Source organism: Monodelphis domestica, chromosome 4, assembly GCF_027887165.1.
Source record: "Monodelphis domestica isolate mMonDom1 chromosome 4, mMonDom1.pri, whole genome shotgun sequence".
In the NCBI taxonomy this organism is placed as follows: domain Eukaryota; kingdom Metazoa; phylum Chordata; class Mammalia; order Didelphimorphia; family Didelphidae; genus Monodelphis; species Monodelphis domestica.
Genome location: NC_077230.1, coordinates 22,247,712 through 22,319,800, shown reverse-complemented (window position 1 = coordinate 22,319,800; position 72,089 = coordinate 22,247,712). Strand labels below are relative to the sequence as shown.

Below are 72,089 nucleotides of genomic sequence, written 5' to 3'. Positions count from 1 at the left end.
GACCTTGGAAACCCTTCCTTACCGATTGCAAACAGAGTGCTCCTAGGACACCGAAATTCAAGCTGAACAACAGGATAGGCCTGGGGAACCCTCCTCCTGGACCTGGATCAAAAGGTACCGCACCCCAAAAGCCCTAGATCACTTGGATCTAAGGGGTAGGCAGAAGGAAGGTCCCAGGACCCCCCCCCCCCCAAAACCAGAGTGCTGAGCCCACGGCAGCAGCGGGAACCTCAGGGCTCTGAGGACTCACCTTGAAAGCAACCTGAGCCAGTCTCCGGGGTGCCCAACACAGATGGCAGGGAAACATAGAGAGAAGGGGGAAGCCTGTAGCCCCCTGGCTGGGTCCTTCCATCTGAGTCTCAAGGGAGGTCCTGGCTTTGGGGCACCAGCTGAGCCCAATCCCATTGGAAGCCCTCAGAGCTACTGAAGGGACAGAAAACTCAGGGCTGGCAGGGGGGTTGCTCTGAAGAGCTTACCTTGAAAGTAACCCGGGCCAGTCTCCGGGCATTCAACACAGATTGTGGAGGAGGAGATTTTTTGCTTCAGGGCTCATTCGGCCCAAACCGGGTGAACCTAATCCCATCAGGAGCCCTCAGAGCCCAGGCAAGCCACAACCCCTCCCCACTTAGGGAGCAGGGTCTTCTGAAAGAACCAGCTGAACCTAATCCCATCAGGAGCCCTCAGAGCCCAGGGAGGCCATGCACCTCCCCCCTTAGAGAGCAGGGTCTTCTGAAAAAACAGAAACCTAGAGGCGAAGTCAAGATGGCAGCCTAGAAGGAGCATAAACCTGGCAGCCTGGCCAGAGCTTTGGAGATCCTCCATATTTGCTCCAGCTGTCCAGGAATTTTAAAACTCAGAGTAAACCCAGCCCAACTAAGCTGAACTCAATCCCATCAAAAGTCTCCAGAACGCAGGGAAGCCCAGGCTCCCCATCCATCCTCATTGACTGCTGGACTTTAAGCCAATAAAAAGCCTCCAGAGGACAGGAAAGCTCAAACCCCCAACACCCCTCCCCCAGAGAATACACCAAGAGATCTTCTGTTAAAGCTCCAAGAGGGGAGACCAATAGAAGTCCCCCCAAAAAACAAAAAAAAATGAGAGGAACAAGAGCACAGACAAATACAGGGAGTAAAGAAGGGGTGAATTTGAACAAACAACAGAAACAGAAGAAAGAAACTACAATACACAGCTACTACTCAGCAAATTGAACAGAGGGGGAAAGATCAGCAAACGATAAACCAGAAATGCCACAGAATTGGATACAGGCATTGGAAGAACTCAAAACACAATTAAGAGAGGCTGAAGACAATTGGGAAAAGAACTTAAAAATTAAGATAAGTCATCTGGAAACAGAGGCACTTGAACTAAAACAAGAAAATAGTGTCCTGAAAGTCAAAATCATCCACCTGGAAAATGAGGCAAAGGAGATGAAAGATAAGGCAAAGGAGATGAAAGACGAGGTAAAGAGGATGAAAGATGATCTTCAAAGAAAATCAGACCAGAAGGAAAAAGATGACCAAAAAGCCAGAGATGAAATCCAATCTTTAAGAATCAGAGTAAAACAACTAGAATCAAGTGACCTCACAAGGCAGCAGGACACTATAAAACAAAACAAAATGAATGAAAAAATTGAGGAAAATGTGAAGCATCTCATTCACAAAACAGACGATTTAGAAAATCGTTCAAGAAGAGACAATTTAAGAATAATTGGACTACCAGAAGACCACGACAAAAGAAAAAGCCTGGACATAATACTAGAAGAAATTATCCAGGAAAACTGTCCCGAGATCCTAGAACAAGAGGGGAAAGTGGAGATTGAAAGAATCCACAGATCACCCCCTGTATTTAATCCCCAACTGACAACACCAAGAAATGTTATAGCCAAATTCAAAAACAATCAGATGAAAGAACAGATATTACAAGCTGCCAAGAAGAAGCCATTCAGATACTATGGAAACACGATGAGGATAGCACAGGATCTGTCTGCATCCACACTGAAGGACCGAAAGGCAATGGCACCATCTATTTTTTTCTTTTTGGTTTGATTCTTTTTATTTTTTTGACTTTCTTTTATTTTTTCAATTACATGTAAAATTTTTTTTATAATCATTTTCTGATATTTTGCAAATCATGTCCTCTACCTCTTTCCTCTCTCCCCTCCCCAAGGTGGTAAATGTTCTGTTATAGGTGATAGTGTTTTCATAAGTACATATTATCATATTCCCTATTCCATGACAAAAGACACATCACACATATAATTAAAAAAACTCATGCAGGAAATAAAGTGGAAGATTGTATGCTTTGATCTGCAATTAGATTCCAACAGTTCCAATTATGTTGGGACCTTGTTTTACAGTTGATCATTGTACAATATTTTTGCTAATGTATATGTTGTTCTCTTGCTTCTGCTCACTTCACTTTGCATCAGGTCGTATAAGCCTTTTTAGGTTTTTCTGGGTCTGTCTTATTTACCATTTCTTATGACATAATAGTATTCCATTACAACCATAAACTACAATTTGTTTACCCACCTCAGTTTCCAGTTCTTTGACACTACAAAAAGAACTGCTGAAAATATTTTTGCACAAGTAGTTCCTCTTCCTCTATCCCTAATCTCTTTGGGATATAGACCCATAGTGGGCATTGTTGGGTCAAAGGGTATGCATAGTTCTTTGGCCCTTTGGACATGATTTCAAATTGCTCTCCAGAATGGTTGTATCAATTCACAGTTCTATGAATAGTATCCCAGTTTCTTCAACATTTATTATTTTCTTTTTTGGTCATATTAGCCAATCTTATAGGTGTGAGGTGGTATCTCAGTGTTGTTTTAATTTGCATTCCTCTAATCAATAGTGCTTTGGAACATTTTTTCATATGACTATAGATAATTTTAATTTCTTCATCTGAGAACTGCCAGTTCATATCCTCTGACCATTTCTCACTTACAGCATGCTTTGTATTCTTATAAATGTAGCTCAGTTCTCTATATGTTTGAGAAATGAAGCCTTTATCATAGACATATGCTCCTATAAAAAAAAATTTCCCCCCCAATTTTGTTGTTTGCTTTTAAATTTTGGTTGCATTGGTTTTGTTTGTGCAAAAACTCTTTAATTTGATGTAATCAAATTTTATCTATTTTATATTTTATTATGTTCTTTATATCTTGTTTGGTCATAAATTCTTCCTCTAATTCATAAATCTGGCAGATAAAATTTTCCATGTTCCCCTATTTCCCCTAATTCTGGTATCACCCCTTATTTCTAGATCAAGTATCCATTTTGACTTAATCTCCTTCCTTTTTTTCATTGACTCCCTTGATATTCTGTACCTTTTGTTCTTAAAATGTATTTTGTTATTTTTTTTTCTAGTTCTTAGAAAAAATTTTGGTTAGTTTGAATGGTGTGGCACCAAATCCGTAAATTCACATAGGTAAGATTGTCATTTTTATTATATTATCTTGGACTACCTATAACAATATTTTTAAATTTTTTTAGGTCTAGCTTTGTGTGAAAAGTGTTTTGTAATTGTGTTCATATACTTGCTGGATTTGTTTTTGTTAGTCTAGCCTATTTTTTTTGTCTACAGTTTTTTTTTTATTTTATTTTGTCTACAGTTTTTTTATTGTCTACAGTTATTTTAAATGGAATTTTTCCTTTTCTATTTCTTGCTGTGGAAATTTGTTGGAGGTAAATGGAAATACTGTGTGGGTTTACTGTGTAACTTACAGCTTTACTAATGTTGTAAATTGTTTATATTTAGTTTTTTGATCGATTCTCTGGGATGTTCTATTTATACCATCATATCATCTTCAAAGAGTGATAGTTTTGTTTTCTCACTGTCTATTCTAATTCCTTCAATTTCTTTTTCTGCTTTATTGCTGTTGCTAACATTTCTAGTACCATATTAAATAGTAGTGGTGATAATGATCATCTTTGATTAATGCCTGATCTTATTACAGATGATTGCTATTGGTTTTAGATAGATGCCTTTTATCATTTTAAGGAAAGTTCCTTTTTAAAAAAACTCCCTTTATTTTATTCCAGTAACAAATTTACACATAAGTTTCCCAAGGATACATGATTCATGTTGTCTCCTTTCCCTCTCTTGTAGTTGTCAAGCAATTCCACGAGGTTTTACAAAACCCATTTCCATATTGTTCATTTGTGTAATAGAATAATCTTTTAAAACCAAAACCCCAAATCATATACCCAAATAAACAAGTGATAAATCATATGTTTTCTTCTGCATTTCTACCCCCACAGTTCTTTCTTTAGATGTGGATAACATTCTTTCTTATAAGTCCCTCAGAATTGTCCTGGATCATTGTATTATTGTTAGTAGCAAAGTTCTATTTAATGTTCTCCATGTTCTATTTATTTCACTCAGTATCTGTTCATATAGGTCCTTCTAATTCTTGTAGGAATCAACTGTTTCATCATTTCTTATTGCACAATAGTATTCCATCACCATCATATACCACAGTTTGTGTACCATTCCCCAGTTCAGGGACATCCCCATAGTTTCCAATTTTCTGCCACCACAAAAAGTGCAACTATAAATGTTTTTGTATGAACACGGCCATTCCTGTTGGAAAGCTCTTTTTATTCCAATGTCTCCTAATGTTTTTATATGGAATAAGTATTGTATTTTTTAAAAGACTTTTTCTGCATCTATTGAGATGATCATATTTTTCCATTGGTTTTGTTATTGATATGGTCAATTATATTGATAGTTTTCCTAATATGAACCATCCCTGCCTTCCTGGCATAAAACCCATCTGGTCATAGGATATGACCCTTGTGATATAATACTGTAATCTCCTTGCTAGTCTTTTATTTAAAATTTCTGCATAAATGTAAATTAGCATTACTGGTTTATAGTTTTCTTTCTTTCTGTTTTAGCTTTTCTTGGTTTAAGAATCAGAATCATATTTGTGTCATAAAAGGAATTTGGAAGAATTACTTCTCTAATTTTTTCAAATATCTTGTATAGTATTGGAACAAACTGATCTTTTAAAATTTGGTACAATTCACTTGAGGCCTTTTTCTTAGGAAATTCTTTGATGGTTTCTTCAATTTCTTTTTCTCTGAGGGGTTTAAGTATTCTATTTCCTCTTTTCTTAATCTGGACAGTTCATATTTTTATAATTATTCACCTATTCCACTTGGATTGTCAGATTTATTGACATATAGTTGGGCAAAATAACTCCCAACAATTGCTTTAATTTATTCCTTATTGGTTGTGATAAGTATTTCAAATATCATTGATATCTTAAATATTTAATCATCATAACAATTAAGTATCTTAATTATCACCTTCCCAGGTATGAATGTACTCAATTCAACCTCATTGAAATGCTTAAGTTTTTAAATTTCTGTTTACTTTTTGATGCTTCTCTTGAAGTGGTAAATTTACTTACTGAAATTTTTTTTCAGCTTTTTTTTTCCATCAGGAATGCCTGGAAGTTTTCTCTTTCATTAAATATCACTTTTCATCTGGAGGACTATGCTCAGTTTTTCTGAGTATGTGATTTTTGATCATAGATCTAGGTCTTTTGCTTTTTGTAATATCATTTTCCATACTTTCCAGTCCTTTAATGTAGAAGCTGCCAGGTCTTGTGTAATCCTAACTGTGGCTCCATGGTATTTGAATTGTTTTCTTCTGGCTGCTTGAAGTACTTTTTCCTTGACCTGGGAGTTTTTGAATTTTTGTATAACAGTCCTGGCTGTTTTACTCCATGAGATGATTAGTGAATTCTTTCAACTTTTATTTTCCCTTCCTTTTCAAGGATATTAGGGCAGATTTCCCTGATGATTTCTTGTAATATGGTGTCCAGGCTGTTTTCTTTTATTATGGATTTCATGTATTCCAATGATTCTTGAATTGTTTCTTCTGGATCAATTTTCCAGGTAAGTTGTTTTTCCAGTGAGGTATTTCAGATTTTCTCCTATTATTCAGTCTTTTGATTTTGTCTTATTGTTTTCTGATGCCTCATGGAGTCATTAGCTTCCTTTTGCTCGATTCTAATTTTAAGAAATTATTTTCTTCTTTGAGCTTTTGTGTTTCCTTTTCCATTTGGTCCATTCTGGTCTTTAGGAATTCATTTTCTTCAACAGCTTTTTTGACCTTCATTTTCATTTGGTTCAGTCAAGTTTCCAAGTTGCTGATTCTTTCTATCATTTTTTTGATTTTTTTGAGTTTTTAAACTTCTTTTCAAATTCTTCTAAGTTTTCTTTTGGGACCTGACATATTTTTTCACTTTCCTTTGAGGATTCATATGTCTCCTTTTTGCTATTGTTGTCCTCTTCTGGATTTATATTTTGATCTTCTCTGTCACTAAAGAAATTTTCCAAGGTTTGTTTTTTCTTTGTTTCTTGCTCATTTTCCCAATTGTTATTCCCCTTTCCCATCCCTCTCCCCCATTATCTTAAGATTCTTCTCTGTTCCTGGGATAGAGTGCTTTCCCAAGCTTGCTATATAGCCTTTGCTTGTGTTTGGAGTAGGCCTGGATGTGTTTGGGCCCCTCACTGTGCATTTTGAGGGCATTTTTTAAGCCTCGTTGGCTTCTTATGGGAAGATTTGAAGGTATTCTGTGCAGTTGGGTTTCACAACCCCTGCTACTGGTTTCCTTGCTCCACCTTTCCTATGCCTCAGACCACTTCCAAGGACTGGCATTGGACTGCACTCCTACTCTGCTGTTTTGTTGCCCCAGGTCTTTGGCAGCTCTGGGCTGCTCCCCTCTCACTACCTCAGCCCCCTGGAAGTAGTGTTCCACTGTGCAGTCTCATTGTCTCAGGCCATTTGGCTGTGGTAAGACTGGCTCTAGTTCTGCTGGTTCCCTGATACCATATTCCCTGGATTGCTCTCCCTTCTCAGCCCAGTAAAGCATATCACTCATGCTTTTTTGTTTTGTTTTAAAGTCCTTATTTTCCCCTTTTTTGGTGTGTTTTGAGGGTTTGTGTGAATTGAGCATCCCATACTAAACCGTCTTAGTTCCCAGAATCCTATCTTAATCCAAGTCTTCCTCTTGCCTTATTACACTCATGAAAATAACTTTAGGCTTTTGAAGACTATGCCAGTCAGTGAAGTGCAAATTCAAGTCTTGAGTATAATCTCAGCAATAGAGCAAGTCTGTTTTTGAGGGCCAGCCTACTTCTAAATACAGAAAAGCTACTTATTGGGTGGCTGACCACTTGGTGAAGAATTTCTTGACTGTGACAACTGTTGAAACAAAAATACAAAGTGATACCTGTGATTTTCTGCTTCTGCAGTGAAATTGGCAGAAAAACCAGGGTCTCAGAATTGGTTTTCAGGTGGTCCATAAAACTTAATGTTGGTGCTCTAAATGTGAGATCTTTTAACAATGACCAATGAAGTAACATATTTGTAGACAAGTGGAATCTTACTAATCTTGGCATTTTCACTACACATAAAACCAGGATAAAGAAGTTGCACCTCAATAGAAAGATGACTCTCAGAGTCCTCAAAAGTACAAAGGGAATGGAAGCGTTGGCTTATTGTGTGTCCAAAAGCAACATCATTTCATCATCAGACATTTGGTCATTTACTGAAGTCCTGATAATAAGCATTTGCAAAAATAACACTGTAAATGTAATTTCAGCATCTGTGCCAATCTATATTGGCAAGAAAGAAATTTAGAAGCCATGAACTCTATCTTCATAATTAAATCCAACTTAGACTTACTTTGATGTCCAGCAAAGGCAATACAAAGATTAGAATAGAAAATATTAGTGAGAAATACATTGGAAAATATGGTGGATCTCATGATCAGAAACAAGGAATGAGAGGCTAATGACTGTCTTATTACTGTGTGTTGAATACTTAAAGGAAAATATTGGTCAGCTCTGGATAGGATGAGAAACTGTGAAAATGTACTTGTCCAAACCCCTGTTCTTTTGAGGTTGCAACTGAATTGATTTGTGTTAAGAAAAAGGGCCCAGGGCTTATCTGTATAAGGGGGACACATGCGCACTCTGGGAGGATGCCAGAAGCCTCGTGGCTCCCTGGCACCAAGAAGATGCTTGCCTCTGGTCCTGCATGACTCCTGGTATCTGGAATACCAGCCTCCAGCCCAGACTGAGGTCAAGTCCAACAAATCGGAGAGACTCAGGAAAGTGATATTATTAAATGTATAAGTTTGGGTTGGGAAAGGAAATCTGTCTCTTTTGGCCCTGGAGTGATGTATGAGGAGGCACATTTATGGGGAGGTGGCTAGGTGAGGAAGCTTGCGAAGGGAATAGCCTTCTCCAACCTGCTCTTTTTATTTAATAAATAATTATAAATTAAGGTCTAGTCTCCAGATAACGTTAATCTTAATCAAATTTCATCTTGATTCATTCACAGAAGTTATGGTAAAATCTGTAGTGAAAGGAAGGACGTTGACTATAACAATTTCATACAGAATTTTAACTGATGTAGATCAATTGATTTTTATAAGGAGAATACAAGACACTAATCAGCAAACACTTGACCTATTTGTCAAGCTGGGAGATACAGAAGCCAACAGAAAGGCTGGTTTAGAATATCAAGTCATTTGTAATACCTGATTTCTGTGAGTAATTAATCCCATGAAGTAGTCATACTAAACACGGTTCAAAGTTATATAAAATATGATAATGGGTTCCTTACTAACGGAAACATGCAGCACAGATTTAGATAATGCTACAGCTTCACAGGACTTATTATTTGTACTATTTAGGATCTAGCTCTATTATGAAAACCAATAATTTATTATTATAAAACATTATCACTTCATAACACAGAAAGAAGCAATGTAGGGTAAAATCAGTATTAAAAAAAGACCCAACTAATCAAAATCATTACAAGTGGATTTAAGAACAAATGTAAGGAGGGCAATAAATAGAGAAAAAATGGAAAAGATCTGTGAAAATGTTTATAATAAAGTGGCTTCTCTATCCAGCATAATAGAGCCACTCTACTTTGATTCTAGCAAGAGAGTCCTGAATGTGCTTTTAGGAGAGGTGTAAATGGCATGAAAGAGAACAAAGATGGGAAACAGTAGTACTAGACCAAACATAGATAGAAGAAATATGTACAACATAATTGTGAGGATGTTGAAAAATTGATTTACAGAAAAAGATACCAAAAGCATTTAAAAATTCAAAACCTATTAATAATTTTTAAAAGCCAAGGAAACACCAACAACTGTAGATCTATATGTCTATTTTCCCCATCTATAAAAAAAAAATTTTTTTAACCTACTTACCTTCCGTCTTGGAATCAATATTTTGTATTGCTTCTAAGGCAGAAGAGTGGTAAGGGCTAGGCAATGGGGCTTAAGTGACTTGCCCAGGGTCACACAGCTAGGAAGTGTCTGAGGTCAGGTTTGAACCCAGGATCTCCTGTTTTTGGGTCTGACTCACAATCCACTGCCCAGCTGCCCCTAAAAAATGTTTTTTGAGAAGCATTAGCACACTCACTAAAGGACTCCTCATTGATGACATTAGTAGAGAAAAACCAAGCTTTCACAAACAATATTCCAAAAAAAAAAATGTATATATGTATAATATATAGAAGAAAAATTATATAATGATAAATATACATGTGTGTATCTATATACACACATGTATATTTATCATTATAATATAATTTACTGAAATATGTGGAGTCCAATAATTATATTAATAAAATTAATAAGATATAATTTAAAATAATAAAAATAATTTCTATATTAATAAGATATATAAAATAAAAACAAACTATATATTAATAAAAATATATAAAATATATTTACTTTGTTAAAGACTTGACTCCTGAAAGATGCGCAACAGAACCTTATTCAGTTTTTATCATCGTAACCAAGGATGACATAAAGGAGGGAAGAATTGGCTTATCAGAAACATATGTTACTCTGATGAGGAAAAATAAGAAGGAATATGAACCAATATTTTTTAAAAATTTATATTTTGGAACAGCATTTATTAATTGCCTACTATTGCTAGGTACTGTGCATCTCATTTTGTCCTTTTATCTTAGAAGGTAGATGTCCATTTGGCTTATTTTTATAGCAATATTTAATATATGTCATGATTATGCCCATTTACAGGAAGAGATCCAGCAGAGAATCCAAGTTAAAGAGGGATTCTCTATGGACGGTGAAGTCTGTCTTTCAAATTCCAGTAAGCTCTAAAATATTGGCAAGCCTCCTAGAAGAGATCTATAACCATTCAGAAGAGTTTGATAGCCATCGGTACAGGAAAAATCAAGCGGATGAATGCCTCTATTGCTAAGATGTTGATATGCATTTAGGTGCACAGCCTGTAGAGCTGTTCAATATGTATATAAATTTTTACATATTTGGAAGCCAAGTCCAGAAAAGGACAGTAACTTGGCCAAGGTCCAAACCTTCTTCCACTCAGATGCCAAAGTGATTCTCTTGAAGTGGTTTTCTGATCATGTCATAGCTCTTTATTCAACGACCTATACTGGCTCCTTGTTGCCTCCAGGATCAAATATAAAATCTTGTATTTGACTTTTAATGCCTTTTACAATCTGGTCACAGACTACCTTTCTAAGTCTTCTTACTTGTTACTCCCCTCCATATAGTCCATGACCCAGAGGCAGGGGTTTACTTCTTATTCCTTCCACCTGACACCATCTCCTGACTCCTTGCCTTTTCCCCGCCCATCTCCTATGCCTGGAATGTTCTCTCTCTTCACCTCTATCTCCTGGCTTCCTTGGCATTCTTCAGGATTCAGTTCAAATCCCACTTTCTACAAGAGACTATTCCTGGTTCCTCCCTTACTAATGCCTTTGCTCTAAGATTTCCTTCCTTTTCATACACACACATATATTATATAGATGATATATATTTCCATTTGCATTATATATACACATATACATTGTATTTATAATATGTAGTTAGATATTTATTTACACATTGTCTCCACTGTTAAAATCTAAGCTTCCTGAAGACAGGCACCATGTTTTTTCCTTTCTTTGTATCATCAGAATTTAACACTGTATCTGGCATATAGTAAGTACATAATAAATATTTTTGGACTGACAGAATGAGTAGGTATGCTTTTTTGTTTGTTTTATTTTGTTTTATTTTTTTAAGTAAACCCTTACCTTCCGCATTAGAATCAATATTATGTATTGTTTCCAAGGTAGAAGGGTAGTAAAGGCTTAGGCAATGGGGGTCAAGTGACTTGCCCAGAGTCACACAGCTGGGAAGTGTCTGAGGCCACATTTGAACCCAGGACTTCCCATCTCTAGGCCTGGCTCTCAATCCCCTGAGCCACCCAGCTGCCCCCTGTTTGTTTTATTTTTAATTAAATTTTATCTTTATTTTATTCCAGTAACAAATTTACACAAAAGTTTTCTAAAGTTATATGATTTGTGTTGTCTCCCTTTCCTTCTCTCCCTCCTCCCAGAGCTGACAATTCAACCGGATTATACATGTATTATCACTCAAAACATATTTCCATATTATTCATTTTTGTAAGTGAATAATCTTATAAAACCCAAACCCCAAATCATATCCAAATAACCAAGTAATAAATCATGTTTTCACATGCATTTCTACTCCAACAGTTCTTTCTCTAGATGCAGGTAGCATTCTTTGTCATAAGTAACTCAGCATTGTCCTGTGTGAATTTTAAAACTACTCCACCCTACTCAGACCACACTTTAGAAGATTTGATTTAGCTATTTCCTGATTGTAACAATGGAGATACTTGATCAGGAATGTCTTGGGAACTTTAAATTATTCCACCCTACCCAAACCTTACTTTAGGGGAAGATAAAGTTGTAATCTCCTAATTGAACAATGAAGGTACTTAGTTCTCACCTTATAGTGAAGCTAGACCTTTAAGTTGTCTATTTTTAGACTTTAATACAAAAATGTGTTAAGTAACTATAAAGGTTAAATTAATCACAAAAAGGTCAAGTAACTAACAAAAGGTGAACTTAACAAAGAAGTGTGAAGTAGCTCAAAAGATATAAACTAATTAAAGAAGATGAGAACTAAAAGTACAGGCAGTCCTGGAGAAAGTCTTTGATGTGATTGGTAGATGTGAAAATTTAGAGGTGGAGACACAAGGGTGAAAGGTCTATATATTTGGGATTTTTTTATCTCTTAAAAACTCTTTCTCTGGAAAGTCGGATCTGGCTGATCACTTCCTGTGAGCAGCCTAGGCGCCAGTTCAATCCTGGAACTTAGCCTGGAGGAGCTCACTCAGACAGCTTCCTTGAGACGTCTTGTGGTGACTTGGATAAGACTGATTTCTTTTTCCCTTGGGCTCAGGGAGGTCCTTTTGGCCAAGGTCTTTAACTCCTGCTTGTCTCAGCCTGAGCCAGAGCAGTTTAAATTAACTGTTTCTTCTCCCTCTCTCTTCTCCTTAATTCCTTCTCTCTATATTAATTAAAATCACCATAATTTCCAGCTGACTTGGGTATTTTATTATTTGGGATTATCTCTGGTGACCAATTAATTTAGATTTTTAAGTCAAAACGCTAAAATTATCTTTATACTTGGATCATTCACTCTATTGCTTTCAGTAGCAAAGTCTATCACATTTGATCATCCCACAATATTTCAGTTAGTTTATACATTGCTCTTCTGGTTCTGCTTATTTCATTCTGCATCAGTTCATGAAGGTCTTTCCAGCTCTTTCTGAAACCATCCTGTTCATGATTCCTTTAAGCACAACAGTATTCTATCACCATTATATAAAACGATTTGTTCAGCCATTCCCCAATTAAGGAACATCCCTTTAGTTTCCAATTCTTTACCACCACAAAAAAGCACAGCTATAAATATTTTTTGTACAAACAGGTCCTTTCCCATTTTTTAAAAACCTCTTTGGGATACAGACTTAGTAGCAATATTGCTGGGTCAAAAGATATGCACAGAATGAGGAGGTAGACATGGGTTGTGTTGTGCACTGTTGGAGGAAAAATTCCAAAATGATAATGACATGGGCGCTGTACCCCAGGAACTCAGGCGAACTATTATCAGGGAAACTCCCTCACTCCCTTCCATCCTTGTGACTCTGAGCCTAGAAACACCCAATGACTCCTCTGGGGTCCTGAGATGATTATCTCCCTTTGATTGTCCTCTAGATTTAAGATGGACAGAAAGATGCACCTTCAGGCTACACCTCGATGCTATCAGACATCTGTTTGTTCCTTAAAACTAAGGAATCTTTATGTCCCCAGGCAGACCCCAGTATGATCACCCCACCTCATGCCTGGGTGACTAACACTGTTGTAAAGAGTATAAAATCACCAGAACTGATGTCATCTGGGGGAACAGCTTTTCCACCCATGCTGTCCACGGGGGGGGGGGGGGGGGAACAGCCTTTCCATTCATGCTGTCCTCCCAGGAACTGCTCCCCATCTTGCTGTTCCACCTTGCTATCCTCCTGGCCATTCTCAACCTTACTCCCTAAATTAATAAATTTCTCTTTTTGTTTTTAAGCTAAGTTTTGGAGTCTTGCATTCTTGCAAAAGGCATCCTTCCCGAACCCCAGGGGTACACATCTGAACCCCCATAACAATAAGAATCATTTAAGCATTGCATCTCAGTGAGAATATTGGTACTAAAATGTGATCTTCTGTAACTGTGAGTAGCTTTGAATCATTAATGGCAATGAGGTAGTGCAGTGGATAGAGCATCAGTCCTGTAGTCAGGAGGACTGGTTTCTAATCTGGCCTCAGACACTTCCTAGCCATTTGACCCTGGACAGTCCTGATTGCCTAGCCCTTGCTGCTTTTCTGTCTTAGAACTGATATTAAAACAAAAGGTAAGGGTTAAAAAAATCATTCATAGTATTGGGGGAGGCAAAGTCAAGATGGTGGAGTAGCAGAAAACATTATAGGGAACTCCTTCCCAAAACTCCCTCAAACAGACCTAGAAAACTGAATTTTGATAGGGAACTACAAAAGAAAGTCATGGGGACTCATTTTTGCAAGTCCAGGCTGCCATAGAGAGATGCCTATGTACATTGACTGATTTGTCCAGGAAAGTGGATGGGACACTTCAGCACCCAGTGAGGACAAGAGGCAGTCTCAGATCCGTACCAAGCATCCCTGGCCCATTCCTAGGAATTGTGACTTCCTGCAGGATTCAAGCATAGGTGCCAACTGGCAGCTTTGACACTGTATAAATGGAGATTTTGAACCTTTGGACTTTATCCCTCAGAAGTCCCTTAATATTTCCCAAAATTCCATTTTCCTGTGTCCCCATGTTTTGCGTGATTGTATTTAAGTGGCTGTAACTCCTCCCTCAGGCTGTTGAACTTGCTACTGGGCTAAAGTCAGGCAGTTTTTTGCTTTAGTCATTATTAATAAAACTTTATAAAATATAATACTTAGTCACTGATTATTAATTAAAAAACCCACATTTTGGCTTACCATGAATCCATTATGAATTCTCAAAAAATTTTGAGCAGATACTCTTACAGATAGTAAATTTGCCTGGTTGCTTCCCACCATGAGGTCCAGTGTGCCTGCCCTCCTGCCCCGCCCTGCTGCTGCCTGCTGTTTCTCCTGTCTATCTGCTTGGCCAGCATTCCTCACCTCTCTCCACCCAGCTTGGAGCCTCCTATTGCTGAGACCAGACCTGCCACAAGAGCCTGCCAATCCCAGCCATTTTTTTCCCACAGAGGGTGACGTATAATAATCTTTCCACCCCAATCCCCTTCCACCCTCCACATGTGTGTTTCTAGCCTGCCATAACCATTTTTTTTAGTGTGGAGAAAAGAACCCCACACCTTCTAATTTTCAAGCAGATTTTTTTAAGCTGATCTTGGACTCCTAGTTCAGAAGGCTGTTACTAAAGGTTTTCACAGGGAGGGCAGTTAGTTCCAAATCAGTAGATTTAAAGTCAGTTTTGGGGAATAAGCCTGTTTGGTTTTTTCTTTCTTTCTCTTGACCTAAAATACCAAGGAGAAGTATTTTTTCTCTCATATTGTTTTCCCTCAAAGTTTTGCTTCTTTCTGTTTACTCTTTAAACAAACCCCATTCAGCGACTAAAAAGTGCAGTTTGGATCTGCTTAATTCTTTTCCTGAGACTTTTTATTTTCATTGGAGATTTCCCACTTTATTTCCTTCTCCTCAAGAATATGCCACAAGCCAGGCTGCTTATGCTACAAACCAACCTGAAATATTTTGACCAAGTTTTAAAAGTTTTAAATGCTCTCAACCTGCAGAGTGGAGATTCTGCCCTGTGTTTCTATGAAGAAATTCAGACCTCTGACAAATGAAATCTAAACGGATAATAAATATCTATGGGGGGAGTGGAAGGAAACTTTAAAAGAGATCTGGAAGTTTCTTGCTAACTATTTGAGTTTATTCTCCTCCTATAATAGTGAACAAGTCTATTGGGATTGGTAAAAAGGATTTTGACTGCACCTGCCTGCATCTTTGTTTATATTATTGTATTTACTGATTGCTTTAAGGTTTAAATTTTTAAAATTTTATCTGTATTAATCTAGTCAATAAATACTGAATCATTTTAAGCCACAATGTTTTGCCTATATTGATCTTTAATTTGTACCTTTACCTCTGCTAAAGAACAAAATATCACTGTATAAGCCCATGAAAATCTTGCCCCAAACCCTTGTCACTATATCCATTGAAGATCACATGTTGCCTTTGTTAATTGTCACATAGATGATGATGGATGGATTTCAACAAAACTGGTTAAAATTTAAATACAATCTTTGGAGAATTTAATAAGCTAAGAATTTAATTGTAATTTTGAGGAGTCTTCAGAAATAATTTTACATAACTAGTAGTTTCTGAATGGATGCTTTCTTAATTTATATATATATACATATGTATAAAGACTATTGTATTGTATTAAAGATAGAGAAACAAAGAAATGTTACTACCAAGGTGTTTCTATGAATCAGGAATCCAAAAAGAGCTCCTGCAAAACTCTTCATTTTAATTTACTTCCACCAGAACAATCTAGATTTCTTGATGATGTTCTAGACCCAAATAAGTTTTACTTTGTTTAAAAATATGTTTGCCAAGGTTGAAAGATTTGCTACATCTTTAAAAATTGTGATAAATATCTATCAATTCATAGGTTTTTTATGTCATACAGCAACTTATGTGTAATATGATAGTGGGTTTGTTTGCTATTATAATTAACTGGGCTATTATGAATTTGGGGAACTTTGGTACTTCTTTAATTGTGCATTATCTACTGTGTTACTTTTAATTCTGAAACTCATTTGTATTCACAAATGGCTGACACAGTATGTCACTGATTTTATGCTATATATTTTTTATTTTTTAATTTTAAAACCCTTACCTTCCATCTTGGAGTCAATACTCTGTATTGGCTCTAAGGCAGAAGAGTGGTAAGGGCTAGGCAATGGGGGTCAAGTGACTTGCCCAGGGTCACACAGCTGGGAAGTATCTGAGGCCAAATTTGAACCCAGGACCTTCCATCTCTAGGCCACTCTCTCAATCCTCTGAACTACCCAGCTGCCCCCTATATTTTTGATTTTTAAAACTTTAACTTTGATTTTTTCCTTGCATGTTTATTTTTCTCTCCTTTTTGTATTTGAAACACATGTCAACAGTATTGAGATTTTTCTTAAATTTTTTTAATTTTGCAATAATATGTTTTAAATACATTTGTTCTAATATTAATGCATACTCAAAAAGCTTTAGACTATAAAAATGATGCCCTTGATTGTTAAAAAAAAATTATGGGACTTTGCTTAATGATTCTGTCTGATTCCAGGACAAGAGAATGCAAAAAGAGCCATTGTACAGTGCCAAAGAAGCACAAAGCTAAACTGCATAGTGCCAATCGAGCACAAGGTCAAAGAGACCAACCAATCCTGGTGGGGTTGATGTAATTTTGAGCCAAGACAAGAGGACTTGATCATGTTTGGGGTTCGAGGTTGGGGCTGTTTAACATGTGTTAAAGGCAGGTCTTCTTTGTCCCATCTGTAGTCTTGGCTACTGACTGGGTAGTGCATAATTTCTCAAATCATTTTAATTAGGCTCTGATTCAAGGACCTGTTATAGATTTGTTTTTCCTTTAATTTTTTTTAATCATAAGAATTTTACATTTTGTATTTCATCCACAAGTTATTTTTCTCTTTTATTTGAATTTTTTATGTTTTTTATTTACTTTTGCAAATGGATTCATATAATTCATAACTCAGTCATGTATCCCTGAGTGATGCCTGTGTTTGTTATTCACCTCAGGGGGGCCAAGTTATTGTTGTGAACTTTGATTTAAATTTGAGCAATTTTAGGATAAGAAACTTGCTACCTCCCAGAATCCAGAATGCGCCATGAAGATAGATGCCTGCAGAGACCACATGCTGTACCAGAAGATCCAGGGTGAACTTTGGGATGTGAATTGAACTATGGGGCATTGGAATGCCTCTGTTTTGAATGTATACTCTTATGCCAAAGGGGACTGCCCCCAAATTGGCTTTTTGTCAACCTAGTAATCATTGGTTTTGTTCTCTTTTCCTTTTATCTACAAATTATTGCCATTTTTAAGTTGATTATGTTTCCATTATCCTTTTGGAGAAAATGATTTCCCAATAGGATCACATGTATATGTGTAAATGGAGATTTTGAGCCTTTGGACTTCATCCCCCAGAAGTCCCTTAGTATTTCCCAAAATTCCATTTTCCTGAATCCCCACTTTTGAACCTGTGACCAGGCTGAAGTCAGGCAGTTCTTTTGCTTTAGTTATTATTAATGAAACTTTATAAAATATAATATTTATTGATTATTCATTTTAAAACCCACAACACCCACTGCCCAGTTCTGGGTCACAGATCCAGGGTGCTGTAAGGAAGGCTATGGAGCCAATGCTGATTTTAGGTAAGTGAGGAGGAAGTTCAGAACTTGCAGCAGCAGTGTGGTTCGGATCCCTTAATCCCAGTTTACACCGCAGTCTGAAGATTGTGGAGGAATAGCCAGTCTAGGAACCTCAAGCCCAAAGGGTAGCCTACAGGACTGTCACTCTGAACCAACAGAGCTTCCCAGCTGGATGCTAGTGACCGAGTCCCCAGCACTCTACTGGGGCTTAGACCCAAACCCAGATTTAGACCAGGGAGGCAGCAGCCAGACTTTACCCTGGATGAGGTCACTATGAGTGTACTCAACTACTACAGGTCTTCAGCTTGAGCTATGTGGGAGATCCCAAGATCAACACTCGAGATTCCCAGAAAGCAGAAATCAGCTTAGCCCCAGACCTTTCCTCCAGAAATGTGCAGAGCCCAGCCTTGACCTCAAGTCTGAAGTCAGGAAACAGGTTGGAAGAATGAACAGACAAACAAGCAAACAAAAAATCCCACCATAAAAAACTACAAACACTCAAGACACAAACTCAAAAGGAGAGAATGTTATAGTAGGGTTGTAAGGAAGGGTTAAAGCTATATATAAAATTAAAGTTTATTTACCTAAAGGGAGAAAGGAATGGAAGGGAAACAGGGAATAACTTCTAGATAGAAGTTAGATAACATACCCCAGATATTAAAATCCTATCATTTCTATAATTATACTAAACTAAGTAATTCAAGTTAAGGAAGGATTGGTAGAGGCAAGGACAAAGGGGCTCAAAGGAAGTCTCACAACATAGAGTCCTCCTTGCCTCCAGACACAAGTCCCTGAGAGATGTCAGCAACTCCAGGAGAAATCCACTTTCTCTGTAGTATCAGCAGTAGGAAGCAGGTAGAAATCTCAAGACAGCCAAAGGAAAAATACCCACTGGATTTCTGGGTCCACCTCATAAACCTCCAGCTGGTATCCTCTGATTTATCCTGAGAGCAAGAGAGAAATAGCCTCTCCACAACTGATACCAACTGATTTTTCCAGTAACTGCCTCTGGGTCCAGTCCCAGGAGTTCCAAGTGGAATATTGGCCCTACAACATCCCTTGCATTCAGCTTTTGCAAAATCCCTTACTACAAGAAAAACTCTAAACCATCCAAAACCTCAAAGAGAAATGTAACTTGGGAACAGTTAGAATTCTTGGGAAAGATCAGGAAGCGTTGTTTGTCTTTTTAAGAGTCAAAAAAATTTTTTTAATCAAAAGGGAAAAATCATTTTTAAAGAATTGAATAGGGAATTAATAGACTGGCCTAAGAGATACAAAATCTCATTGCCTTAATACAAAGAAGATGAAGATAGATGAAAGCCCTTAAAAGTTATCCGAGTGAACATCCAAGTTGGAAGTGACATGAAAGATTTAATAAGGAAATGAGTGAAGGCAAACAGATTATTGCCATTGGTCAGGAGAACATGAACAAGGATGCTAGCAGTAAAGAGAAGGGATGGATGCAAGAAGTGTTTATGAAGGTGGAATTGACTAAAATTGGTAACTGATTAGATATAAAAAGTGAAGAAAAAGGAAGAATAAAAATACCAGGTTTTCAAACATGGGAGGATGAATGATGGAACCCCAGCTAGACATAGTCAAATCAGAAGGACAGGCAGTATCAGGATTAAAAATAAACTTTGTTTTGGATAAACTGATTAGAAAGCCTAGTGGGATATCCAAGTTTTTGGTTTTTTGCCTTTATCCAAGTATTTTGTAAGCAGGCTGCTTATATTATGTTATGTTATGTTATGTTATGTTATATTATGTTATATTATATTATATTATATTATATTATATTATATTATATTATATTATATTATATTATATTATATTATATTATATTATATTATATTATATTATATTGTATTGTATTGTATTGTATTATATTATATTGTATTATATTATATTGTATTATATTATATTATAAACTATATTACTTAATTATATTATATTAATTATTATATTATAATTAATATATTACATTATATTACATTATATTACATTATATTATATTATATTAATTATATTAATTATATTATATTATATTATATTATATTATATTATATTATATTATATTATATTATATTATATTATATTATGTATTACAAGGTTACTTGAAAATTTTAATAGGGGCAACTTTTATTCTTCTCTTGTCTCTTCATTGTACGGAATCATGAACCTGATTTTTAATTCCATAGGGAAGAGAAAAAACTATCCTAAAACTGCCCTATGGTTCGTGTGAGTTGAACTTGAGATGTGCTTTCTCTTTGTTAATATGTATAGCTCCCACACCTTCCCTCTAAGAACTTTAACTTTAGGTTCTAGTAATTCAACTATTAATTTTATATGCAATACTTGTAATTTAGATAGCTGAGGTCCAAAATGCTATATGTGGTTAATTTTTCTCTTCTAAACTTCCTTATTCAAACATTGCCATAGAAGGTAGATTGTTGTGATGAAATATGAAGTAAGCCAGAGCCTTTGCAATTTAAAACTGATGAGGTTTTAAGTTCAGGGGTAAGAAAAAAATTAATTATGTGACAGCACTGATCCTTACCAGCTATGTGGCACTAACATCCTCCTAGCCATATTAGTCAGAAGGCAATTAATTAAAATGGATGTTCTGCCAAGATTGTTATACCTATTGCCGATGATCTTCTCTCAAATTAAGTCTAATTTGTTCGAGAACATAAATCATAACGTCAGGATTTGTGTGAGAGGCAGAAAAATCAGTTGCCCAGAATAATCTCCCACCGACATTGAGGGAGAAGACTCATATTACCTTTGTGGGATAGTTTGCTTATGGAAGGTTTGGGATTAAACTGTATTCTTACCAGTCATTTGATGTTGGTTTTTGTTTTCTTTGTTGGTTTTTTTTTTGTTTTCTTTATTTCTAAGAAACAAGATTCTATATGGTATGTGAATGCAGCTATAAGTAAAACCAAATACAACTATCTTGTCTCCTCAATGGAGGACCCTATTGACATTTGAAAGCTGCTGATGTGGTATTCTTTATTCTTTGTTCTTTGAAAGATAAGCTTGTGGGATTGGTTTAGCCAAGTTAACAAATGAACCTAAAACAGGGGAAAAAAAAAAGGTCCACCACAAAATTCGTGAAAATACTTGTAGTCATTTGAGCACTTTGAACCAAATTCCTGAATTCCTGTGGATTCCTTTTGGCATCATCATTTATTTCATTATTCAGTGTTTTCTTTAAAAATAAAATCATGTTCTTCATTTTTAAAAAAATGATATTGTCTCAAAATGAAATAAAGTTATCTCTCCAGCAATGTCTTTCATGAAATCTAAAATGTTCTTAAAATTATGCATCAATCAAGTAATGCCTGGTCATAGACATTGAAAATTTACTTTTTTTGAAATATGGTTTCCAGGATATCAATAACTGTAGTCAATTACGGCCATCTGTTCTGATCATGGAATAGCATCAGCAGTTATGACCAGAGGCCTAGAACATGATAATTCCACAGAGAGTAAATAATGTTCTTTAAAGTTTAAGAATTTCTGATTGGACCTAAGTTTGTACCATCAACATCTGACCCAAGAAAAATGAACTAACACAGTGATGCAGACTTAACCTGATAAAATAACCGAAGAAAAGAAGGGGAGAAATGGTGGAGTCAAGATGGTGAAATGAAAGTCTGCATTTCTGCCTAGTTTGCCCAGACACCTTTTTCACAATCTAGAAAATGTGCTCTACCAATCAAGAAAAGCCTCAATGAGTCAGTCTTCCAGCCAAGAAAGCTTAGAAGATTGGCAGGGAGGTCTGTGGATGGAGGAGTGTGTGTGTGGTGGCAGCAAAAGGATGGTGGTGGTGGTGGTGGGGAACATGTTAGCTACCAGGGATCAGAAGGGGGCTTTGATTGATCAATGGAGCTAAAGGCACTAGGGAAGACCTACTGGTCTTAGGGAACCTCTGAACCAGTACTGGGAGCAGGAATAGGAACTGACAGCTACCACCGGTTACCTAGCACCATTCCAGGGTAGAGAGGAGTAGTTACAATCACAAGGCAAAGAGACTCTACCTGTGTACTGAGCAAGGAATGAATGACAAAAACAGCTGTGTGACTCAGAGCCCAACAGCAGAGGTAGGACTCACTTCTAACCTCCAGTCTCACATCCAAGTCTGCAATAGAATAATCAGAGTAGAAAACAGTTTGGTGCCTCTGAAGATGCAGAACTTCCAGGGTGCTAACAGTAACTGAATCCAGCAGCAAGTCACTAAAATTCAACCACACACAATCTACTAGATACAAACATTAGACAGGAACTTACAGAAGATATGCCAGTAGGGCAATGAACAGTCTCTCTATATCACATGACCTCAAAAACACCAATAATTTTAGGTCCCCAGACTAAGCTGTGAAAACAACAGAAGGACATAAAGGACAAAAGCTCCATCCCCAGAAGTGAACAGAGCCCAACACTAACATAAAGTCAAAGTCAAGATATAGGCCAGAAGAATGAGCAAATAAACAAAAACAAACAAACAAACAAAGAACACAAAGAGCTACTATGATGACAAAGAAGTTCAAGACACAAACACAGAAGAAGGCAATGATTTGAAAACATCTATAAGAAAAGCCTCCAAGAAATATGCAGATTGGATACAAGCTCAATAAGAAGTCTTAGAAGAGTTAAAGGAGATTATAAAAAGAACAAAAAAAAATTTTTTTAAGTAAATAAGAATGGTAGGATATAAAATGGGGAAAAGAAATTGTAACTAACCAAGAAAATTGTGGAAAGAGAATCAATAGCTTTATAAAAGGTACAAACCACTATAAGAAAAGTAACTTCTGAAAAATTAGAATCGACCAAATGGGAACTAATGACTTCATGAGACATCAAGAAAAAAATAAACAAAGTCAAAAGACTGAAAGAATAGAATAAAATAAGAAATATCTTGAAGAAAAAAATTAACCTAGAAAACAAATCAAGTAGAGACAATTTAAGAATCACTGATCTACCTAAAAGCCATTAGCCAAAAAAAGAGCCTAAACATGATATCTCAAAAAATTATAAAGGAAAATTTCTCAGATATCGTAGAATGAAAGGGCAAAGTAGAAACTGAATAAATCAACCAGCCACCTTCTGAAGAAAATCTCCAAATGAAAACTCCCAGGAAAATTGCAGCCAAAAGCTAGAATTTCTAGGTAACAGAGAAAATCATCTAGACAGAAAGAAATATTTCAAATATAATAAGGATCACACAAGACTTAGCAACCACCATTTTAAAGGAATGGAAGGCTTGGAAAATTATATTCCAGAAGGCAAAAGAATCTAAGATTACAATCTAGCCAACAAAACTGAATGTAATCCTATGTGGGGGGTGGAGGGATATTAAAATAGAAGAGTTTTAAACATTCCTGATGAAAAGACTAGTGCTTAATAGAAAAATCTGACATTTGAATACAGGACTCAAGAAAGCATAAATGGGTAATTATGAGGGAAAACTCATAAGGAACTAAACAAAGTTAAACTGTTTACATTCTTAGATGGGGAGAGGATCTATATAAAGCACTCCAGAACATTATTATAATTAAAGCTCTTGTTGTTGCTTAGCCATTTTTCAGTTGTGTCTAACTATTCATGATTCAATTTGGAGTTTTCTTGGCAAAGATACTAGAGTGTTTTGTCATTTTCTTCTGAAGCATATTCTATAGATGAGGAAATGGAAACGAGCAAGATTAACTGATTTGCCTAGGGTCACACAGCCAGTAAATGTTGGAGGCCAGATCTGAACTTAGGAAGAAGAGTCTTCCTGACTCCAGACCTTGGTGTCTTTCCATTATGCCTCCTAGCAGAGTTCTTAGAAGGATTCTAATTAGAGAGAATGCCTGAGTATGATTCTATTATGTTGAGATGATCTCAAAAGAAGAATGGAAGGGTGGGGAAGAGGAATACCTTGGGAGATAGGGTGAGGGGAGGAAGAATAAGGAAAATTAACTTATATTAATGGGGCAATCAAGGAAGAGTTTATACAATGTCAGGAGAACTAGGGTGGGGAAACTGGCAACAACTGAACTTTTCTCCTACAGAAAGAAGAATATGCATACACACAGTGGGCACTGAAATTCATCTTACCCAACAGGAAACAAAGAAGGTTAAGAGAAAGGAGAGGTCAGGAAATAAAGAAAGAGGATTGATTAAGAGAGGCAGTGGTCAGAAGTAAAACAGATTTTGAAAAGAGTCAGGGTAAAATAGAGAAAAATAAGTAAAACAAAAAAAGATGGAGAGAAATATACAGTTATTGTATATTTATGCAAAATGAATATTTATTCGTTGTCATTGTGAACATGACCAGGATGAATTCACTCACAAAATGGAAAAATTTAGCGGAATGGATGAGAAACCAAAATCCAACAATATGTTCTTTATAAAAACCATACTTGAAACAGAAAGATACATCTAGACCTAAAATAAGGGACTGGAGCAGAATCTATTATGCTTCAGCTAAAGTAAAGAAGGCAGAGATGATAATCATGATCTCAGACAAAGCAAAAGAAAATGTCAAAATAGATCCAATTAGAAGAGGTAAACAAGGAAATTATATTTTTCTAAAAGGTACAATGAAATAATATCAATACTGAATTTAGATGCACCAAACAATAAAGGATACAAATTCATAAAGGAAAAGTTAAATGCATTAAAAGTCAAAAGAAATACTAAAACTATAGTAATGGGGAAATCTCAATTTATCAATTTATCCCTTTAGATAAATCTAGCCATAAAATAAACATGAAGGAAATTAATGATATGAACAGAATTTTAGAAATATTAGATATGATAGGCCTGGAAAATACTGAATGGGAATAGAGAGGAATATACTTATTTCTCACCTATACAGGGTGTCTTCACAAAAATTGATCATGTTTTTGGACATAAAAACCTCACATTGATGCAGAAAAGAAGAAATATTAAATGTATATATTTCTGATTGTTATACAACAAAAATACATTCAATTAATGTTCTTTGAAGAATGGATTAAACATTTACTAGAAACTGAATACTCTAAAACTAAAATTGGGTGGATTAAAGAAAAAAATCATAGAAACAATCAATAATTTCATTCAAGAAAATGACAAGAAGACAAAAAAAATTTGTGGGGGATACAGCCAAAGCAGAACTAAGGGGAAATGTTACATATCTAAATGTTTCCATCAATAAAAGAGCAGGTCAACAAACTGGGCATGCAATAAAAAATTAATCACCCACAATTAAAAACCAAAACAGAAGTCCTGAAAATCAGAGATGTTAACAAAATTGGAAGTAAAAGAATGTTGACCTAATAAATAAAATTCCATAGTTTTTTGAAGAAAACCAATAAAATAAATTATTGACTAATTTGATTAAAAATAAACAGCCAAATTATCAGTATAAATAATGCAAAAGATGAATTTACCACTGTTACCATAGGAAATAAGACTTAGGACATAAGAGTGATTGACAGGGCATAAGATTAGAATTTTCCCTGGAGCTGGTGGAATAGAATCCCAGAAAAACAGTTAAGCAACTGACAATCTCATTGGACCTGGATGAAGGAGGAGGAATATTTTCCTGGAGCATCTTGAGAAACGATCATTGAAATTATAAGCCTGGGAATATCTTTGGCTGTGGAAAAGAAGGCAGTCTTCATTCTTCTGCTGGACAGACCACCTTTGGATATTTCTCTTGGGATTTTTGGACTTTGCCCACCAAAAGACTCTCTTTTAAGATTACTAATCCCTAAAGACTTTGCCTTTAATGTACTTAGAAATAAGATAGTTGCAGTCAGATAGCTTATAATTTAGAGAGTAAAATAATTAAGATCTCTCCCTTTCCCTTCTTTCCCTTTTTACCTTCCCTTTCCTTGTTTAATAAAATCGAAATATTTATATGTTCTTTCTATGTTTCTTCCCTAAAACCCCTTCGATCCTATTATAATATTTCACCACCAATGAAGAGAACATAAAAGCAAGTATTAGGAGCTATTTTGCCCAACTATATGCCTATAAAACTGACAATCTAAATGAAATGGATGAATATTTACAAGAATATAAATTGCCCTTATTAATACAAGAAGAAATAGATTACTTAAATAACCCTCTCTCAGAAAAAGAAATTAAGCAAGGCATAAATGAGTTTACTAAGAAAAAATAACCAGGATCAGATGGATTTATAAGAAAAACCTAACAAGGGGGCAGCTGGGTAGCTCAGTAGATTGAGAGTAAAGCCTAGAAATGGGGTTCCTAGGTTCAAATCTGGCCTCAGACACTTCCCAGCTGGGTGACCCTGGGCAAGTCACTTAACCCCCATTGCCTAACCCTTACCACTCTTCTGCCCTGAAACCAATACACAGTATTGACTCCAAGACAGAAGGTAAGGGTTAAAAAAAAAACAAAAACACCTACCAAACTGCCAAAGAATAAATAATTTTAATATTTTGTAAACCGTTTGGAAAAAAAAGGATTCCCACACTGAATTTTTTCTACGACACAAATATGGTCTTAATACATAAACCAGGAAGACTCAAAAAGGAGAAAGGAAGCTACAGACCAATTTCCCTAATGAATAGTGATACAAATTTTTAAAAAATAAAAAAACTAGTAAGAAAATAACAGTAATATATCACAAAGATCACACACTATGACCAGGCTGGATTTATACCAAGAATATAGGGTTAGTTTAAATTTAGGAAAACTATAAGCATAACCAACTACATTAGGACCTCATCTCCTCAGGGGAGATAGTTGAAGACCTATAGTGGATGGCTGAAAGTGGAGATATACATGAATCCGAGCCGACCCCATATATATGTGCTCTTTATGGTTCCTACTCCTTAGCTCAGTGATCCAAGGACCTCCCTCTATTGCCTACAAAAACAAAACAAAACACTAAAAAACAAGGGAAATTGAAAGTGGACAAAATGAAAGTGAACGCGGAAGAGACAACTGCCTTGGTACACTTCCGGCTACACTTCGCAAGCACTGATGGTGCTTAGTGGTATCAACTGGGTTTTCTGCAGGTTTCAAGTTTGCTCCTACCTTCTGAGTAGTCACACTCAGGAAGTCCCCAGCACACCTGTTTGGGACTGAACCATAGACCTCCAGGGTTTGGTGACCTCCGTTTGGGTGGGACTAGTAAATATAGCCAAATGTTGAGTATCCTCATTTGTCTTAGTAGCTTCTCCCATTGTCCAGAGTCCTCTCTCAGGAAGCTCAGCTCTTGGTTTGACCCTTTCCTTTGGCTTTCATTGTGGCTGACCGCTCCCTGATACCCCAGCCTGCTTGAAGCCTGTCTATGCACGCTTGCTGTACCGAGTTCTCCGGAGGGTATAAAAGACCCCCAAGTTCTGTCACTCTTTAGAGAATCATCTCCAGTGGGACATTCTCCCAGAGATACGGATCCCAGAGTCCCCGAGTCCCTGAGCCACAGAGCCCTTGGTTGTGTGGTTTTTAGGCGCTTGACTCTGTAAAAATGGAGATTTGAGCCCCAGACTTCAATACCCAGAAGTCCTTGGTATTTCCCAGAATTCCCTATAATCTCATCTGAGTCTCCACCTGGGCGAGATCACAATGAGTATTTAACTGGCTCTGCCTCCCACAAGGGCTCTTCCATTTTGCAAGGATGTAGTAAGTAAGTCAAGCGTAGGGTTCTGAATTGGCTCATCAGCCATGGGCACGTGAGTTATTATTTTGTATTTTCTTTATTCCTTGATTTCAAATAATCCTTAATAAACCTCACAAAATAGAAAACTTTTATTACTAGAAACTAATTTAATTTTTACAACTCTGTGTAGTGGCCAAAATGGAACACCATCTCTTTCCTGAGTGCTATTTTAGTAGTTTCCTGTTATTTCCAAGTAAACAGTGGTTAATCTTGAATAACTGAAACTTGAAACTGTGCATGTGGGAAGCCCTTACTGTATACAATGCCCCAAACAACAAAAATCATGGGATTATTTTGAGACTCAGAAAAAGGTTTTGATAAAATATAAGCATTCCTGTTTAAAAAAGAAAAACACAAAAACCAACAAGCACAGCGATAAATGGAACTTTCTTTGAAATGAGAAGTTTAATCTTCTATAAAACTAAGAGCAAGCAATGGAGAGAAATTAGAAGCCTTTCCAATAAGATCAGCAATGTCCATTATCACCATTATAATTCAAAATTGTACTAGAAATGCTCATTGTACCAATTGTGGGGAAAAGAATTTGAAGAAATACATTTAGGTAAAGAGAAAACAAAGTTATCACTTTTTGCAGGTGATAATATGGTTTGCCTGGAGAATTCTACAGAGAGTCGATGTGGAGTACCAAGTCCACAAGCCCACCAAGGCCCCTCACCCCAACTCTGTCTACCTGGTGGCTCCCTAGTAGTAGGCTGGGTTGCCATGGCAGGTTGACTGTTGAGATGTGGGGGACTGATGGGAGGGAATAGGCCACAAACCTTTTATTGTCCCTTCCATGAAAAATGAATTTATTTTTGAGGGCTGGAATCTTGTGTCCTGATTAAGTCATTTTCTTTTCTTTTTTTAAATAGAAAAAGGGAGAGAGATTAGAACATTTGTGTGGGATTGGCTTTTTTAAAAATTAATTAATTTAGAATAGTTTTCCATGGTTACATGATTCATGTTCTCTCCCTCTCCTCTTCCCTCCTCCCTCCCAGAGCCAACAAACAATTCTCCTGGATTATATATGTATCATTATTCAAAACCTATTTCCATGTTATTCATATTTGCAATAGAGTGATCTCTTAGTGCCAAAACCCCAATCATATCCCCATGAACCCATGTGATCAGGCAGTTGTTTTTCTTCTGCATTTCTTCTCCCACAGTTCCTTGTCTGGATGTGGATAGCATTCTTTCTCATAAATTCCTCTGGGTTGTCCTGAGTCATTACATTGCTGCTAGTTTCAGTTTCTGTGTACAAATGTTCTGGTTTCTGCCTTTTTTTTCCCCCTTTCCCTCTGCATCACTTCCTGGAGGTTGTTCCAGTCTCCATGGAATTCCTCCACTTTATTATTCCTTTTTGCACAATAGTATTCCATCACCAACATATACCACAGTTTGTTCAGCCATTCCCCAATTGATGGGCATCCCCTCGTTTTCCAGTTTTTGGGCACCACAAAGAGCGCAGCTATGAATATTTTTGTACATATCTTTTTCCTTATTATCTCTTTGGGGTACAGACCCCTGGGTCTGTATACATATACATAGCACTGGGGTACAGTGCTATGGCTGGATCAAAGGGCAGACCGTCTTTTATCACCCTTTGGGCATAGTTCCAAATTGCCCTCCAGAATGGTTGGATCAATTCACAACTCCACCAGCAATGCATTAGTGTGGGACTGACTTTTCAAAACAAAAATCTCACCAAAACCCCAAATTGGCTTCTGAGAACTCCAGGAGGCTTTTCCTTCTATTTTTCGGGCAGTAGCAGGTTTATTAATGAAAAAAAAAAGAAAGAAAAAGAAAAGCTAAGTTGGGTTGATTATTTTTAAGGTCTGAAAATGTTGCTATTATTTCTTATGAAGAGGAGAACATATTCTGCACAGAAATTATTTTTTTCTTCTAAAGAAGACATACTCTCTTCACAGGAAATTGTCAAAACTGATGAAAACAGGTTATGTGATTTTGAAGATTTGGGATTAGAACAATTAGCTTTTGAGTGGTTTCCCAGCAGGATGCCAGAACTAGACAGTGTAGGGGGTCTAAATGATGGTGAACCTGGAGGCACCTAATTTTCATTAGTTGACATTGGAAATTAACTTATGAAGGTAGGCCTATTTTGGGAAGGGGGATCCATAGGCTTCCCCAAACTGCCACTCCATTGTGAAACAAAAAAAATTAGAAGTCTAAAAAGTTAAAACTCTTTTAACTTTTAGAGTTAGAGAGCAGATTAGAATTTAGACACTGCCCTCCGCATCCCACACCCTCTTTCATAGATCAGACATCAAAATGGAATTATAGCATCTTTTTAAATGACTGGAACCTGGGCACAGGCACAAACACCTTCACAGAGGCATATAAAGCCAGCTATTTTTCTACTGGGGCTAGCACACGAAGGGATAAGCAAAAAAAAAAAAAGGAAAATTAAATATTGACATTTAATGCAGTGTTTTGCAGTTATTTTCATCCATGCAGTGAGATTAATTCCTTCAAATATAGTTTTATAGTCTGTGTGTGAGGCATTGTACTCTGAACAGGAAATATGATAAAGAATACAGAGATGAGTAAAACTTTTCTTCCTCTCAAATATGCAATGGTCAGTGGATGGGAATGGACTTTTAGAGCAAAACTGTAAATACAAGGCATAAAGGAGGATGCAGTAGAAAAGAATGCTGGTTTTGGAGGTGGAGGCCCTGAGTGTCTGGGTTCAAATGGGCTTTTCATCTGTAAAATAAGGGACTGAAACAAGATGACTCTAACGTCCTGAAAAGGAATCTATGATCTTTCTAGTAGTAGATATAGAGATTGGGCTGTCAAGGAAGGCTTCATATAGTTGAGGGAGATATTTCTTAGGACAGTTTCTATTGCAGTAGGGCCCAAAATCACCAGGAAAATTGGAAAAGGGCATTAATTTATAATTAGAATATGTACAAATAAAACCACCGTACTTTCCCTCCTCTACGCCTACAAATTACTCAGATTTTACATCTAAACAAAGATTGCATTTTAAAAGACGTTTTTTACTTTATGCATTCTGCCAAAATATAGGAGTTCATTTAGGGTACGGTTCTCCAATGAGAATTGCCAGGGCTGGGCTGTCAGCTTCATGTTGTAGGTATTAATAATATCAAGATCTGGCACCCTGCAGAATGTGTGGCCCTGAAGCTTCCTTTTATTTTTGACAGAGACTCTTTCATATTCTATAGATTCAGTAAAGGCACAGGGCTTCTTATAGATTCAGTAAAGGCACAGGGCTTCTTCTGGCAGCCGTAATCGATGAGAAGAATTCTAATTCAAATAAGAGTTTCATAAGACCAAAATGTTTCCTTCCCACAGGAGTATATGACAAAGCAGGGATTCGTAAAATCTTGTTATTCTTGACGCTGAGTTAATCTCAGTTCATTTTCTTAGGGCCAGGCCTCTGCCTACCCTTTGTTAGGTAAACTTTAGTTCCCTCAATTTTTGGTCATGTTAGGTATGGACATTTTACCTGGCCTCTAGCCCAGGCCAGGCTTTCCCTTAGAATGATTTCTGTCAAATCTGGACCCTTCTTTTGGGCTTTTGATGAGATAAGATAAATAAAACATCTTAGGCTGAAAACAATCAGTCTGATTAAAACAGATTTTGGCGGAGGGGAATCTGTGACCTTGGATGGGTAAAGATTACATAGTTATTCTTACTAACCTCTATCTGAAATGTATCGTTTCCTTCAATTAAAAACGTTATTAAGAGAAGGGAGTCCAGAGACTTTTCCATACAACCACAGGCGTCTATGACACACAAAAGGTTAGTAATCATGGAAGAGAACCTCAGTCTAACTCACCATGCATTTCCCCTCTCACATTCTGCCCCCAGAAGCAACCTACAACTTTATCACCAAATCGCCAAGATAGTTTGTCCCTGTTGTAGTAAGGAAATTAGGAGATAGGTTGATTAAGTATCGATAGATAAGAACTTGAGGAAAGGGGGCTTTGAGGCTGCAGGTCAGGCAGAGATCAGAACTTGGGAGGAGGGAAACAGGCAAAGTTCTGACTGTTGGTCAGAGCTTTGGGAAGTTTCTCTCTCTCTCCTCTCTTTCTTTCTCTCTCTGTCTGTCTCTCCCCCCCTCTGTCTCTCCCTCTCTCTCTGCTTTCTCTCCTCTCTCCTTCTCTCTCTCTCCTTCTTTCTCTTAGTCTCTCTCTCCCCCACCTCTGTCTCTCCCTCTCTCTCTCCTTCTCTGTTTCTCTCCTTTCTCTCTCTCAGTCTCTGTCTCTCCCCTCCTCTCTGTCTCTCCCTCTCTCTCCTTTCTCTCCTCTCTTTCTTTCTCTCTCTCAGTCTGTCTCTCCCCCCTGTCTCTCCCCCTCTCTCTCCTTTCTCTCCTCTCTCCTTCTTTCTCTCTCTCAGTCTCTGTCTCTCCCCTCCTCTCTGTCTCTCCCTCTCTCTCTTTTCTCTCTCTCCTCTCTTTCTTTCTCTCTCTCTGTCTCTCCCCCCTCTGTCTCTCCCTCTCTCTCTCCTTTCTCTCCTCTCTCCTTCTCTCTCTCTCCTCTTTCTCAGTCTCTGTCTCTGTCTCTGTCTCCCCCTCTCTCCACACTGTGTATACGGCTGTCTGGTATAGAGGTGGCGGTGATGGACCTGTGCAAGGTGTGACAGGCCCATCCCAGCCAGCACTGCAGCCTCTGCTATCCCAGACAGCAGAATACAGATTTGTTCCTAGTTTTATAGTCCGGCCCTCCAACGGTCTGAGGGACAGTGAACTGGCCCCCTGAGTAAAAAGTTTGGAGATCCCTGCTGTAACCCATCTGAAGAGGTTTTCCTACCTTACTTGCCCTGAGAAATCATTGTGGAGAAGAGTCAGTAATATGTGCTTTGTTGGAGAACGCTTTTGAGAGAAGAAAGATTGAAGGCTGGTTGCCTGGTATAAAGATGATTTTAGTGTTGTGTCTTAAAACCTTTCACCCTTGTGTCTCCTCTAAGTGCCCATTCCTAGTTCTCATCTTCTTTTGAATAGATTATATCTTTAGAGTTACTTCACACTTGTTTGTTAAGTTCACTTTTGTGAGTTACTTGACCTTTTTGTGATTAATTTAACCTTTATAGTTACTTAACACCTCTTTGTATTAAGAACTAAAAATAGACTTAGCTTAAAGTTCTAACTTCACTATAAGGTGAGAACTAAGTACCTTCATTGTTCAATCAGGAGATTACAACTTTATCTAAGTAGGGTGGAGTAATTTTAAAGTTCACACTGGACTCTGGTCAGCCAGCCTCTGCCATATTGGGCTGATGGACTCTGTGTTTACTTGGAGACATCTTTGACATTATTAAGTTATTTTAATAAGGATTATAGTTAGGTTTTAGTCAAATAGTGTTTTGGGGTTTTTTAGGAAGTGCTAAGCAGTTTCAGAGTAGCTGGAAGAAACAGAAGAGTTTGCTGTGAGGCAAATGTAGTAAAAGTGGGTTGACATAGTTACCTGTTAACTAATCCTTATACTTATATCTGTTGAATATAAAAAAAAAAAAACAGATTTTTTACAAATATATAGTCTCCAAGTAAGAGACATACTGGTCTGGTGAAGGGGAAGTCACTCCTGGCTTTCCTTCTGAGGGGAGAGCTGAAAGATACTTTTGTGAGTGTCAACAAAGTATTTTTAACACGGCATCCTCCTCAACAACACAAATAATAATCTCTATTATTTCATTACCTTCTTGATGGATTCTGTCTTTCCACCAGGATTTAACAATTTCAGAAAAATCTATTCCTTCCCTATAGTAACAGTAGTGTTAAGCAAATTGTTCATGATTTGAAGCTTCTTCACATTCCATCCCAAGAATGGAAAGATTTCTAGTTAACATCAGATGCTTTACCAAGATTGGTGTTATGGGAAGTGTAAGATGAAAGGGAAGCTACTTATTGTGGAGAAATTAAACTTTTAAAATAGATATTAGATGAAATACGTTTGTGCTCAAAGGAATAATGAACTGGAGGAATTCCATGTGAACTGGAACGACCTCCAGGAATTGATGCAGAATGAAAGGAGCAGAACCAGGAGAACATTATACACAGAGACTGATACACTGTGGTACAGTGGAATGTAATGGACTTCTCTACTAGCAGTAACACAATGATCCAGGTACAATTTGTAGCATTCCCAGCATATTCACATCTATGAAATATAAATGACTGTATAATTACTGTGTCTCCAAGCATAAGGTTATACCAATGAGGCTTGTGAAGGTAACCTTGAACTGGCCATGCGGCCCTTGGCTAAGACAAACTCATTAACATGCTCGGACTCAATTCCCCGGGAAAGCCTGGTTTGCAACCTACACGCCCAAAGGTGTTCCCTCTACCTTGCCACCCAATTTTAATTGTCTATACTTTGTGATGTGGATACTACGTGCTTGGGAGTACCGCCCAAGCAGGACAGGATTAAATTCAGAGGCAAACCCATGAACTTCCTCTTGGCTTTCTCTCCCTTTTCATGGAGCTCCACTCGGCTCCTCAATGACTGTCTCTCTCTCCTCTTGACCTTCTCCTTCTCCGAGGCTGTAACCATCTTGGCCTGCATTCCCTATCTTAATCTCCTCATCCACCTCGTGTTCCTTTGTACTCATACTTTCCTATCAAGGGGAGTATCATAGGGGTTGCCTGCCCTATCCAACCACTGACTTGCCCGTGTCTTTCATTCTCCACCCTGGTTCTCAGTTCCTATCTCTCCTCAGGTCCCATCACAAAGGTGAGCCCCTTCCCTTGTGGGACCCTGCTGGTCAGGGAAGTCCATTAAGGAAAACTCCACACAATTCTGAGGGACTTATGAGAAGGAATGCTATCCATATTCAGAGGAAGAACTGTGGGAATAGAAACACAGAAGAAAAACAACTGCTTGATCACATGGGTTGATGGGGATATGGTTGGGGATGTTGACTCTAAACGATCCCCCTAATGCTGTTTAAATGGAGATTTTGAACCTTTGACTTCATTCCCCAGAAGTCCTTAGTATTTACCAAAATTCCCTATAATCTTTCCTGCATCTCCACATTGGCAAGATCACGTTATTGGTATTTAACTGACGGTAACTCCTCTCACACCCTTTTTGGCACGATGAAGCAATCAGCAGTGATGGTGGTAAGGTGGAGATTTTGAAATTGGCTAATCAGCCACAGGCACATGGTTTGGTTTGTTTTGGTATTGTCAGGGGTAAATTTAGAGTTGAGACTGAATATAAATTTAGTTGGTCACCAGGGATTTAATTTCTAAATCCTAATAAAAATACTCAAGTCAGTTTGAGAATTTTATGGTGGCTTAATTAATATAGAGGGAAGGAATCAAGAAGAGAGGGGGAAAAGGGTATAAGATTTCTCCAGCTTAGCCTGAGCCAAGGGGAGTTCAGAGACCTTCCAGCCACGAGGCCTCCTTCTAGATGAGGGGCCTCCTAGAAGCATGGCATTTTAGGAAAAGGAAAGGGAAAAAAGGAATCAACCTAAACTCTGAGAGAGCTCAGGGAAACCACCTCAACTGACCCCCCACTACTGAGCTTCTCCCAGTCACCGCATCAAGGACGCTCACCGCCAAACCTGTATAAGAGCTGCAGGCATGCCAAGATGCCAACATGCTGCCATGAACCACACCACTGCTGAACCCAAGGTCTCCAAGAGAGAGAGACCCAGAGCTCAACGCCTCCACTGTCCAAAAAGAGCCAGAGCCACCTCTCCGCGAAAAGAGCCTCTGAGAGAGGAAGTGATGCAAAATATTGATCGTTTTTTACCTCACTTCCTGTATCTCATATGTACCAATGGTAGCTTAAGCTTGACTTAGTACAGCCCAGAGGGTCTGTCAGTTGTTTCTGATTTGTCATTTGCTAGCACATGTCTGTCATAGGCCATCCTTCTCAACACTTAATCCTTAAGTAGGGGTGTATACATTCCTGTTTCCTAGACTAAGCAGGGTAGGGTAAATCTAAAATTCACAGTATCCTCTTTATTCCTTGATTTCTAAAAATCATTTAATAAACCTCCAAAAATATATTTTTATTATTTGAGATTAAATTTTAAATTGTACAATGCAAATATTATTAATATGGAAATAGGTTTTGATCAATGACACAAGTAAAACCCAGTGGAATTGTGTGTCGGCTAAGGGAAGGAATAGGTGAAGGGGAGGGAAAGAACATGAATCTTGTAACTGTGGAAAAATATTCTAAACTAATTAATTTTTAAAAATTTTCCAAATTAAATAAAGTAAGATATTAAAAGTGCTTCAACTTTCTCAACCTTGTAAAAGGACAGGGCTAAAGAATCTCAAAAATAACTTGTATTCCCTAACATCTTATGTAAGGAAGGAAATGATAAGTAAACTTTTATATACTTCCCATGAAAAGTAGTATAGAATTATTTTCAAGAAGATATACTGTTTTATTAATCTCCATGTTTTAAAACTTTACAGAGTGATAGAGCACCAATTCTAAATTACCTGGATTAATGGGGAAAAAAGAGAGAAAAGGGTAAGGAAAATTCAAAGCAGAAAATGTCTGATAATATTTGATTTTATAATTCACTCACACATTTTACTTGCCATTATCTTTCTTCCACTCCTGTGCTGGGGTGGAATGAAATAAGCATTCATTTAGTGTCTTACGTGCCAAGCATTTTACAAACATTTAACTTGATCCTTTTAAGAATCCTGTGAGGTAGATACTATTATGAACTCCATTTAACAGTTGAGGAAACTGAGGCAGATCGATTAAATTATTTGCTCAGGGTCACACAGTGTCTGAGGCTTGATCTGAACTTAGTGCTTTATCCTCTGCACCATCTAGTTGCCATTGACCTGTCTTATAAGTAGCTTTGGGACTTGGCTTCCTAGTGACAGGCCTATAGTTTGTAAATCATCTACATTAACAATTGAGAAATGATTGTGAGAATTTTTAACACACAATACAAGATGGTCTTTATGTGATTTTTGAATGAACACTTCTCTTTAGGGCAAGAGACTCTCAGCATTAAATATAATCAAGATATAACAAATATAAATTATAGAAAATATATTATATAGAAAATAAGATTTAAGAACTGGAAGGGAAATTAAGAGATTAACTTGATCAACCCCTAAATTCACAGGTGGCTAAGGAAACTAGTACTAAAACCAGGGCCTGGCTCCACTTGCACTACTTTTTCTAATTATTTATTTTGAAATCTTGGGGGACAGAAATAGTAAAGAAAAGTATATAAACCTTCTTTAACTTCTGAACTCAACATATGCTTATAACTGGTGCATATGGTACCTCTGTATATGGGTGATGAAGAACTGATTAAAAAAAGCATCTCTTAGCATATGAGATACCTTGAGCTAAAATTCAATGATTGGAAAACCCATTATGAATGTACTAAAAGGACTAAAACCTTTATGAAACACAATTTATTTCAGGATTATTTTTAATATAGAACTACAAGGACATTCTGTTCCACTGAATGTCATGTTATTGGAAATTAATATATTTCTTTAGTGCTTTAGCAAAATGTATTTTTAGAACACAGCATGCTTCCAAAAAAGCAGTTTGAATGATATTTCATTAAAAGGTCACTGCCTACTGAAAATTTCAAAATGGGCAGACTTCTGTTAGCCTGAAAATGGAGAGAAATCATTTTTTAAAAAAAATTCTGAGGGCAAAATAATGGAAAAAAAGGAAATAATGAAAACAAGCCATAATGTTTAACTGCACCCTAGATCTAGTTTACAGGTCAGTGTTGCTTGACATACTGCTGATGCTCACCAACTTTCTTCATTTTGTCAACGTGGAATCTAGAAACTGCAAACTTGTAGCCTAGTAAGATTGGATGAACCCCAAGTTTTAGGACTAGTTTCTAAGTTGGAGACCCCAAAGTTTATACTTGTTTCCTGTTCCTGTGAGACTGAATAATGGATCCCAAGTTACCTTCTTGTCTCCAGAAGCCTCTCCCAGGACATCACGCCCCCTTCCGAGGATCAAACTCTGGACCTTCAGCTTTCGAGACTGACTGCACCGAAGAGTCACTTGGCTTTGGTTTAGCCTCCACTTTAAGTGGATTGTCATTGACCTTGGGGTCCATTATTCAGTCTGAAACTGCTAGCCTGAGATTCCCTTCAGGGTAGATTCTCACAGGAATGGGGAACAAGGACAAGCTTTGGGGTCTCCAACTTAGAAGCTAGTCCTAAAACTTGGGGTTCATCCAATCTTACTAAGCTACAAGTTTGGGGTTTCTAGATTCCATGACAATTTGATGATTTGTTTTTTATCCAGACCTGTGTGATGTATCATCAGTGAAGTTTATAGGATCACATATTTAGAGGGAGAAGGGACCTTTGAGAAGGCCTTCTTGTCCAGTTCTCTCCTTTAACAAATGTGGAAACTGAGGCACAGAGAAATCAAGTCAGTTGACCGCAGCTATTGGCTGGGACTACATCTGCCCCTGATGAGTCCAGTGCCCTATCCTCCCTGCTGTAAAGATTAAAATTTAGGGGAGACTACGGGGAGACTGAGGCAGGTAGAAATTAGTTTCTCTCTGCAAGGAGTATTATTTTTTTTAGAGGTTTATTGAAGATTAAGGATTAAAGAAAATACAGGATAAGAAACACGTGGTGCCTAGGCCACAGAGGCCTAGACAAGACCTCACCTACATTATGGAAAGAGCCGAGTCTCCTCCAAAACGAAGTCCAAAAAGAGCCCCCAAAGCTCTTGCAATCAGGTTAAATACCTTCTTGATCTCGGCCCAAGTGAGATTACAAAGCATTCTGGGGAAGTGGAGCAAAGGCTTGTGGGGGTTGAAGTCCAGAGTTCAAGTCCAATTTTACACTGCTTCCCCAATGCAGATCAGCCAGTGTATTAGAGGCAGGTTAAACATAGCTCATTCTGACGTCCAGACAGCCCTTTATCCTTTATGCCACATTGCCATTTCATTTTAAATGATGTGACAGTTTTTATTATTTGTTTGGACAGTTAACTTAATACAATTATTTCAACCCTAAGAAATAAGTAAATCCTCTGCTTTGGGGAATTTGAGAAGCTCTGCAGTGTCCACAGCTCTATGTAACAGCTAACTAAAGTTGCTCTAGATTCTAGGACTGTTCCTAAATAGCTACTGAGGATGATCCGCACACATTGAACTATCTTGTCTTTTGTAGCTGACTTCGGAATCTTAGGAAGCCCAAACCTAACTTATCTACAAAGCAAGAGAACTGCAAAGAGGAAAACGATTCTTAGCTGCCTAGCAGTACTATTCCAAACTATAAATCCACCACCTGTCTAGACTTTAAATTTCGTTTTTCAAGAGGAGGCTGGGTGATTTTCAGGGGCGGACTAGCTCCGTAATGCAAAATGGATGCTTTCCCAGCAGATGCATCTTTATTTCTTCTTAATATCATGGGGAAGTTTCCTAGAATATTATCAGTAGCTATGATGATGATATTTTCTCCACTTTATTGACCTAAATGGTTTGAAAAACTGGAAAACAACTATTTAAAGATTGTCATAAAATGGATTCATTTGTTAAAAAAATAAAGGACTAAAAGCTCTGCCCACCCCGATTCTCTTCGATGCATTCCTCTTTGGACAGACAGTTGAATGAGTCAAGGATCACAGTTTCACACTGCTCTCTAAATGTATATTACAGGAGGACCAAAAAGATGCTGCCGTATTCATTCTATCTGGTCTTTCTACCCTTGGAGCTTAGTCTGTGATTAGGAAAATTAGGAACTAATTTGTCCTGCTATAGAGTGTGGCATATAATATATGTGGACTGCTGGATAAACTAGGAAAAAGTGACAGACTTGAAATCAGTCAGCAGTTGGCTCTTGCCCTCAACTGTTTCCCGGTAACATTCCAAATGGAATCGTCCTTTGATTGACAGCTTTCCAGCTTCTGTCCTTTTGCATGCCTTATAATTTCTCCCTTCCACACTACCTTCCTCATGTGTTTCCTGTAGACAGCATATGGTAATAAGGTTTTGGATTCTAATCCACTTTGCTATTCACTTGCATTTTATGGGTGAGTTCATTCCATTCACATTCAGAGTTATGATTACCAGCTGTGTATTTCCCAGCATTTTGATTTCTACTCCTTGTCCTGCCTTTTCTTCTTTCACTATTTCCTTCTACACCAATGTTGATTTATCCCAATTCCCACCCTTATTTTACTTCTCTTTCTACCCCCTTCCCTTCTTATTCCCTCCTTATTTTCTTTACAGTCTTTTTAAACTACCCCCCCACCTTCTCCCTCCTTTGTACTGCTTCCCTCCCCACCAGTCCATTTGTTACCCTTCTACTTCCCTATAGGGAAATCCAATGGATTGGATTGTTCTCCCTTTTTTGAATCAATTTCAATGCACATAAGAGTTGAGTATTTCCTATCTCTAACCTCTTTACCCTTCCGGTGTATCGATGTTCTCCCCCTCTCGTCATGAGCTTCTTTGTGACTTATAAATTTACCCCCTTTTGTTTCTTTTCCCATTTCTTTTAGTATTAACCCCCTTTTTTTTCCACTCTAGTTGTATATATATATACATATGTATGTATATATATACACACATATATGTATTTATGCACACATATACCTATATACATATTTATGTCTTGGCGCTTCATCCTATACAGTTTGTCACTGTTCCCTCTAAGTGTAATTCTTTTAGCTGCCCAGATGATAACAACAATTTTTAAGAGTTACCAATAACCTCTTTTCTTATAGGGATACATATTATTTTAACTTACTGGGTCTCTTAAAAAAAAAAAAAAAGCTTTTTGTTTTGTTTTATTTTGTTTTTCTTTTTTCTCTCTTTTTTAATGACCTTTTGATGATTCTATTGAGTTCTGTGCTTGGGCATCAAATTTTCTGTTCAAGTCTGGTCTTTTCTTTACAAATGCTTGGAATTCTTCTATTTTGTTAAATGACTATACTTTCCCTTGTAAGAATATAGTCAGTTTTGCTGGGTAGTTGATTCTTGGTTGTAGATCTAGTTACCTTGCTTTCCGAAATATCATATTTCATTCCTTTTGGTCCTTCAGTGTAGATGCAGCCAGATCCTGTGTTATCCTCACTGTGGTTCCATGGTATTTGAAAGACTTCTTAGCAGCTTGTAATATTTTTTTGTTTGGTCTGATAGTTCTTAAATTTGGTTATAAAATTCCTGGGTGTTGTCAGTTGGGGATTAAGTAAAAGAGGTGATCTGTGGATTCTTTCAATCTCCACTTTTCCCTCTTTGTTCTAGGGGCAGTTTTCTTGGATAATTTTCTGTAGTATGATGTCCAGGCTTTTTCTTTTGTCATGGTCTTCTGGTAGACCAATGATTCTTAAGTTATCTCTCCTGGAACTATTTTCTAAATCTTCTGTTTTATGAATGAGATGCTTCATATTTTCCTCAATTTTTTCATTCTTTTGATTTTCTTTTATAGTGTCCTGCTTCCTTGTGGAGTCACTTGTTTCTAGTTGTTGTATTCTGGTTCTTAAAGACTGGATTTCATCTCTGGCTTTTTGGTCATTTTTCTCCTTCTGGTCTGATTTTCTTTGGAGGTCATCTTTCATCCTCTTTGCCTCATCTTTTATCTCCTTTGCCTCATTTTCAAGCTGATTGATTTTGGCTTTCAAGACACTATTTCAAGCCTGTGTCTAATTTGCTGGGTTTCTGTTTTATTGCTTGGTGTTCCCTCATCCTCTGTTCTCTTTGCTCTTAGCTCATTGCCTGTATAGAAGCTGTCGACTGTAATTTTTTTTTCTTTTTCTATTGTGTGCTTATATTTACCCCTTCTTTACTCCCTGCAGTAGCCTGAGTTCTTGCAACTCTCATTGTTTTGTGATTTTGGGCTTTTCTTTCTGCCTTCACCTATGGAGTTTTGTCAGTAAATCTCTCAGTAAATCTGTGGGGGAGGGGTGTTGGAGCTTGAGATTCCCTAGCCTCTTAAGGATTTTATGGGATTAAGTCTGGCTAGGTTGTTAGATGTGCCCTGAGGCCAAAACCTTGGGGAGGGGCAATATGGAGTGACTCCTCTGCTGCAACTGCTGCCTGCTGTTCTCTGTGTATCATCTCTTTCTACTTCCCCACTGCCTGTGTTGGATGCTCTGAGCCTGGTGAAGCTTTGCCTTCAAGGTACTTCCTCCAGACCAGCATCTTTGCTTGCCCAGAGGTTCCAGCTGCTGCTGAAGGCTTAGAGCTCCATATGGGGGAGGGGTCCTGGGACCTTCCTTCTTCCTTCCCCTTAAATTGGAGTGTTCTCAAATTCAGGCTTTTGGGGGCGTACCTTTTAAGCTGAGTCCAGCAGGAGGGTTCCTTGGCTCTGTCTTGTTGTTAGGTTTGATTTTCAGTCCCCTAGGAGCATTTAGTTTGTACTTGGTAAGGTTTTCAGAGGTCTGAAGGTTTGCTGCCTCTATGCCACCATCTTGACTCCCCAGGATTCCTTTAATGCGCCCGAGAAGTTTTGTAGAGATAAGAAAAGAGGCTGCTGCTGATTTCATGGTTTGCCTTTTGTTTCTAATAAGGTCTGAGATTTCCCCTAAGCACTTGGCACCCTCCCCTTGTCAGAAATCTCACGATTGTCCCTTTGCATCGTTGTTCTTGTGCCGTCCTCTGTGGAGCTCTCCTGCTAGGATCCTTGGCTGGCCTCCCATGGCACCATACGCAGCACCCCACTCCACTTCTGTGATAACTGCCAAGGCCGGGGGAGTATCCACAGGGCATAAATGAATCCCAAGCAGGAACCAGTTTTCTTTATATCTAACCATTTTACACTCTAATTCTGGGGATTTCTGGCCCAGCAGTCATTTCACTGCTGGGCAGTGTTGGCACATCCAAGCTAGCCTTAATGAAATCCTTTTGAGAGCCCTCTGAAGAGCTGCCAAAGGTGTACCTTTTAATTTTTTTTTTTAAGAAAATAATTACTGGGTAAGAGAAAAAACGTCTAAAACTTTTGGTCTGTGGAGAAGGTAGACTACCCAAATTTTACATTGTAAAGAAAAAGAAGAATCTTGAAGAGAAATCCCTCCTGGTACCAGAAAGAATGCTTCCACTGACTATTATTATATACATTCTTCCTTCTTAAAGCTTTTCAGTGAGAAGGAAAGGAAATAGTGTGTGTAATTAGAATCTGCTCCCCACGACTCCAATTCCCAGCATCCCACTTTCCTCCTCCCTTTCTAGCCTTATGTTTTATTGAGTTTTCTATTGAATGTTCTATTGAGTTTTCTGTAGCCCCACCCCTCTCTCTCTTACTTAAATGGGGCTGGGAAAACTTCTTTTTACTCAGGCTTTTACTTTTTGTCTTTTATTTCTTTTACTTCAAATGATTATTAATAAATCTTATAAAATATAATACTTGGAGTTATTAGATATGTAATGGTGGAAATTTCACCTTTTTAAGATTGATGTAATATTGAACAATGGCCGCCAAGGAATTTACTTATGAAATTCCTAAAATGAAACACTCAAGTCAGAATGGAGTTTATGGAGGTTTAATCACACTGGGAGTAGGAAAAGGAGAGGGAGAGAAGGAGAGAAGAGAAAAGGGAAAGGGGCTACTCAACCTCTGACCAAGGCAGAGGGAGTTTTAGGCCCAAAGGGCCAAGGTGGAAAGAACCAGTCCTTAACTCACGTGACCGCCCTGAAGGAAAGCTGTCTGCGGGCGTCCTCCCTGTCCAAGCTCCTAACACCAACTCCCGTCTTGCTCTCTCCACAGGAAGTGAGCGAATTCCAGAGGCTGTTCCCTCCCTCACTTCCTGTGTCTCACAAGTGCCAATGGTTGGCTCTAGCTTGGCTTAGGACAGCCCAGGTGGGCAGTTAGTTATTTCTGATTTGTCATTGACTAGCACATGCCCGTGTAGTGTGGGGGTGCACAATTTTTGGGTGCTAGACCAAGATGGAGACTTTTAAAATTCAGATATTAATTTTAATCTTACAATAGCTCATTCCATATCCTTAGTATTACACACAGACCCTCACAAAAACCCACTGTAGCCCCATTGTAGAGTTGAGGAGGTTGAAGCAAACAGGGTAAGTGACTTGCCCAAGGTCATACAGCTAGGAAATGTCTGAGGCCAAATTTCAACTGGGATCTTCCTGACTCCAGGCCTGGCTCCACCTCAGCAACCCAACAATGAGACTGGAATCCAGATGATCTTCGGATAACATATTTCATTTTGACTAAAGAAATTCCTGAAGTGAAAGAATAAGGGTTTTTAATTAATTTAACAAAGAAAGGGCAGGCAAAAATTTAAGAATAGTTCATAATGGCCAACCATTCCTATTAAAATAACCCAAGAAATAGGAATCTTTAATAAATGATATTTTTAGGGGTGAACCTCAAACACATTTAATCTATTGGGGGAGGAGGGGGAGGAAGGGAACAGCTAGGTGGTGCAGTGAACACCAGGTCTAAAGTTGGAGGGAGTCAGGTTCCAAACTAGCCTCAGATATACCCTGTTTTCCCTTCTGTCTTAGCAACAAGGGAAGAGTTTGAAAAAAAAATCTTATGGATATAAAGAAAATTCTCTGAAAAATAAAGCAACAATATTGTATGTATAAGAATTGCTGAGTTTTGTTATATATTCATATTTAAGAGCCATTACTTGAAGCCAATCAAGGGCGTAGTCTGACCTTTTGAAAAGATCTTTTTCTTTTCTTTTTTTTGGTTCTATTTACATGTAGAAACGATTTTTAACAGTTTTCTAACATTCTGCGATTCAGTCCCCTCCCCGCCATCTGGGCGCTAAATGGTTTGATACAGGCTGAGGCAGTGCTTTTGTGTCATATGTGATGTCCATATTCCCCACGCTAAGTCAGGAGCCACCTAACACAGGTACAGCAGAAACAGCAGAGGAGATAACGCGGAAGATTAGGCTCTTCGGCAGCAGGATGCGGCTTCCGAACAGTGTCTGAATCCTCAAACAACTCACGTTCCTCCCCAGAGGTCAGAAAAGCGGCGGCTTTGCCCCTTCCCTAGAGCTCACCTTCAGCCTCCCTTTCCCGGCTTCCTCTGCGCGCACGGTCTGATGCTGGAGATGAAAGTCTTCCAACTTCTGCATTTCTTCTTCAAAGCTGCTTCCAAGATCCTTGTTGTTCTTCAGGAAGATCTTCATGGCCTCCACGTGCTTTGCCACCTGCAACAGAGACGTCAGACAAAAAACATTAGCGTGGAAAATGTCCACCACACATGGGCTTCCCATTCGGAGCCCGGAGCTCACAGAACACTCTCGCTACCACAGTTGTGGGCCACACCACAGAGCGCCATTTCCCTTCCCTTTCAAGGCTCTCTCCTTCTTTTTAAGTATTTATTTAATTAACTTAGAATATTTTTCCATGGTCACAAGGTTCATATTCTTCCCCTCTCCTCCCTCTTTTGCCTGGGAACCAACACACAGTAGTGAAGAGTTTAATGAAGTGGCTTGCCATTTCCTTCTCCAGCCCATTTCACAGATAAGGAAACAGAGGCAAGCCGGGTGGGGCGACTGGTCCAGGGCCACATAGCTAATTAAGTGTCTGAGGATGGATTTAACTGAGGAAGATCAGCTTTCCTGACTCCAGGCCTGTACACACAAGACGTCTCTCAGCCAAGCATACCTGCCCACGCAGAAGATCTAACATCCAGGAGGGCATGTCCCTACTGAAGCATCTTACCGGCCTGACGCTGTTGGAGCATCGCCGTGACTGTGTATGGCTACTGTAGCTACTTGGAGCCTTTACGCTGAAATTCCGAGGAGCGTTTTTTTTTTTAACCCTCACCTTCTGTCTTGGAGTCAATACTGTGTGTTGGTTCCAGAAGACTGGTAAGGGCTAGGCCATGGGGGTCAAGGGACTTGCCCAGGGTCACACAGGTCTGAGGCCGGATTTGAACCCAGGACCTCCCATCTCTAGGACTGGCTCTCAATTCGGTGAGTCACACAGCTGCCCCTGCAGAGGAGTATTTCTCCTCCTCCATGCTCCAAGGAGAGAGCCCTCAGGGAGGCTACCTCTCTGCATTCTAATATTTTGTTATTCTAAGGCCAACTTACACGCGTGGACGTTTTCCATCCAAAAACAAAAACTTTATGAAACAATGAATCTCTCTGACATACATAACAGCTTTTTATTAAACTATTAATAATATTGTTAAATATACAAATAAATTCTACTCATTAAATATACTAATAAATATACTAGTAAGTTAAACATACTAATAAACTATTAAGTTAACTTACAGAAAATACACCATGAATCCAACTTATATGTTCTAAAGCTATGGATTTGCTTTTGTGCTCTTCTGTCCACTACAAGCATTTCCCCCCATCGATCCCTTTTCTTTCCGGGCCTCACGTTGCCAGACACCCCCACCTCCACTTTCCTCCTGGCCCAAGAGCTCCAGAGGCCTCCCTTGTAAGCAGAGCTGAGAGGGCCAACGGCCACACTGGCTGCCCTCCAAGGCGGGTCTCATCAGGCCCCCTCAAGGCCGCCTGTGCCTCTGGGTCAAGCGGGAGATGGGCTCCATCATTCTCTTTTTTGGAATGATGTCAGTCAATGCAGTGACTTAGTTTTTGTTATGTTTTATTTTTTTTAAGACTCTCCCTTCTGTCTTAGTATCATTTTGTAGACAGAAGAGCAGCAGGGCCAGAAGCAAACGGTGAGGCCGTGGCTGAGGTCCTCCTAACCACGGGCCTCTGCAGGACCTGTTGCCCCCCCCCCCCAAAAGGTCAAGAGCCATTTTATCTTAGATATCTTGTATTTGAATTGGAGCAGGGAGCACCAGGACATTTAATATTTTTCCCATAAGAGGATTTTGGTTTACTTTATCAAATTTATTTACTAATAAACAATAAATTTATTTATCAATGAAAAATAAATGCATTAAATTTATGTATTAAATATTTTATTTATTAAATTACTGGCTTAATTTATTTTAAAATTCAAATATTAAGAAGTGTGGCGAGCACCTCCCCACATCAAGGGATCCTACGACAGAAGCCTTCCAGTGCAGCGTGAGTGAACCCAGGGCTCTGCTGGGCCTGCAGCTGCCCTCTCAGGAACCCGAGGGTGGGCACAACGCCTACAGCTGTCGCTGGATCAGGAACAGCTGTGAAGCCCATTTTATAATCATTTGTATACGCATTCTGAGTTCTTAGTTCTAAAACAAGGCCTGTAAAGCTACAAAGAAACAAGTTATCTTGAGATACAATTAACAAATATATTTTAAAATCCAAGTTTACAGACCCCAGGTGAAGAAACTCCTGCTTTAAAGTCTAACGCCAATTAAAAGCTTCACAGAATTTGAGATTGGGAAGCACCTCAGTGGCTATCCAGTCCAACCCAAAAGCATAACAGGGAATCTTTTTTTTTTTTTTAAGATTTTAAAAACTACAATTTATCATCAAAAAGCCATTAAGTGAATAATAAGACATAATTAGGATTAAGCACTCTTTCTTGCATTTAATCTAGAGTTGTCCTTTGCATCTCTTCTGCAGAATTTTCTTCTATTGTATTTCTGCATTTTTGAGTTCTAATTCTTTTATTAACATTTTCAGAATCTGATACTCTGGAGATTCCCCACATGTTTTAATTTACCTATGCTTGTGTTTGTCAACTATTTCTTGGAGGCAGGTAGTGATGCAATGGATAGGGTGGGGCCTGGAATCAGGGAGAAGAGTTCAAATTCAGTCTTAAAAATTTATTAGCTGCTAAGTTACTTGGGCAAGTCACTTCATCTCTTGACTGTCTCAGTTAACTGAGCACCTATTGTGTAGGGCTGTTGTAAGGATCAAATGAGATAGATGATATGTATAAAAGTGCTTAGCATAGTTCTTGGCACATAGGAAGCACCATAAAAATACTCCTTTGGAAACTTTGATTTCTGACCTTTCTCCACACTAAAATCTTTTTTCAAAGTTGTGTTTGACTTTTAAATAATGCTGGAGTTTTTTGCTGTTGTTCCACGATCTTTGGGAAAACCTTGGTTTATTGTCTTGTTTCCCTAGTCCCCCATTCTACAGGAGGAAGGGCATAGGAGAGAAAAGCAGACATTTTAATCATTTTTATGTGATGGAATGCTTTGGTGGTCTGATAAGACCTTTGGACCAATTCTTAAAATAAAAACTTGCAAAGGAAACCAACTATCTTGATGTGTACTTATCAAAACATTTAAAAAACAAAACAAAACCAAGTTCACTGACCCAGCATAGGAACTCCTGTTTTAACACCCAATAAAAATGATAGAATTTGGGATCAAGAGGGATCTCAGTGGCATCCATATGCAAAAAGGAATCTCCACTCGAATATATCTGGAATGTTGTCGTCAGTCTTCTACCTGAAGACTTCCGCCGAGAGGGAATCTAGCATCTCTTGTAGCAGCAGTTCATTCCTCTTTTGTCACAGCTTGAATTTTTAGGGAAAATTTCCTGACAGTCCTAAACATGCCTCTTTTCTACTTCCATGCATTTCTTCTTTGGGGACAAGCAGAATAAGTCTAATCTCTCTTCCATAGGACAGCCCTTCTGCTAATGGAAAGACAGCTATCATGTGCTGCCCTCTCCCTTCGAATCCAGACCACTCTTCTCCAGTTTAAATTATCCCCAGTCCTTAACAGTGATTCCCCATTTAATATGAACTCTTCAGGGTCCTATTCCTATACTGCAGATGTTCTTCAGCTTATTCATATTTTTCTTAAACTGTGGTATTCAGAACCGAATCCAATATGCTATATGTGAACTGTCTAGAACAGTGTAGAGACTTACTATGTCCTCATTCTTGCAAATCAACCTTCCCCAAGCAGCCTTGTGTTGTGGTCTGCAATTGCTACAAAATTAGTGCATTCCTTCTTATTCTAAGGTTATTGGGGTAGATAAAGTTACAGGAAAAAACCACCTTGCCAGTCAAACGATCATTTAGCTTGTATTTGAAGAGGCTCCTGGCAAATGCTACCCATGTTACCAGCAGAACAGAGGAAGAAAAGGAGCCAGGTGAATTGAAGTTCAAGGTCTCCAGGTAATTTTAGACTAATCAGATCTAGAATACTTCTAATGTCTGCTTTTATGTGGTGTTATTGTTTATAGTTCTCAGCTGAGAGCCTTGCCTCATGTTTTACAGAAACATCTGAGAGCATCTGCTGGAAGCCCCTCCTTTCTAGAAGGCGCCCTCTACCACCATCTCCTCCTTCTCTCCTGACGCACAGGATGAGGTGGCACAACCCCTCTCCCTACTCAAAGGATCCCGTCCCACTCTGCTTCCTCCAACAAACTGCCCCCTTCTGTCACTGCCACCCTCTCATTTATTTTCAGTATCTCCCAGTTCCTACTGGCTGCACAGTCGCCCAAGACTTCCTTGTCCTCAAAAAATCCTCCCTCGATCCCTGCTATCATTCTATATGTCTGCTGCCCTTTGTGGCTACACTCCTTGAAATGGCCACTGACGACAGGCGCCTCCACTTTCTCTCCTTCTACCATTCCAGAAGTCTCACATCTTACTCCTTGATCTCTTCTCTTTAATCCACTAACCTCCTCATTGTTCCATGAACAAAACAGTCCCTCTCCCTGCTCTGGTCCTTCTCTCTGGCATTTCTCCATCCCTGGGATGTGTTCCCTCCTATCCCTCCTCTCTGTTAACTGGCTTCCTTTAAGTCCCATCTAAAATCTCATCTTCTACAGGCATCCTTTCCCAACCACTCTGGATTCTAGATGGTCTCAGTTATTTCTTGGTTATCCTGTATATAGCTTTTGGGGCACACACCTGTTTGCTTGTTGTCTCCCCATTAGACTGTGAGTTCCTTATGCCCAAAGGGTGCTAAACGACTGCCCTTTGACCCAGCCATAGCACTGCTGGGTCTGTACCCCAAAGAGATAATAAGGAAAAAGACTTGTACAAGAATATTCATAGCTGCGCTCTTTGTGGTGGCCAAAAATTGGAAAATGAGGGGATGCCCATCAATTGGGGAATGGCTGAACACATTGTGGTATATGTTGGTGATGGAATACTATTGAGCTCAAAGGAATAATAAAGTGGAGGAATTCCAAGTGTAAGGATGGGTTGCAAGAGGGAAAGATGGAATTTGCAAGAGGAGTTTGAGTGACAGCAGCGATGACTGGAAACAGAGGATGCTGGGAAGAAGAGGAGACTTGAGAAAGATCCGTAAAGAATTCTGGGCTTTTTGAGCTGAGACCGGGATCAAGCAGGAAACAATTTCCTGGCTGGAGACTTCGTCTAGAGCCATAAAGGAGATTTGTCAGTTCAATACCCAGAAGTTTCATCTGCCAAGTGGCATCAACAATCTGATACCTCAAAGAACATCTCTACAGAGGATCAGATTCCCAGGAGCGAGAGAGAGACGTGGACTCACTGTCAAAGAGAGCCTGGCTCTCCCCCTTTAGCCCTCTTGCACCTGTTCTGTCATTTCTTAGCTTAATAGATTATCAATAGTTTGGGAAAATGAGTTGGGACAGGGCGGAGAAACTCATATCGGCTGGATGGCCATTTGAGCAAAAGACCACGATTAGGAAAACAAAATAGAGATGCCAGAGCCCTCTTTCCCCCTCCCCCCTCCCTCTGCCTTATACCCAAAGTCATTAAACCTTTTATATAGCAGGCAGATTTCATTTAAATAATTTAACCCGGCAACTTTGAGAAGAGAACTAGAGAACAGCCGTAACAGAGAGCAACCAGGAGCCCTCCCCACGCTGAGTCCTCGGGTCCCTTCCATGCCAGTAGATCTGTTAAGGGAGGTCTTCCCTCCGCTAGTCACCCTCTCACATCAGGGAGTCCTTTATTACCTGTGCAGCTCCCCTTAGCAGCCTCCCTCAGGGGATGTGAAAGAGAGCAGGAGCCAGCTCATCTGGGTTCCCATCTCTACCACACTCCACTTCCTTCTCCACAAACTCCCTTTGGGACTTCATTACAGAAATACCTAAATACAGTGAGAATTACCATTATTACACATGGGGCCTGGAACGACCTCCAGGAAGTGAAGCAGAGTGAGAGGAGCAGAACCAGGAGAACTTTGTGCACAGAGACTGATACAATGTAGCACGATCAAATGTAATGGACTTCTCTACTAACAGCAATGCAATGACCCAGGACAATTCTGAGGGATTTATGAGAAAGAAAGCTATCCATATCTAGAGGAAGAACTGTGGGAGTAGAAACACAGAAGAAAAACAACTGCTTGAATACATGGGCCGAGGGGATATGGTTGGGGATGTAGACTGAATGAACATCCTAGTGCAAACACCAACAATGTGGAAATGGGTTCTGATCAAGGACTCATGTAATACCCAATGAAATTGCATGTTGGCTATAGGAAGGGGTGGGAGGAGGGGAGGGAAGGAACAGGAATCATGTAACCATGGAAAGATATTTTAAATTACCTAATTAAATAAAAATTACCAAATATAAGATTGTGAGTTCCTTGAGGGCAGGGACTGTCTTTTGGCCTCCTTTTGTAGACTCAGCGACTCAGCACAGTGCTTGGCATATAGCTGACACTTAATAAATATTTATTGATTAGCTGTCTAATACCTTTGACATAGTGACCAGAGTTTATACTTACCCAAATATGAATCTGTATTTTTGAAATATTCACTACCAGCAATTATTTGGTTTGGAAACCAGAACAGGAAGTGTTTATTCTAAGCACGCCTTGGGCTTCTAACCTCTTCTAGCAAATTTGAACACAAATGTGCTTTTTACCTCCTCAGGTGGTATTGCTTGTCCTTCTGCTTGAAGATAACTCTCTTGAAGCTTTTCTCTTAATAATTCCATTTCGATTTCACTGATTTCACTTTCACTGAGGTAAATCTTGGTGTCACTTTTAGGTCCATCCAGCTGATCATCCCCGGGGATATGGACTGCCCAATCAAATGTCAATAGCTATTTGGTTACATAAAAAATATATATTCATTCATATTCAAAATATAATCTTTTAAAATAATGCAGTAAGGAATATGACTAAAAGCTGTTTGTTGGGCCTGTGTTGATACCATTTTGACAGTAGGAAAAAAAGCATCTAAGTACAGGTGGATTTCAGGCTATATACACACCTGTCAGGAGCACCTCTTTTTTGGTATCAAAATCCTAAAATTTGGATTAAGTTCTATAAGATACAAATTCCAGGTGCTTGCAAATTTTTTTTCTTTGTTCCACATATCATATTATCAGGCGTTTTTACCTTTTCTATTCTGGCACTTGTGGCGGCAATCTCTGGGATATTCCTGAACTCATTCAAAAAACTTTGAATCTTCATCTGAAAATCTTGCAGCCATGAAGAAGAGACTTTCATTTCTGAAGAGTGCATTATTTCATTACGACATTTAATCACCTAAAAAGAAGAAGAAATCACAGAATCCTCAAGGTTGTAAAGGACCTTGCATTGCATCCATACACCACTGTAAATGTCTACAACATCTTCAAGGACTTGGATCCAGTTTTTGCTTGAAGATCTCTAATTCTAGGGAATATGCTACCTCTCAAATCAGCCCTCTCCATTTCTTTATAGTTCTAATTGTTAGGAAATGTTGCCTTCCCTGAAGCTGCAACTTGCTTCTTTTGAATTTCACCAATTATTCTGAGTTGAGCTCATCACATCAACAAGAAAAAAAACCCGAAAGAGCCCTTCATAAAATTGAAGAGAACTATCAGAGCATCCTTATAGTTCCTTTTCCTTGGCTAAATATGCCCAGGTCCTCCAACTGATTCTTATCGAAGCCTCTCACTATCCTCTTTCTTCCTGTTCTCAGGCTCTGACAAATGTGATACCCAGAACTACTCTGTATGTATTTGCATTTACTTATCCACTTGATAATCATCCGGTATCTATTTCTGTTCGTCCTTGTTGTCTCCCATATTAGAATGGAGGGTTCCTGCGAGTGGGGATGCTTCCACTGTTTTTGTACTGGCATCTACAGTGCTTAACACATACATGAGGAGAGACTGGTTCTAAGCTAATAACCGATTCATAACCACTTTTTGCTACATGCATCATTATTAACAAGTTTCAAACATATCCAAATATAATACTATGTAGCTCACCCATTTCCCCCTTTTATAGAAGACTAGCCGGAGAGACAATAGTACAATACAAATTGAGAAGAACTTGGTCAGGGAGACAGTTAAGAAAACCAATAGTACAATACTCAGAATGAATGAAAATGCATTGATAAAGCTCTTGTTCTTTGCCAAGCCCCGGCGATACAAACAAGGAAAGCGCGACCGTCCTTACTCTAAAGGAGCTCATGTTAAATGGCGGGGATGACTCTTGGTGGTGGTTGCTTTAATCTGGGTAAATCCATTCCCCTGATTAAATCTCAAAAGTTGTTTCAATAAATGAGGTTAGTCAGGCATAACCCTTCTGAAGAATCCATGCAGTCGGGGATCAGCAACTTTTCTAGATTTTACTAATTATTGTTTAAATATATTCTAGAAGTTTATTAGCATAATAATTCAAGCTCATAAAGCTATATAGTTTGCAGTCTCAGGGCTCTTGGGATTGTTTTGGAAAATTGGGAAATTTTCCCTTCCAGTCCTGTAGCACCTCTCCTGTTCTTTAAGGTCTATCACAGATCACCGACACTGAAGCAATTGCAGCTGCCGATTCTTTCAGTCCTCTGGAGGAAGGTCATCAGGATCTAATGATCTCTAGTCAAAAGATTTCAACTCCTTATTTAGTCATTTTAGTTCTGTCTGTCTAGTTCAAAGAACATCTTTGAACTGGCTCAGAAAACATGCCGACAGAGTTGAACAGATCCATCATTGTTGTCCCATCCATTTCTAGTAACAGTCCTTATTAGGCTTTTTCTGACATTTGAATCCTTGATATAGTTAAAGAGTAATACTATTTTTTAAAATGTCATACTTGAACAGTGACAGAGATTTAAATTATCTGAATAGCAAATAGGCCAATAGGGAAGGAACCTAGCACATGCTGGGGTGTGAGGAAATGATATTTTTAAAAAATTTGTTCTATTTATTGAATAGCTTTATTTTATCAATTAGAGTTTTTCTAATAAATCCCGGACCTTCTGTCTTAGAATCAATACTGTACATTGGTTCTAAGGCAGAAGAGCGGTAAAGGCTAGGCAATGGGAGTCAAGTGACTTGCCCAGGGTCACACAGCTAGGAAGTGTCTGAGGCCAGATTTGAACCTAGGACCTCCCGTTTCTAGGTCTGGCTCTCAATCCACTGAGCTACCCAGCTGCCCCTCCAAATACATCTTTGTATCCTCTTAAAAAACAAAAATCCTTTGACTCCCAAACACACCAGAAACTGAATTAAATCATTTTTTTTTGGATTTTCTAAAGTCTTTAAGAGTATTCCATAACCTTTCTAGGTAACCTGGGTTAGTGTTTGACAAATCCTAATAATAAGGTGGATTTCTCATTGAAATACAAGTGGTTGTGCTTTTAAAGTGAAAGTAAAGTCCTTGTCCCCCCCCCCCCCCCCGAAATAGTGGTTCTCAGTGGGAAAAAACATTTTCCATCCTTGATTTTATACTGGCATTTTTCAGTGAAGGCCACTACCAGGCTCTCTGGCATTCATGGTTGACTTAAAATTTGAAATCAGATGATTTAAGTATTTGGAAATACTTGGAAGTTCTTACCTCTATGACTTTCTTTCGATCAATCCTGAAGTGATCACAGGAGTTTATAAGACTTAGAAGAGCAACCGCATCACATTCCTCAGGACCTTTTTTGTCTGCCAATCCCCGGGGCATAAAGGCCTGCATCATAGAGACAGACAGGGCTCACAAATTCCAATCTGCTTTAGGAAATCAATTGCACATCAATCATCATATTTAAATTTCCTGAAGGACAACAAGTAAAGTTCTCTTAGTCTTTAAATAACAAACACAAACTTGCCTGAATCGGGATTTTGGGGAATCTTCTGTACAGGTTGGGAAATGATGTGCTAAATAATCACAGAGCTGAAAGAAACCTCAAAGGAAGGGTGTATCCAATCTGTTTTTCTCACCCATGGACAATGGGCTAACCCATGAAATGGAGTATTTGGCCTGTTTTCTAAGGGCTTTACGAGTACTCCATAACCTCTCTTGGTAACCTATGCTAGAGTTTCACAAGTTCTAAAAGTAAGAACATTTTCTCCTTGAAATATATGTGACAGTGATATTAAAGTAGAAGCTTTACAAAACACAAAACAGACCCATTCTATGGGAGATGAGTAAAAAGGAACATCCATATAAGAACCCAAGCACAGCTTAGGATTCATGTAACAAACAGAGGAAGATGGACATCTAAGGAAGATTATGTCTTTTATGTATATCAAATATACTAAGGAAAACAAAATGTGCTGGTGCATGGGCTAGACCATGTACACACAGAAGAGGTCTATGCTAGAGGAGAAATAACGCTGAAGGATTAATTCTTTTTTTTTTTTAATATATTTTATTTGATCATTTCCAAGCATTATTCGTTAAAGACATAGATCATTTTCTTTTCCTCCCCCCCACCCCGCACCCCCCATAGCCAACGCGTAAGTCCACTGGGCATTAGATGTTTTCTTGATTTGAACCCATTGCTTTGTTGATAGTATTTGCATTAGAGTGTTCATTTAGAGTCCATCCTCTGTCATGTCCCCTCAACCTCTGTATTCAGGCAGTTGCTTTTTCTCGGTGTTTCCACTCCCATAGTTTATCCTTTGCTTATGAATGGTGTTTTTTTCTCCTGGATCCCTGCAAGTTGTTCAGGGACATTACACCGCCACTAATGGAGAAGTCCATTACGTTGGATTATACCACAGTGTATTAGTCTCTGTGTACAATGTTCTCCTGGTTCTGCTCCTCTCGCTCTGCATCACTTCCTGGAGGTTGTTCCAGTCTCCATGGAACTTCTCCACTTTATTATTCCTTTTAGCACAATAGTATTCCATCACCAACATATACCACATTTTGTTCAGCCATTCCCCAATTGATGGGCATCCCCTCGTTTCCCAATTTTTGGCCACCACAAAGAGCGCAGCTATGAATATTTTTGTACAAGTCTTTGTGTCCATTATCTCTTTGGGGTACAAACCCAGCAGTGCTATGGCTGGATCAAAGGGCAGACGACTAGTCTTTTATCACCCTTTGGGCATAGTTCCAAATTGCCCTCCAGAATGGTTGGATCAGTTCACAACTCCACCAGCAATGCATTAATGTCCCTACTTTGCCACATCCCCTCCAGCATTCATTACTTTCCATAGCTGTCATGTTAGCCAATCTGCTAGGTGTGAGGTGATACCTCAGAGTTGTTTTGATTTGCATCTCTCTGATTATAAGAGATGTAGAGCACTTCTTCATGTGCTTGTTAATAGTTTTGATTTCTTTATCTGAAAACTGCCTATCCATGTCCCTTGCCCATTTATCAATTGGAGAATGGCTTGATTTTTTGTACAATTGATTTAGCTCATTATAAATATGAGTAATTAAACCTTTGTCAGAGGTTTCTATGAAGATTTTTTCCCAATTTGTTGTTTCCCTTCTGATTTTAGTTACATTGGTTTTGTTTGTACAGAAGCTTTTTAGTTTGATGTAGTCAAAATTATTTATTTTACATTTTGTGATTCTTTCTATATCTTGCTTGGTTTTAAAGCCTTTCCCCTCCCAAAGGTCTGACATGTATACTATTCTGTGTTTACCCAATTTACTTATGGTTTCTGAAGGATTAATTCTTAAGATATAAAGAAGGGAGGATAATAAACCCTTTGGGGAGGGATGAGATAACCATGTACCTTACAGTTATTGAACAATGAGACCGAGAAAATGGCAACAACCACTGCATCAGACTATGTATATATATATATATATAATATAATCTTAAATTTTACTGGATGTTTTAGTATATATTTTAAATAATAACACACACACACAGAGTAGTGTCCCATAAAATGTTCATGCTATTTTAAGCTAACAGTCTAGCTTCTCTCCTATTCACTCCATCACTCAGCTTTTTTTTTCTTTTAAACCTACGTCAATATCATAGAAAAGGTGAAATCTATGAATCACACAGATTCTCTAGTCAATGAGAGGAATAGTCCCAAGACTCTTCTCCCCAATTCAATACTGTTTTATTATGTTTTTAAGTCTTATTGTTGCCTTTTTTTTAAGTGTGCAGACTCTCAGCATTTCCTAAGGAAGTTTAACTTCATGTATATCAATTACCATAAGGAAAAGACCAAAAGAGCCTGCAAATTTCCTTAGTCAGGAAATAGTTGCTCTCTTTGCCAAGGGAAGAGAAAAGAGTAGCTAAGGGCAATGCTGGTAAAGGTTATAAACTCTTGTAAAATCTTATAGAGGAAGATGGAAGAGTCTATGTAGCACCGGCTCACTAAACAGTGAAAAACAGAGAATCAAGGAATAAGTTTATAGAAAAACTTGGCACTGTGCTAAATTATTTGAAAAGCAGCTAAAAAGAAAACTGAAAAGAGAAGGACCAAGACACGATTTCTGTTAAAACGTTCTCCAAAACACAGTGTACCTGCCATGTGTCTAATTTTAACATAGGGTTTATGTGAGGAAGTAGAAAATGTACTAATAAAAAAATGGGCAGAACGGCTGGGCTCGATCGTGCATACCCAGAAGAGGTCTGTGCTAAGGGGTCGACTCTGAGGGATCAATTAATTCTCAAGACATCTGAAAGGGAAGAAAGGATAATAACCACATGGGGGTAAAAATCACCCAATCGCTGGAAAATGAAGTCAACAACTACTGCATCAATAGCAACCTCATCTCTCCAAATCTTTTGCTCAATTGCATTAAGAGCATTCTGGAAGGCCTGAGAAAAGAAAGGGGCAAATTTGCACAAGTAATAATAACAAAAAATAATAATTAAAAAAAATTTGCACAAATAATTGACGACATGGCCTCTCCATCTTTACTATGACATGAATGACTAAAGAGTGTAGAGAATATAAGATCCCACTGTATTTCTTGTTTGCTAATGATATTAAACACTTGATTTGGCAGAGCAAAACACTGTCTTAGAGGCTCTTGTCCAACAAGGTGGCTCCCATGCCTTGGTCAAGTCTAAAGTAAATTTCTCCTTTTTCCCTATGTCACTCACATGACATCATCTGAGGCCAAATATCAGTGAGTGAGTTGAGATAAACAGGCCACTAGAAAAAGGTAAATAAGGAGACAGCTGGGTGGCTCAGTGGATTGAGAGCCAGGCCTAGAGATGGGAGGTCCTAGGTTCAAATCTGGCCTCAGACACTTCCCAGCTGTGTGACCCTGGGCAAGTCACTTACCCCCCACGTACCCATTTCCTAGCCCTTACCACTCTTCTGCCTTGGAACCAATACACAATATTGACTCCAGGACGGAAGGTAAGGGTTAAAAAAAAGGGAAATGAAGAACCAAGGAGACAGGAAGTAATAAGGGTCAAAAAATATCCAGATGTAGCCACAGGATAGCCCCCTGGGCTAAGAAACTATCAGATGTACCCTGTGACTTAGTGGGTGGAGAAAAAAGTTGATAAGCCAAGCCAAGGAGGAAGTGAGGGTCTTTTGCATGCTTGTGGAGGACCAGATTGGACATGTGGGGGAGTGTTGTAAGGAGCCCCATAATGGCGGTCACTGATTAGAAATCTAAGTATCTCTCTAACTCTCTCTTATTTTTCCCTCTTTCCTACTTTGATCTAATAAAGTTATTAAGCTACAACCAGTCTCATCATTTTAATTATTATAGTCACAATCATACGAGATTGCTATTATCAAGACATAACAATATAATCACAAATTACAGAATCATTATCACATCTGGGAAGGACTTTGCAGGTTATCTGGTCCAATGTCCTCAGGCAGAATCAGGATTCAAATTTAGGCTCTTTGACTTTGGATTATCGTCTTCTGATTATTAGTATGAAGTAAGAGGTATTATATATAGTAGGAGATGTTTGCATACCAAAAGTATTTGCTGCCATCATGGAGGCTATCCACAACAGGTATTTGCCCTCTAGAGCAGGGGTTTTATTTATTTATTTAATTTTTTTTAACCCTTACCTTCCATCTTAGAATCAATACTGTGTATTGGCTCCAAGGCAGAAGAGTGGTAAGGGCTAGGCAATGGGGGTCAAGTGACTTGCCCAGGGTCACACAGCTGGGAAGTGTCTGAGGTCACATTTGAACGTAGGACCTCCCATCTCTAGGCCTGACTCTCAATCCACTGAGCTACCCAGCTGTCCCCTAGATCAGGGGTTTTTAAACATGGAGAGATTTCAGAAGGTCCATGAACCTGGATGGGGGGAAAATCACATCTTTCTTTTTTACTAACTTCTAGATGAAAGCTTGCACTTCAGTTATATGAAAATATTCCTCTGACAAGGAGTACAGAGGTTTTGCCAGACTCCCCAAGGGACCCCTGACATAAAAGAGGTCAAGAACCCCCTCGATGGCAAGATGTCTCAGCTGCTCCTGACGCCAAACCCCCCAACATTACGGAGCTGTGACCACTCAAAGTTTAGGCCAAGTAGTCCCCTGGGATTAAGAAGGCCCATCGGCTAGATCACGATACCCAGCGGATCCATCCAAACATTCTATCTTGGACAAGAACTAGCAATGAACAATGAGTGATGCCCCCACACAACAGATGGAGAGGAGATGGGAAACCTCACAGTGCCTCTATCAGACACATCAGAAGTTTCGTCTTGGGTCAGTGGAACAGGTGCTGGAACCCACATGACCTTCTTGGCCCTAAGGTGCTTTCCATTTGGCAAGGCCCCCAAAACTCTTTCTGAGGTTCAGACGGGTTGTTACTGGCCCTGTGCCATTCTCAACAATGTGGTCTTCACACATGTAAAACCCAGTGGAATTGCTTGTTGGCTAAGGGAGGGGGTGGGAGGAGAGGGGAAGAACATGAATCATGGAACCATGGAAAAATATTCCAAATTAATTAATTAAATAAAAAATTTCAAAAAAAAAAACCCAAACAAACCAATAACTGTAAGGGACTAAACTTAGATATGCTGTTTACATTCTAATATGGGGAAATGATACATGTGTCCCCTCCAAACCCTACCATCATTAGAGGTCAAAGAAAGAGTTTTTATTAAATAGAGGTCCTCAAAGAACTTCTGCTGTGCTTTGATGATCTTAAAAAAGAATGGAGTTGGAGGGAAAAGGCAGAAGTGTGGACCTAGTTCTAAATGGATTATGGAAGTTGTTAAATTTTCAGTGTAAGCAGCTACACTTTGGAAGTAGGTAAATGTTATACATCAGGGTTGGATTTTTTGTTTTGTTTATTTCTAGAATTAAGAAAGTGATGCTGAAATGTCAATAATTGACATTAATTTGTGTTAATAATTCCTATTAAAAGTGCATTGTATGTAAAAACAAACAAACAAAAACAACGTGATCTTAAGATTTCAGGAGAAGAATCTAGATGTAACTGTGGAGGGAAATTGACTAATTTCTAAAACAAAAGCTTTCAAAATGTTCTGGGGACCACAGCTATTCACTCAGTCAATAAGCACTTAGTGAGCACCTACTACATGCCAGGCATGGTGAGAAATGTTGGAGACACAAAGAAAGATAAAAGGCAATCCTTGCTCTTGAGGAGTTCACGGTCCAAAAGGGGAGACAACATGAAAACAACCATACAAAACAAGATCTATGGAGGATGGGAGTCAAGATGGCGGCATAGAGGCAAATTAAAAAACTAGAAAGTGAACAAATTAAAAATTCTCAGATGAAGACTACATTAGAGATCCTAAAAATCAAAGGAGAAATTAATAAAATTGAAAGTCAAAGAACAATTGATTTACTAAGACTAGAAGCTGATACTTTGAAAAAACAAATAAAATAGACAAAGTGCTGGTCATCTAATTAAAAAAAGGAAAGAAGAAAACCAAATTGACAGTATCCAAGATGAAAAGTAAGGCCTCACCTCTAATGAAGAGGAAATTAAGGCAATCATTAAATTATGCCCAATTATATGGCAATAAATATGGCAATCTAGGTGATATGGATGACTATTTACAAAATAGTCAAATTTACAAAAATAAATTGCCTAGATTAACAGAGGAAGAAATAGATTACCTAAACAACCCCATATCAGAAAAAGAAATTGCACAAGCCATCAAAGAACTCCCTAAGAAAAAATCCCCAGGTCCACATGGATTCACAAATGAATTCTATCAAACATTCAAAGAACAACTAATCCCAATGTTATACAAACTATCTGACAGAATAAGCAAAGAAGGAGTTCTACCAAATAAATTCCGTTTATGACACAAATATGGTACTGATTCCAAAGCCAGGCAGGTCAAAAACAGAGAAAGAAAACTATAGACCAGCGGTTCTCAAACTCTCAATTTGTAGCAATGAGAATACATAATGCATATCAGGTATTTACATTCTGAATCATAACTATAGCAAAATTACAGTTTTGAAGTAGCCACCAAAATAATTTTTTGGTTTGGGGTCACTGCAACATGAGGTATTGCGAGGTCATGGCATTAGAAAGGTTGAGAACCACTGCTATAGACCAATCTCTTTAATGAACATAGATGCAAAAATCTTAAATAGGATACTAGCAAAAAGACTCCAGCAAGTCATCACAAGGGTCATCCACTATGACCAGGCAGGATTCATACCAGGAATGCAAGGATGGTTCAATATTAGGAAAACCATCCACATAACTCACCATATTAACAAGCAAACCAACAAAAATCACATGATTATCTCAATAGATGCAGAAAAAACCTTTGACAAAATACAACACTCATTCCTATTGAAAACACTAGAAAGTATAGGAATAGAAGGGCCTTTCCTAAAAATAATAAACAGTATTTATCTAAAACTATCAGCCAACATCATCTGCAATGGGGATAAACTAGAAGACTTCCCAATAAGATTAGGAGTGAAACAAGGATGCCCATTATCACCTCTATTATATTTAACATTGTACTAGAAACCCTGGCTGTAGCGATTAAAGAAGAAAAAGAAATTGAAGGTATTAAAATGGGCAACGAGGAGACCAAGCTATCACTCTTTGCGGATGTTATGATGGTTTACTTAAAGAATCCTAGAGATTCAACCAAAAAGCTAGTCGAAATAATCAACAACTTTAGCAGAGTTGCAGGATACAAAATAAACCCACATAAGTCATCAGCATTTCTATATATCTCCAACCCATTTCAGGAGCAAGAATTAGAAAGAGAAATTCCATTTAAAATCACCCTACACAATATAAAATACTTATGAATATATCTGCTGAGACAAACACAGATACTATATGAACAAACTAAAAAACACTCTCCACAGAATTAAAACTAGATCTAAACAATTGGAAAAACATCAATTGTTCATGGGTAGGACGAACTAACATAATAAAAATGACAATCCTACCCAAATTAATTCACCTATTTAGTGCCATGCCCATTGAACTACCAAAAAACCTTTTCACTGAATTAGAAAAAAACATAACAAAGTTCATTTAGAAGAACAAAAGATCAAGGATATCCAGGAAAATAATGAAAAAAAAATGCGAAGGAAGGAGGCCTTGCAGTCCCAGATCTCAAACTATACTATAAAGCAGTGGTCATCAAAACAATTTGGTACTGGCTAAGAGAAGGGAGGATCAGTGGAATAGACTTGGGGTAAGTGACCTCAGCAGCTGATAAGCCCAAAGATCCCAGCTTTTGGGACCAAAACCCACTATTTGATAAAAACTGCTGGGAACAATTGGAAGACAGTATGGGAGAGATTAGGTTTGGATCAACACCTTACATCCTAAACCAAGATAAACCCAGAATGGGTGAATAACTTGAATATAAAGAAGGAAACTATAAGCAAATTAGGTGAACACAGAATAGTAGACATGTCAGATCTTTGGTAAAGGAAAGCCTCTAAAACCAAGCAAGAGCTAGAAAAAAATCACAAAATGTAAAATCAATAATTTTGATTAAAGTTTTTGTATAAACAAAACCAATGCAACCAAAATTAGAAGGGAAGCAACCAATTGGGAAATAATCTTTATAACAAAAACCTCTGACATAGGTCTAATTACTCAAATTTATAAAGAGCTAAACCAACTATACAAAAAATCAAGCCATTCTCCAATTGATAAATGTTCAAGGGACATTTATCCCTTGAACAGGCAGTTCTCAGCCAAAGAAATCAAAACTATTAATAAGCACATGAAAAAGTGTTCTACATCCCTTATAATCAGAGAGATGCAAATCAAAACAACTCTGAGATATCACCTCACACCTAGCAGATTGGCTAACATGATGGCAAAGGAAAGTAATGAATGCTGGAGGCAATGTGGCAAAGTTGGGACATTAATTCACTGCTGGTGGAGTTGTGAATTGATCCAACCATTCTGGAGGGTAATTTGGAACTATGCCCAAAGGGCGTTAAAAGACTGTCTACCCTTTGATCCAGTCATAGCACTGCTGGGTTTGTACCCCAAAGAGATCATAAGGAAAAAGACTTGTACAAGAATATTCATAGCTGTGCTCTGTGGTGGCAAAAAATTGGAAAATGAGGGGATGCCCTTTGATTGGGGAATGACTGAACAAGTTGTGGTATATGTTGGTGACGGAATACTATTGTGCTCAAAGGAATAATAAAGTGGAGGAATTCCATGGAGACTGGAACAACCTCCAGGAAGTGATGCAGAGTGAGAGGAGCAGAACCAGGAGAACATTGTACACAGAGACTGATACACTGTGGTACAATTGAATGCAATGGGCTTCTCTTTTAGTGGCAATGCAGTGATCCTGAACAATTTGGAGGAATCTATGAGAAAGAACACTCTTCACATTCAGAGGAAAAACTGTGGGAGTAGAAACACCAAAGAAAAACAACTGCTTGATTACATGGGTGGAAGGGATATGGTTGGGGATATAGACTCTAAATGAGCATCCGAGTGCAAACACCAACAACATGGAAATAGTTTCTGATCAAGGACACAAGTAATACCCAGTGGAATTGTGCGTGGGCTACAGGATGGGTGGAGGTAGGGGAGGAAGGGATAGAATATGATTCTTGTAACCAAGAAATAATGTTCTAAATTGACTAAATAAAATTAAACAAAAAATTTAAAACAAAACAAGATCTATGCAGGACAAATTAGAAATAGTAGTAGAAAGCAGGCACTAGCAAGAAGGGAAAAAGCTCCTCATAGAAGATGGGATTTTGAAGGAATATTGGCAAGCCTGGAGGCAGAGATGGGGAGGAAGAGAGCTCATTAAAAAGCTGGGAGTCTGGTGATGGCGTGTATTGTGCAGGGAACAGCAAGGGGACCAGTGTCATTAGATTGCAGAGTTTGGGGGTAAGACAGAGGGTGTTTGATAAGAAGGAAGGAGTCTGTTAAGGGAGATATGAACTGGGTTGTCAACGGTTTTGAATGAATATATTTTTAAATATTTTTTAGAATTTTACATTTGATCCTGGAAGTCATAGGGAACCAGTGGAATTTACTGAATAGGAAGATTGATTTGACAGCAGAGGGTGGAAGAAATGCAGTAGGGAAAACTTTGGGGGAAGGAGGGCCCTCAGGGCCAGAGGAGGATGAGAGGTGACTTTGCTTCTTTTCCACTCAGTTTTCAGACTCTCAACCTGGCTTTGTGCTCCGTCATTCTTCTGAGAAGGCTCACTCTGGGTAGCCAATATTCTCACTAAATTCCATGTCCATCTTTCTCCATTCATCCCACTGTAACCTGTGACCTCTCTTTGGTACCCAAGACAGGTGACTACTTATTCCCCTGGCCATTCCCTCCTCACCAGGCCATCTTCGTAACCATTTCCAAGGCAAGATGCCCGAGCTCTCCTCTCCTCTTTCAAATGGGAGCTCAGACTCCCATTTCTTCAACTATAATTTCTGAGTTATGAACATTCACCACATGACTTCTCCAATTCCTCCAGTTCCAATTCTAGTCCAGAAAATAGTGACCAATGCCACTATTTCTGGAAAGGAAGTATCAGTTAATTATCTTAGGATTCCAATCACCTTTCTCTAGGACTTCTAAATGCTCCTCTCTGTCCACCATCCCCCTGGGTGCTGTCTTCGTTGGAATAGAAGTTCTTTGAGGACAGGGACTATCTAATTTACTTTTATTTGCATTCCCAGTTTAGCACAGTACTAAACCCTTAATAGGTACTTCATCATTAATTCATTTTGTAAGTTTTAATTGTGAAGATGGGATTGAGTCTCTCCTGCCCATTTTTAGATTTAATCACCAAAAGTGAATACACCCCACTTATACTTGAGTGGGGGAGGTCTGTGATCCACATGTGCAATAGTGGGTGACAAATCAGAATCAACTGACTACTCCCTGGGCAGTCCTAAGCAAAGCTTTAGCTGTAATGGATACACATAAAACGGAAGAATGAAAAGGAATGATCTTTAAAAATGCCAACAACTTCCTGTGAAGAGGTCTTTGGAGGTCTTGCCTTTGGAGGAGCTGACGGGGGATCTCTGACTGCTTCTACTTTCCTTAAAACTACCACGTGGGGTGAGTGAAAAAGGCTGACTCCTTTCCTGGATTTTCTGAAGGGACCAACCTCAGGAGAGACCTACCCTATTGAGAGAGGCTTCCTGCATCTCCAAGTCCTCGGCTCAAGGCTGAGGCCCCTCCGGCTAAGGGCTAATTAGCCCTGCCTGGGTCGAGCCAGAGGCTGGAGCAAAATACTTAGTGCATAGGCTAGATATCTTACCCTATCCTCTCTCTGATTTTCTTACTTTCACTCTTTCTATATTTTATAAATAAATTGTTAAAATAAATCTCTTAGGAATTTGACTAAATTCCTGGTGACCCTACTCCGAAATAATCCAGCCCAACCTTTTATAAAAACCCCCTTACATTTCTGCTCCTTACACTGTTCTCTTGGTGGTCTTCTACCTGTCTGACTGTTTCCAGTCTCCTTTGCCAAATCATTATCTACATCCTATTCCCTCTGTGTGGGTGTGGTTGTAAGAGAATTTCTCTCTCCATTGTGTCACATCTCTCAGTGACCTCGAGGTCAAAGACCACTGAGTAAATTCAGGTATAGATAAGCCCTCAGAGAAAGGAAGTAAAAGAACCAAGGAACCAAAGGGACAGGAAACTGATTCCATAGGCACTGCCCCCCTGGATGGCCCAGGCAAATTAAGAAACTATGATTGGTTCTTGAGATATGATGTGTGAGAGCTAGTGGGTGGAGAAAAGAGTTTATACATGGAGACTGGGAGGTCTTTGGGGGGCTTCTGGCTGGAGCACGGAGACTGGATGCATCCTTGTTGAAGGTTAGCTTCAATCCATCATGGCAGCCAATAGATTGGTAAGCTAAATACCTCTCTACTTCTTTCCTACCTTTCCCTCTCTTTCCTACTCCTATTACTTTAATTTAATAAAGTTATTAAGCTACTATCAACCTCATAATTTTAATTTTAATTATTACAGTGTCCTAGGTCTTCTTTCTCTATGCTTCATAAGTTCAGTCATGTCTAACTCTTTGTGACCTCATTTGGGGTTTTCTTGGCAGAGATCCTGGAGTGGTCTGCCATTTCTTTCTCCAGCTCATTTTACGAATGAGAAAACTTAGGCAGATAAGGTGACATGACTTGCCCAGGGTCACACAGCTAGGAAGTGTCTGGGTCCAGATTCGAACTCAGGAAGTCTCAGCTTGGCACTATCCACTGTACCACCTAGCTGGCTCAGCGTAGAAACACCAAATTTACATAGCAAACCCTTCCTCTCTCTTCTGAGCACAGTTCTACATCTCCAATTATGTGGTAGTCATCTCCAATTCAGCATGTCCAAAAAGGAAATTAATCTCTTTCTAAACTGTTCCCTCCTCTAGCAGAACCAGGAGAAACTTATACATAGAGACAGATACAGTGAGGTACAATCAAATATAATGGACTTCTGCTTGTAAGGCATCGCTCTTCTTCCAGCCACCCAGGTCTGCAGCCTGAATCCTCTTTGACTTTTTTCACTATATCTAATTAGTTGTCCGGAAGTTGCTTCTGCAGGACCTCTTGTATCCATCATCTTTCTGCTCACACTACAATCAATACAATGCAGGCCTTCGTCATTCCTCACCTAGATCACGTGCAGAAACCTCCTAATGGAACTTCTTTGCATAATTCTATCTTCATTCATCCATCCTCTACACTAATGCCAAGCTGAAATCCCTTCATTTCTGTCAACTGTTCCCTTCTAGGAGAAGGTACAAACCCCTTTGTTGGGCCTTTTAAAGCCCTTGTTCTCTGGTTCCAGGCTCATTAGATTTTCCTGCTTAAGTGCCTTTTCATGACTTCTCCCCTTTACCTGGAGTGCTCGAAGACAAGGCCCTTCCTTACTACCCCAGTTGTTAATGCCCCCCATCCCTGCCTTCTTCTTTACTTTATTCATCATACACATATCTATCTTGCTACCTCCTCATCTCTCTATTCTCTATCCATCCCTCATCAGTCTGTCTGTGTATCTCTTAGTTGTTTGCGTGTATCCCCAGAGTAGAAAGTATGTTCCCATAGGTTGGAGTCTGTCCCATTTTTGTCTTTATATTCTCAGTACCTCGTACATATTTAAGGGGCTTAATAAGTGCAGGTTGAACGCAGGGCCTGACACAAGTGCTTAATTGATGTTTATTGACTCGATTGACTGAGTTGATCTGAATCCCAATGATTCTCCCTATCTGGGCCCACAGCCCTCTATGTGGGTCACATCTTTTGCTCCCTCGTGCTATTTACCATAAATAGGTCTTTGTGAAAGAGAATTAGAGAGGAAGACATTACCTTTGCCAGTTCCCAGGGGTCAAAAGGCCAGCGCTCAGGTTTGCAATTTCCCCAGTAGATGTCTCCATTTCTGTTGGTGTGATGTTTCAGAATCTCCCTTTTCCATTCTGTGCACAACTGACACTGAGGCTGAAACTGAAAGGGATGAAGGAAGGAAAATGGTCTAAGGAGGTCAGAGTAATTGCAGATGCAGAGTGCTTGCTTGGCGGGTGGCCAGCATGCAGTAGGTGCTTCATAAATGCTTGGGGACTAGGCAGGTCTTTGCTATCACTTTTCAGTTCCCAAAGATCATCGTTACATCTGGAAGGGACTGGAGGAATTGAGTCCAATCTCCTTACTTTATTTATTTATTTTAAACCCTTACCTTCCGTCTTGGAGTCAATACTGTGTATTGGCTCCAAGGCAGAAGAGTGGTAAGGGCTAGGCGATGGGGGTCAAGTGACTTGCCCAGGGTCACACAGCTGGGAAGTGGCTGAGGTCACATTTGAACTCAGGACCTCCCATTTCTAGGCCTGGCTCTCAATCCACAGAGCTACCCAGCTGCTTCCAACCCTCCTTACTTTATAAAGAAAGTGAGGCCCAGGGATGGCTACTTGTTTACACAGCTAGGAAAGGTCAGAGCGTGGAGTTGGGCCTGGGTTCTGTGACCCCAAATCCAGGGCTCTTTTCCCACACTTAGCACCTTAGCCAGCAGTTGAAAAGCAAGTTGGCTTGGGGGAAGATTGCTGCTTTTCAGTATCTGATGCGCTGGTTAAAGCCTCTGATGAAAAATGTGCCCACCTAATGCTGGGCAAGGTAGCCCACCTCATCCCTGTCTCATCCATGGAGGGCGGTAGTAAGTGCCACTGACCACCGGCTTCCCCAGACAAGCAAGCCTCTACCAGGGAAGATGATGAATGAATGTAGGACCTGGGGCTGTCTTGGGACTTAAGGTGAAGCCCGTTGACAAGCATTTATTAAGGGTCTTGTAACATGCTAACCTCAGGTTGTTCCAAGAAGGCAAGAAAGGTGATCCTCATAGTTGAATGATGTAAAATCGGTTCAAAGGTTAAAATGGGATGCAAACCTGGCCTCAGACACTTGCCAGCTGGGTGACCCTGGGCAAGTCACTTGACCCCCATGGCCTAGCCCTGACCACTCTTCTGCCTTGGAGCCAATGCACAGTATTGACTCCCAGGGGGAAGGGAAGGGTTACAAAAAAGGGATGCACAGGACATCCGGAGCAATCCAGGGGCATCGAGGGGAATCGGAAGAAGCTTCTCGGCGGGATTTTGGCTGGGCCTTGAAGGATTCCAGAAGATAGTGAAGAGGGGCACTTCATAAAGTGAGTCCGGTCACCCAGTGAGTGGAACCCGTATGACCTATTAGTAATGCATACCTAACTGGCCAGGGCCACCTTCGCAGGGAAAGCTGCCCCGGGCTGAAATGCCACCGTGGTGCTTATAGGGGGGTCATTATGACGCAACCTGGGTGGAGCGAGTGGCGCGGGGCACTCGGCGTTCCTGCTACCTCCCATCCCAGCTGCCCGCACCGACCGAGTTCTTTTCTCCTGGATTCTAACTAGGCTGCGCCGGCTGACCTGCCCAGAGAGCTCAGTTCTGAGTTCTACTTTCCCGAAAAAAGAGATTCTTCCGGTCAGTGACTTGGTTTACCTCACTTCAGTAGGAATGAGGAAGAAGAGTGCTGCAGGGATGGGGGGTCAGCAAGTGCAAATAAATGCCCAGCCTGGAGAGGGAGTGCCCGTACAGTAGCGGCAAAGAGGGCCGGTCACCGGATGGCACAGGAAGTATATAGGGGTTAGAGGCGGGGAAGGAGGGCCTAAAAAGGCTCGAAAGGCAGGAGGGGGCGGGGTGTGAGGGGCTTGACTCCGGAAGTGAGGGATGCCGCGGAAGTTGGCAGACGGTAAAGTAAGGGGTGGAGTCAGATCTGAGAGGATTCAAGACGGCACCTGGGTGGTCAGCTTCAGTGTCTGGGAGAATGGCGGTGCTCTCCACAGTCATAGAAAAAGGAGGGAGAGGGGAAGGGGAGGGAAAAAGGACAGGAAGAGAATGAGTTCCGTTCGGGAATTGGAGACATCCAGTTTGGGATGTCCAAGAAGCGGTAGGAAACGTGAGTTTGGAGGTTACAGGTTAGAAGGACAGCTCTCCTGGAGTTTCTAGGAGCTGCTGAAAGGCGCACTAGTCTGTGGAGGGAAGTGGGAGGATGTCTGACACCGGAAAGCTTGAGATGATGTCTGGGGTCCATCACTTCCTCTGGCCAACTCGGCTGCCCCCGTCGGATTGGAGAAAAACTGGTGACGTCCCTAGAGGAAGACCCGGAGCAGCCCCAGACGAAGGCTGCGAGTGGGAAGGGAAATGGGGGAAGACGGCGCGACGAATAAACGTTGCCCCAGGACGCCTTTCTCACCTGCCGAGCACGGGGGGTGCAGCGCACGCTTCCGAGGCAGGAGACGCGGGGGCCCAGGCTGGGGGTCGCGGCTAGTATGAGCCGGTGGAAAGCTTCCACTTCGGCTCGGATGAAGTCCTGCAGACAACCCCGCAGCAGCAGTAGGCAGTGCCCCGCCTTGACCCAGTTCTTATACTCCGCGCTGTTGAGGCGCAAGGCCAACTCCGACAGCACCATCCGCGCGAGCTCCGTTAGCGTCCAGGGAATGGCACAGAGGCAGTGTGCGCATGCTCGTCCTTTTGGTTTCGAGGGACTGGGGAGGAGTCGGCCACCCCTAACTCGGGCGCTCCAGGTCCCCAGCTCGGCTTCGCCTTTTCCTCGATCTCCCTCCCCGCCCTCCGGTCGGGCCTCTCATTTCCAAATCTCCGCCGGGTTAGCCCGAGATGCTCCTATCCGTTGGAAAAATGTCTTGTTTAGCTTTAAAAAAGACCAAACCTTGCTGGTTTCTTTGTTTTATCTGAAGGCTTAAGCCCGAAGAGGACTTATTTTCTTTAAAAATCCTTTTAAATGGACCTTTTGCTTTCACTTTGCTTTTATTTAAGAACGTCTCCATCCCCAGCTACAAAGATTCAGGGGGTGGGGAGCTGGGGGAAGCGGCTAAGCAAAACTAGGTTTCACGGCCTCCGTAAACATAGGGTTTGTGTGATAGGCCACACCCAGTGCCCTCCCCTCCCCCCCCTCTCGAAAGAGAGAGAATGCTCTTCACATGACTCCTCCCTCCGAGGTTTATGCTGGGATGGTGGGTTTCATCCGGGGCCTGGGCACCGGGGCGGTTTAAGTTAAAGGAAACCGTAGGTGGAGGGGGTCCTTTAGATAAGTAGGTCATTTGTATGCCTCGCACCCAAGCCCCAGGCCTAACTCATAAGCTTTAAAAAATGTATGAAATTATTCTGGTTTTTTCCTGGCTATTCCTCTCTCTGTGTCTCTGATGCTCTGTGCAGAGGACAACTGGATACCGATTGTTTTAAAGACCCAAAGCTACTCTGCTTTGTTCGGCCCACCTATCCAAACCCGGGTTGCCCCCTCCTAATCTCATCCCTTGGGTCTTCAGAAATAAAGTCAGAAAAGCACCTCTAGGGCCATGTGTTATCTGGGAAATTAAAAAATGTGACCAGATGTTCTCTAAAATTCCTTCCAGTCTGATTCTGAGCTTGGGCTGTGACTTGCCCAAGGTGATGCAAAGTGGCGGTTTGTTAAAAACATCTTGTCTTTGAACAAGATGTTCCTTAAAATAGATGTTGCAAAGACCCGGCAGTAAAGCCCATGTACTTAGGGTCAACGCCTTCATTTAATAGCCTCTTTTATGTAACACACGTACCAAATTAGAAATGGGGAGTGGCCACTGCTAGAAGCCTCCACACCAGTAACAGCAGCAAAAAAGTGGCCTCATAGGAGAAAATTTGTGAACTCTAAAGATGCACAGACAAGAAGAGACTCCAAGAAAGAAAAGCAAACCCTCAACAGGCTCTGAGATCACAGTACTTGTTATCATCAGTGTCCCATGGGAGACCAGACAGTACCTATCTGGAAAAGATTTTCTCATCCAAAAAGCTGATGCTCCATTCCAGCCAACTGGTTTCTCATTAGAAGCCACATGCTGCCCCCCTCACATTTTTATGCTATTTCCAATCTTATTCCTCCCTACCTGTCTTAATCCTATAGTTCTTGGCCCTGGTCTGCTCATTTGCTGGGTCATCCATCCACCTCAGATTCCCAAGACCTGATCATTCTGAAACACCTTTTCTCTCTTGGTATTCTCCTCAGGTGACTCCCAAATCTATACATCCAGCTCCATTCTTTCTGAACACACCACTATCGCCTGGACATCTCCACTCGGGTGTCCTGTTGGCATCCAAAATACCATCCAAATGGAACTTGTGTGGAGCAAGAAATGAGTGTTATTCTCAAGATGTATTTTAAGAATAGTAATAAATTATCCTGTGGAAGTTAGTAAAGCTGCCGATTCACCCATCCCCATTCATCTCCCTGCACAACAAAGGCCTTACAGCCTCTTAAGGGGTCAGAGTTGGATCTTAGGAGTTTCTCTGGGATCTCGCCTTAGGGAGGCCCCAGACTGACCTAGTCTTAGACCCCAAAGCACCCAAAGATCCCATTGTTTCAGGCTTCTCCCAGGTGGTCAAACCCCAAGGCTGGAATAATTCTTTTGCATCCATTGAAAAACATCCTCCACTCCCAAGTAATCCAGTCCAGAAAGCCTCTTCGTATAACATTCCAGTCCTTTATTTCTGGTATAATCCCTTGAGGGAAGCTTGATTGTATCAGGATTCTCCTATAAATAAGGGATTTTCCCTGTTTTTTTAGGTCCTACTTGAGGTGGTGTCCCACATTTTTCTCTCTCCCAATAAAGCATTACATTTTAATGGATGGTTCTCCCTGGTCTTAGTTTGAAAAAAGCAGTTAAAGAAGGTGTACCTTGATATTTCAAGGACCCCTTAAACTTTACTT

At 39.4% G+C, this 72,089-nt stretch overlaps 1 protein-coding gene across 2 annotated transcripts; it reads right to left on the bottom strand.

Moving 5' to 3' along the window:
• Window positions 1-42,953: 42,953 nt before the first annotated feature.
• C4HXorf38 (chromosome 4 CXorf38 homolog) lies at window positions 42,954-71,335 on the bottom strand. 2 transcript variants are annotated; one of them, XM_016433363.2, is made up of 7 exons: window positions 68,159-71,335; window positions 67,179-67,313; window positions 54,063-54,182; window positions 51,636-51,785; window positions 51,158-51,337; window positions 44,464-44,613; window positions 42,954-43,669 (listed from the first exon to the last, which is right to left on the bottom strand). In XM_016433363.2, the coding sequence occupies exons 1-7, from the start codon at window positions 68,195-68,197 to the stop codon at window positions 43,658-43,660; spliced, it is 786 nt and encodes a 261-aa protein (XP_016288849.1). In that variant the 5' UTR covers window positions 68,198-71,335; the 3' UTR covers window positions 42,954-43,657. The 2 variants fall into 2 exon arrangements, with proteins under 2 accessions (XP_016288849.1, XP_007493403.2); XM_007493341.3 differs by having other exon boundaries at window positions 69,585-71,335.
• Window positions 71,336-72,089: the final 754 nt, after the last annotated feature.

Bases quoted from the DNA above. Each gene is read 5' to 3' on its own strand.
- C4HXorf38 (XM_007493341.3), bottom strand. From the start codon at position 69,800: ATGGTGCTGTCGGAGTTGGCCTTGCGCCTCAACAGCGCGGAGTATAAG. The intron at 54,183-67,178 runs GTAATGTCTTCC...TCTATGATGCAG, and splicing joins ACCCCTGGGAACTGGCAAAG to GCCTTTATGCCCCGGGGATT. The intron at 51,786-54,062 runs GTAAGAACTTCC...TCTTCTTTTTAG, and splicing joins ATCGAAAGAAAGTCATAGAG to GTGATTAAATGTCGTAATGA.